This window comes from Lissotriton vulgaris, chromosome 3_1 (genome assembly GCF_964263255.1).
Source record: "Lissotriton vulgaris chromosome 3_1, aLisVul1.2, whole genome shotgun sequence".
NCBI classification, from domain to species: Eukaryota; Metazoa; Chordata; class Amphibia; order Caudata; family Salamandridae; genus Lissotriton; species Lissotriton vulgaris.
In genome coordinates this window covers 537,974,588-538,046,676 of record NC_141689.1, presented here as the reverse complement: position 1 = coordinate 538,046,676, position 72,089 = coordinate 537,974,588, and the positions used below count along the sequence as shown (strand labels likewise).

The 72,089-nt window shown below is 42.5% G+C and overlaps 1 protein-coding gene across 1 annotated transcript; it reads left to right on the top strand.

Annotated features, from left to right (window-relative positions):
- Positions 1-30,772: 30,772 nt before the first annotated feature.
- Positions 30,773-51,493, top strand: TMEM174 (transmembrane protein 174). The gene is made up of 2 exons (XM_086962985.1): positions 30,773-31,454; positions 50,946-51,493. The coding sequence occupies exons 1-2, from the start codon at positions 30,820-30,822 to the stop codon at positions 51,055-51,057; spliced, it is 747 nt and encodes a 248-aa protein (XP_086819111.1). The 5' UTR covers positions 30,773-30,819; the 3' UTR covers positions 51,058-51,493.
- The last annotated feature ends 20,596 nt before the right edge of the window (positions 51,494-72,089 follow it).

Here is a 72,089-nt window from a genome sequence, read left to right as displayed (position 1 = left end):
GACCTTGGCCAGGATCTTAGGCTCGGCGTTAAGCAACGAGATAGGGCGATATGAGGTGCACTGATCACGAGGCTTGCCGTCCTTGTAAATGACTACTATAGTGGCCAAACGCTGGTCGGGAGGGAGGCCACCCACCTCAAAAACATCAACAAACATAGTGCGCAGATGGGTCGCCATTTTGTCCTGGCGCAATTTGTATAGCTCGATAGGCAAACCGTTGGGCCCCATAGCCTTACCTGATCGCAAGGACCGAATGGCAGTGGCGATCTCATCCACCGTAATAGGCGCGTCTAGAGCGGAGCTATCCTCCTCCGACACGCAGGGAAGCGCGATGTCACGCAAAAGCAAGCGGGAGTCAGCCTCGTCTCGATCACTCACAGACCGGTATGCTGTTTGAAAATGGTCCACGAAACATTCGACAATCTCCCCCGGATCAGTCACACACACTCCAGTCTCACGGGTTATCACGGGCACCACTCGATTCAGTCTCTCAGATTTATCCAACCACGCCAACAACTTACTAGCCTTATCGCCCACATCATAGAGACGGCCCAGCTGATTCATACGCATCACTTTAGCAGCGTCAGTCACCAGGGCCCTATAGTCTGCCTGCTTTAGCGCTAAGGAGTGCAAAATTGCAGGGGTATCGTCACCACCCAAGCCACTTTCAAGCGAAGTAATTTCTGCCTCAAGAGCTAACACATTTTCTCTCCTGGCCTTCTTATCAGCTGCAATAAAGGACAACGCGGAACCCCGTATGACGGACTTAAAAGCTTCCCACAAGATAGTAGGGGAAGAGACGGATCCCTCATTCTCGTCAAAGTAACAGTCAATGGCCTTAACCAGGTATGAACGAAGCTGAGGATTCCGAAAATGCCAGGGATGAAGAGGGGGGACCCTACCTTCAGACCCGTCTCCCACCGAAGCTTCAAGTAACAGGAGGGAATGATCAGAGATACCTCTGGGAAGATGTCGGACCCCACGCACCAAGGAGGTATTAGCAGTTAACATCAGAAAATAATCAATCCTTGAAAGGCTGCCGTGGGCACCTGAGTGGAAAGTGTACTGGGTTTGTGTAGGGTGCAACAGCCGCCAGACATCCACTAACCCAAAAGTCTCAATCAACTCAGTCAACCACAATTGGGACGAAGGCAAAACCCTGGGGGGCAGCAGGTCACATTCACCCGAAACCACCGAATTAAAGTCCCCACCCATTATAAGGACACCATCCGGAAGCCCTAGTAGGGTCCTACCAAGATAAGCATACGTAGTAGCCTGGAGTCCCGGAGGAACATAAACAGCAACTATTACAAGCAGCATTCCCTCCCACCTCCCCGAAACAGCAGCATATCGGCCACGATCATCAAGTGTGACTTCGTCTATCTCAAGGGGCAGGGAGGATTTTACCATTATGCCAATCCCCCGGGAACCGGAAGTGAAACCCGCATGTGCCACCAGTCGGTAACCTCGGCGATTCAGGGCTTTACACGCGTTCCCTATCAAGTGGGTCTCCTGCAGCAAAACCACATCAGGGGAATGGCGTCTGATAAATTGAAGCACAATACCACGCTTAATCCTGTCTCCCAGACCATTAACGTTCCAAGACAGTACTTTCATATCACCCCCCCCCATCCCAGTAGAACCTCCAAACCACCCCCTCCCAGAACCCCAGAACTAAGGATAGAAGCAAATGAAAAAGTACCATGTGAGAAACCATATACAAAACACAACGAATAACCAGAACCCCCCCCACCAAGAACCCGTTACAACACCCCCCAACCTGCACCCCTGCTGACTTAGAAGCCACCCCAAACTGCAGTGTGCCTGTCGCCCCTTCATCAAACTCTACACAAAGAACCCCTGAGGAGGAAGGGAGAGAGACGATCCCACCCCGCCCCACCCCCGGGCCTAACAGTGAAAGCATATAGACAATACTCTGTAAATAATACGACCCAAGATTGAACCTCAGGAACCAAAATGTCACTCCTGTGACTATGCACCCCCGTCCGCGCCTCCGGGGCCTCCGCTCCCGGTGTCCTCCTTGGGCAATGAGTCCAACCAGTCGCCAACACTGTCCGGTTGATCAAAAAAGAAAGTACGTTCTCTATACTCGATGCGAAGGCGAGCTGGGAACAGCATCGCGTACTTAAGTCCCAAGTCCCGCAATCGACGTTTCACACCCAGGAATCCGGATCGTTGCCGCTGTACCTGAGGAGTGAAGTCAGGGTAGATGGAGATGGAGCTGTTCTCAAATTTCAGCGGACCATGTCTACGAGAGGCCTGAAGGATGGCGTCCCGGTCCCGAAAGTGGAATAGCCTAGCAATGATAGGCCTCGGGGGAGCCCCCGGCTTGATCTGTCCACCCGGGAAGCGGTACGCACGCTCGACCGCAAAGAACTTGCTAAGGCCTGCGGGAGCAAGTTTGGTCACAATCAATTCTTTGACCAAGAGATCGATAGAAGCAGCACCACTGTCCTCCGGCACTCCGACGAGGCGAATGTTGTTCCGTCGGGCCCTATTATCATACTCCTCCATGCGTCTGGCCAGTAGGTCGTGCGATGACCGCAGATTACCGATCTCCGATTGTGCTTCCGCCATGTCGGCCACCAGACTGGTGGCTTTAAGGTCCAAGGCTTTGACCCTCTCATTGGTCTTAGCCAAGTCAGCCCTAATAAGGGTAACATCCACCACCACCGTGTCAATCTTGGATACGATGGCCTCGTACTGTTGTCCCATGTCTGTCTTGATCCCAGCAATGGCGACCATGAGATCTTGAAGGGACACCTCCGAAGTAGCTACCAGGTCCGTCCTCGGGTCCTCAAGACTACGGCCAGCAGCATTGGGGGAGCCTTTTGGTTGAGTGTAGCGGTCCATTACGTTGGATTGGACCGATCCCCCACGGGTAGTCACCTTCATCCTGCGTTTCTCCGTCTCGGGTTTAGTCGCCATATTGGAGTCAGCGCCCCGAAGGATCTTCCTGGACCTGGTGAAAATGGCAGCGATCCGCTGGTCTCCAAAGTGGGACTTAGACGAGGAATCGCATCCTGCCGGCCCAGGACTATAGTCAGAGCGCACAGCTAGCTAGACTACCGGAGCCGGGAATACGGATAGTTCCTAGGTAGTCAGCTCGGAGACAGAGTGAAACCGAAAGTGAAAGTGACAACGTCACCGGTTGAGCAGATGCCAGGCGACCGTTGTTGTTGAATTACATCTCGGCCATCCAGAGCAGCAGAGACCCAGGTCCCGTTCGGGGGTAGGCCAGAAAACGTAGGACGACGTAGAGATGGTTCCCAGAGTCCGACCTCATCCCTGAAAAGTGCAGCAGTATCAGCAAGAGTAGTACTTCAAAAGCCCATCAAAATAATCAGGATATCGAAAGGATAGATCAATGAGGGCGGTGCGGGTCCCGGGAGCTCTCTGCTCACACGACCATCTTGGATGCCCGCGTAGCTCCTCGCATCAGGTAATACTTAATGCCTTGTTTATTAACAGGAACAGCCTCGGAAAAAGACAAGGATAAAAACATGGCCCAAACGCAACGAGTCCATTCACTGCTTCTTCAACTCGTGGTCCTACAATAAAACCTTTATCAAAATCAGCTTATAACTTCAGTAGCTCCGAAGGAACTGTATCTAACTCCATATCTTCCCATCCTTTAATAAGAGTTTGACACATGACATTAAAAACTTATCTCTGCGTGGGCTCTACCCATTGATGGAAGGAACTCATAATGTCTTCTGTACTATATTCTAGTCCCTTCTCAATCCATTTACGAGCACGGGAACCCAAAACTACTTTCTCGTCCGTAAGAGGAAGTTGACAACGAGATTGTCGTCTAGAGAAAGCTGGAGACAGATTCAAAGACCCAAGGAGAGGAGAAAAGAAGTTCGAGACAACATGTGCTATTCTCCTATGTGAGGTAGGAGAATCCCTTAAGAAAATAGGAGGCATTACAGATGTAGAAGGCAACGGAGACTGAAACGTAGCCGACTGGGAAACAAGAGCAGGGGATTGTAGCGGAGGTGGGGGCTGAATTACAGGATGCAAAGGCGGAACAGAGACAGGCAAAAGAGCATTAGTAGGCTGAGTAAGTTGCTGAACAATCGGCAATTGAGCATCCACTGGTTGAGCAATAGGAGGGGGTAACAGAGGTACATTAGGATTTTGGGCATAGGGTGGAGGTGAATTCAATAAACAAGACATTAGGGAATCTTGTTCCAGTTCCTTACTTTTATCTGGAGGGGAAGTAGGCAGCATCAGATAGCATCTATCTATCGCCATGCGATGTTGTCTCTCCAGTATCTCATTCGCACCATCTACTTCATTATTTTTAAACTGTTGAGCAGCCTGTATAATTGACATGTCTTGCTCTTTCTTATCTCTTTTTGCTTGCTTAATTTCATTCTGTTTAGCTTCGTTACGCCAAAGGCGAAAAGAGTCAAACATTGCCGGCCGGGCTTTTCTTCTAAACAGAATCGCTTCCAAATTATCTAGTATGGTGGGGTCAAAACTACCATTTTGGGGCCATCTCAAAACTCCACTATTTTTCGTGTATTGGACCCATGTCTCGTTAAAGGTAATGGGACCAATACCATGTTTCGAATAGAGCTCATAAGTGGGAGTTCCAACTGGAGGAATCGGACATGAATCCTCTAACTGGGAATCCCTAGTACAACCTAAGCAACAAAGTCTTTTAAACGTACTCAGTCCAGGCATCGTTACTTCTCTAGACTGCTCACAAACAACAAGGGGTGTAAATCAATGAAACAGCACAAACGTACTTACCCCTTGGCTTCGGTTATTGCAATACCCGAATAAAACCCCCAAAACAAGACAAAACAAAGTTTGTGGGAGCGACCCACCAAATACTTAACTAAGGATCGTCCTACACCAGCGAAGGTCCGTCTATCGTCTTGCTTTACCAAACATCATCAAAGGGTCCAAGGCAGGGCGACAGTCAGGGCAGCAGTCATCAGCAGCCGTCAGAAAGGAGTAGCCGTGCTGTAAAAGACCTTCGGTCCACTTTCGACATACAGGGGTCGATAACGTGGTGCGCTTCCTCCGGAATTTTCTTGCGGGGCTCCTCACTTCCCTCAGGCTCAACCGCTACCGCTGAAGTCGCCCCATGTTGGGCGCCAGTTGGAGAACCGCAGCCTTAAGGTCCGGCAGTGCAGGGTACGCCTGAAATCCCCAGGTTTTAACTGCCTTGTCAGAAACAGAGACACGGACTCTTCGTCTGGCGTAGAAGATTGTATTTATTAGCTGCAGCTAGTACAGTGGTCTTAGAAGTCGTTGGTATAACGAGGTTCAAAAGAGACTGCCACTTAACTCCGTGACGCACAGGTTTATATACGGTACAATACAATGCAAAATGCAATCACACAAGAGCATGAGACATAAGCAAATGTTATAGACAATGCTTTAAATCCAAAGCAACTCAAGTTCCCGGTCATGTTTGTCACTCAACCCCTTAAGCAAATTACAAAAGAATCCACACAATTCGATTTACAAGTAGAGAAAAGGACAGCAGATAAGATAACTTAGAGGAAAGAATGGTGCGAACCAACAAATGGTCCAGACGGGGATTAATCAGCTCAGACAGGAATTAGTGTACTCGGCAAGACCCTGACACTCGTTAGTAAACACAGGCAAAGAAGCCACCTGACACGTAACGACAAAAACATTGCGTTCCCCGCGCTGCCCGAGTGAGGGCAACACAAGATGGCGGCAACTACAAAATGGAGGCTGAGCACGAACGAATTCGTAATTTACAGAACCTCACTGCTTTGTCCCTTTAGTTGACCTAGACGGGTGTCTGTCGGTGTCTGGCTTAGTCGCCACTGGAAGCTCCACTCCTTGTGCGGCCGACAATCCTACTCCTATAGGGGTTAAGAGGCTCCCAGACTGGACCAACCTCGCCCCCACAGGTTATGTAGACTCACGTGTGCCCCAATATCACCGGGTAGGCCCAGCTAGGGGTGCCTAGTGTTCCCCAGCAACTTGATGGCGTAAATCTTCCCGGCGCGATCCAGGCCGTTTCAGCCCTGAGGCCCGCTGCTGCCCGTTATTCACTCCTAGGGGCGTGGGCCTATGTTGGTGGCTGGGGAGCGTCTCCTCGCCAGACGCCCTGATCCAGTGCCCCCGACCACTACCACTGGGCCATGCCACCCGGACTCCCACCAAATCCACAAAAAGTCCACAGGGGCTCAATGACAGTCGCCGGCCCCCACCGCTTCTAAACTCACTGGCAGGAAAAGTGGCAAGCAATGTCCAAGGCGCCTCGGTCCCAAGACCGGATTCAGACCCCCGGGGCACACCACAGGAGTCTTCGGCACAGAGGGGCGAGGTGGGGGTGTTGGGCCCTCCACAGTTCTCGCCCGATCCTCCCCTCCACTCCAGTCACACCTCACCTCCTCTCTCAGTCTTCGCGGCCTCTCAGGTCGCCTCTACTGCTGCGAGTCACCGCCGCCACGCGGGATGCACACTCTCTGGGCCGGGGGGGCACTCCACAATGCCCACGCACGCCCTCCTTTCCTCCGGTCACCCCCAAGAGGCCGCCAGCCACCCGCGTATGGACTCTGGGGCCGGACCGATGACTTCCAGTCTGCAGCCCCGGTGTTGTTCACTTCCTTCCGGCTGCAGGATCCACGACATAACTGGGACCATTTGATTCAGGTAGTTGACACCCATTATCTTCTTTTCTGTACGAGAAAGAATTACCGCTCAGTAAATCCAGAACTTGAAAACAATGACTTGATACATTTTGTGTGGAAATCTGGCTCCTTAGAGGAACAGATTATGTTATTCACTCAGGTATGGATGACCCGCAGGTCGTGAATTGTGGCAGTGTGCATTCTTTTTCCTAATCCTATTAGATTTATAGGACACCTTTGACAACAGGGTGTACATTGACCTAGATTATTTCTGATTTATTGGGAACCTCTCAGGCAGTTATAACACCTTTTACATCCTCTGGGAAAGAGAATTTTGTGGAGTTCCACAGGAGTTCCCTGCTGACCATTTTTCACATCTTCATCTCTTAATTACCTCATTTCTTTATATGGTTTTAACAGCTACCAGTATATCAATGATACCCAGATGTTTTCTTAAATGGGGGTGGAGCGGTTGATTTTGGTGAGTCAGATAATCAAATTAGGTCCTTCCAACTAGAGGCTCTAAAGTAGAAAAGCCTCAATTAGCTTAAGCTGAGAAAATGAAGCCAGTTGGTCGGTGGGAGTAGACATTTGTGATGCTCTTCCTTTTGTCCATGATAGGTGGGTCTGCCTTACACTTGTGGACTCTTTCTTTAACAATTGGTTTAGATTTGACTCTGCAGTATCTCTGCTGCCTTAGTTCAGTTTCATGTCTTCCTGTATATCTGTGGTATTTGTATATCAAAAGCTCTGTGATGATCTTGTAGATCATTTCCAACAAAAGATTAAAACAATCTATAGTTCATTCAGTAATAAGGATGTATCGAGCATGGAATTTTTAAAGACAATTACCCCTGACCAAGAACAAGCCCAACTAAATCAAATAAAATCAGGCTCCCCTCTGGGCCTGGCTCCCCACATATTATCTCATATTTGGCCTCAACCCTAACGGCACCCATTACAGATATCTGTAGCCTCTCCTTGATAACTGCCACTCTCCCTCGGAAGTGGAAGACAGCCCGAATTAGACCAATACTGAAAATACCCTTGGCTGATCCGCAGGACCCGCAGAACTACATACCTATATCACTACTTCATTTCTTCTCCAAAATTATTGAAGCACTGGTCAATAACTTGAGGCCTTAGGGTGATTGCTGCGCTTTACAAATTTCAAATCAAATAATCAACTGACGGACTATCTAGAATTGAATAACTTACTAGACCCCTCTCAGTCAGGGTTCCGCGCGCCACAGAGAACAGAATCAGCACTAACGGAAGTAACTGATTTAATAAAGCTAGCTTTAGAGAAGGGGAACCCAACCATGTTGATCCTTCTAGATTTGTCAGCAGCATTTGACACCATTTCCCATCGACTCCTTGTTCAAAGACTGAGGGAGTTTGGTGTTAGTGGAAAGGTGTTAAAATGGTTCAAAGAATTTCTCTCCGAAAGAACGCATGTAGTGTGACAAAGGGGTACCTCAGGGGCCTATTCTTAGTCCCACTCTATTTAACATCTATGTGTCCTCCCTAGCTTAGCTTATTAGATCATGTGGCGTTGAGACCATCTCATATGCGGATGACACACAATTGATGATTACGAATGATCCAGACCCTTCCATCACTAAGGATAACTTTAACAAGCATTTGCAATGCAATAGGTCTGGGATTATTGAAGTTTGAGCTATTGTGATTGCAAATAATAATGCAACGGCAATAGTTAAAGCTTTCATTAATGCGAGGCGGTTTGGGAGACCCCACTGGTGACTGCGGAGGCAATGAAGATGGTAACCTGGGAGGTGGTGGAGCCTGTGAAGGAGATGGAAAAGGAGGAAGAATTGGAACACAAGGGAGAAGGATGGTGTATCTATCCTTGTGTTTTAGGATTAGGAGCTCGAGACAACTCCAATGCCAGCTGTTTTGAAAAAATCAGCCCGGAGCTGGGACTAGCGTCAGTTCTAAAGCTGTTCGGAGCGGACTGCAACCCGAAAATGGTGAAGCCCCTAAGTCTGTGTGGTGGTGGGAAGACTGTATGCCTGATCCGTTTGTTGGTGGTGCAATGCCTTTGTCTGAGCCCTTCTCCGAGGCTAGGCATGGGTGTCAACCATACTCCTGACCCCTTTGTTCAAGGCCCGGAGATTGTTAAGGTGATGAGACTTCTTGTTTCTCATCCTACTGGTCACAGTCGGGGAAAACACCGCCTCTAGACAGGCTGGGTGGTGTCTGAATCGGCGGAACGCCCCAGGGTCCAGAGTCCTCACCTTCCTCAATGTCGAGCTGGGTCTCTACTCTGAACAGGTCATTGGTGTGGTCGGAGACTTGCAACCCCATCTTCTGGTCGGCCCACCTTTGTTATCAGGTAACAGCTGGTCTATTTCGGGCACATGGTGAGGGAGGCGTGGCACATAGAATTGTCTTAGTCAGTTGTAGAGGCAGAGATAGGACACCTACTGGTGATCAGAACACTGATATCTGCCGTGGTTTTGTGGGACAGTATTAGAATGGAGTCCGTTCTATCACCCTGAGTGCATTTTCTGTGGAGAAGCAGTCGAAGATGCAAGCACATGGCCATGTAGAGGGCCTTAGGCCCTCATGTCAGGAGTCAAGGTTTAAGTCAGTCTCCAGAGGCTTTTGCTGAGGAGAACTCAGACAAATGGAATCGAATTTTACTGCGTCGGCCCAAAAGAAGCATGAAGAATGCGATGAACTCTCAGTCATGGTAATCCATGTGCGAATCAGATGGAGGGGAAAAAAATAACATGGAGTCGGTGCCTATATATACTGCCATTAGATTCTGTTCTAGCAGCTGTGATCTTCCAGAAAAGAATTCTTTGAGCAAGTACCAGACAAACAACCGACCCTGCGTAGAACCCGTGATCGAGGCGCGGCCATGTTTGAAGAGGAGACCTCCACATAAAACATGCTCGCGGACAGGCTGAAAAAAGTCTTTGAGCCTCAAGCTGAGGTATTCACACCAAGTTATCGCACTCCCAGTCACAAAAAATCACTTCCACGCAATAACAAACCCCCAAGAAAAGAGGAAACATGTCCCGTGGCTTTGCCCCACTCCGTACACCATCTGTCAGCCTCCTTCCCAAACAGTCGGACTCCCCTCCAGGGATCACAGGGGTCTTTTGTTATGAATGGGTGACTGCGCGGCTGCTCATCGGGCAGCAAAGCCCCTCTGCTATTCATTCCCCCCCCCCTACCCTATACAAAAATGAATTTAAAAAATGAATAAAACGAGCTGATGACTTATTGGGCAGCGTGGGGGGTGGGGGTAGGGTGGTAGTGTACTTGGAGACCATTTCATTTGAACTCTTTGCTGAATTCAAGGAGAAATAAAAAGTGCAGTGGGCAGTATGTGCAATCAGGACAACCCCTGTGCCAGCGACTTCCAACCTGGCGCAGCTGCACCAATCTTCCGTCATTCGAACCCTTATAGGAAACTCACCGAACACTGCAGTTTAAACAAGCGATGAAGCAGCAATGGTAGGGCTGAATTAGGGACTGCAGAAACTTTCAGAAAGTTAATAAACATGCCTTGGAGTGCATGTTTATTAAGGAGTGCAGTGCCAGACGGTGCACAGAGGCAGCATATGCTATGCTCCATGAACAGCCGGCTGCTTCAACGAGTGCCGACTGATGAAAAGTGGCAGAAGATGAAGCAGTCTGTCTGGCCAGCAGGCAGGCACTGTGCACGGAGGGACGTGGAACATGTGCCGCCTCCCGAAAAAAACAGTACAACCGATGTGGGATTGTGGGCAAGTCACGTAATCTCCCTGTGCCTAAAGCAAAATGACCGTGCCATTGAGCAATGTAAGTGCAATTTTCAAAGGGCTCTAATAGCATCCAGCCAAGACTATATAGAAAACAGAGAAAAAGGAAAACATCACGTGAAACGGACTCTGGAACAAATGAGGCGGGAGGAGTAAAAGCGCAGAATGGGAGGCGGATGGTAGCGGGTTAGAATGGAAAGCTGCAGCAAGTCTCTTTTTGCATTTTTATATAGCGTGCACTCGACCTTCGGGTATCAGTGCTTTACATGAGCAATAGTTGCATTACAGATGGACGCATTCATTTTTAGGCACTGGGAGATTGTGATTTGCCCAGAATCACAGGATGTTTGAGCCTCCTGCAAGACACAAGGCTGGGTCCCTGGCTTCAAAGTCCGCCACTCTAGTCGTTAAGCCACACCGGTTCTCTTCTTTCGTTCATGACGAGTGGCAACGAGGTCTCGGCATCTGTTCTCCTCATTGTAAACCAGCTGTGCTTACAGAACAAGCAAGGGATCGTAGTCCCTTAGTGAGGTCCTAACTATGGCGCTCACACCAATCAAGGCGTTGCTGTAATTCTGGGTAATACCAGCATGAGAGCAGCGTCTGGATTGGCGTAGGGGAACCCTGTGGCATGCCAGGAGTCAGGAATCAGAGGCCGAGAGCACCAAAGCTGGAGAATGCAGATAAGCATTTTTGTTTTATTCTTCTCCCTTGTGCTGTCCCCTCAACACCTGAGCAGCCTCACCACTTAAATGCCACAGCAGCCGCCACTGATCGTCTGACCCCGGTTTACAAGATGTGAGCCAACAACGTGTCTATGACTGTTATGGCACATGATGGCTAAAGTGGGCTAGATGATGCTAGTATCTAAACTAGGCAATTATCTGTGTAACAAATGTGTTATTTAAAAAATGTGACACTTATTAAGAGTTCTTCACTTCAGTAATGTCAACTCTAGTGGCATCACTTCCTTGGATTATTCAGTGATATAACATATGAACTCCAATTCTGTGAAGGCATCGATGTCAAATAGTGTCTGATGTCACTTCCGCCTAACTGACATTTTGTTGAATAGATGCCCATTGTAGGTTTTACATAACGTTAGCATTCAATGAAAATAATGGCACACAAGCTTATTTCTTAAAGTATTACACACCAAAATCTTTTAATGACTGACTAAAGAATTAAAACTTAAATGAAATATTTTCGACAAAGAAATTAATTGCGTGTATGGTCGTCCAAGCTACCTCTGCCCCTCTCGCAGCTGTCTTAGAAGGAAGAGAAATATTGCGGCACACGAGGATGTAGCGATGACACGGAGGACGGCAGGAGTGCGCGAGGCCTTTGATAAATCAGGTTGGGGACGGAAAACAAAACGGATAAATAATGCGCTAAGCGGAGAAGGAATCCGGGGGAGCAAACAGGAAGCCATTTACGGATGACAGAGAGCCGTGTTTGAGCCGCTAATAACCCACCTGAGTACGGTTATTCTGTAAATAAGTGATGTCTCCGAGCCCTGCTGCTCGCTGGTGGGACATGCACACCCTGCCAGTGATGATGTCACTGCAGCCTCCCAGTAACCACTCCCCGAGACCCTCTCCCCCGAGAAATTTCTGCGAGATACAATTCCTGCCTCTATAATTTGTGCTTGTCAGGTCCCTTTCCTCTGCAGTGTACAGAGACCCCGGATGGCGCGTTGTGGTTGAAGAGAGAACTGCAAAGGAAACTGTTGCCAGATAAACACGGCTTAAAGAACCAGTGGTGCGCGCGCACCACAGAGGAGCCGGGCCGGGAATGGAAACTTGTGGTGCGAGCGCACCACAGAGGAGCGGGGGGAGGGAGCGCGGCAGCGAGAAGAACCCACGCTGCTGTGCGTGCTAGCCACTATCAGGAATGAGCGTTATAAAGGCGGGACATGCGCCCGCCTTTGCCCAATCGCGTGCCTATTTTTTTTTTTAAAACACGCGAGAGCCAATGCCTGACGGAGAAAGCCTGATCACACGCATGAGCGTGTGGTCAGCTTTCAAAACACCATGCTAAAGGGCTCTCGCTACGCGGCTCTGCTGTTCCCCCCTCCTCCGCCCTCTTTTCCCTTTCCCCGTCCCACTGTACTTAGGAGATAGGTTTTGTTTTAGCGCTGGGATACCTCCGGGTGACTACGCGCTTTAGAAAAAATAAATAAATAATAATAATAATAATAATAATAATAATAAAAACTGCATGTTGAAAATGGCAGCTTGGGTGGCAGCAAACTTTCTTCAGCTCAATACAAATAAAACCTAGATCCTCCTATTCAGAAAGACAGATGAGATATGGTCTGCGGTTGGTGACCTCCAGAACTGGGAGCATCCCTGGCTCCGAAAAAATGGGTGAAAAATCTAGGAGTCATACTGATTGACAACTTATCCATGGATGAACATATGAAAAGCATTGTGGGAACATGTTTTGGCCTGATGCGAATGCTTAAGAAGGTGTTCCTGTGGATACCTCTCTCAGCTAGAAAATCTCTAATTCAGGCACTATTAGTGAGCCGATTAGACTATGGTAACTCCCTACTGGTAGGGATAAGGGAAGGACTTCTCTCAAGGCTCCAGGTGGTTCAAAACACAACAGCTTGCCTTGCTCTAAATCGTCCCCCACAATCGGCATCTGAACCCATTCTGCGCCTGCTCCACTGGTTGCCCATAAAAAACATGAGCAGTTTTTAAGCTCCTATGTATGACCAATTGTTACAGTGCCCTTAAAAGGATAAATAAAACGCGAGTAGGTGGTCGCTCTTTTTCCTACCTGGCCCCCATCATTGGAACAAACTGTTGTTCTACATTCGCTCCTGCTCTAACCAGACTAAGTTCAGAAAACTCCTCAAAACCTGGTTATTCAATCTCTAACTGGACATGGTTTTGCTTCTGTTGCCTGAGACTGCAGCGCTGAGAGATCCCCCTGGGGATGATTCGTTGCGCTTAACAAATAATAATAATATCACAAACCTAGAAAAATGGCACAGGAGACTGTACAGGATCTAAGGCAAGTGATGGGTAATGTATGTGGCTTCTGTGAAGGAAAGTGGATCATTAGTGTCATGTTTGAACACTGTATAAAATATTTCCGGCTATGATGCTGGAGGGCAAACTCTTTGCTGCCACAGTACTCATCGGAATGTATCTTGACTATGGCAATGTCTGTATTCTGGAGCTCCAAATGACCACATCAATAATTTGGTTGCTCAAAAATAACACTGATGTACCTGTATGGCATCTTAGGCTCTTAGAAAGTCGGACTCCACCGACAACCATCTCACTAGTCATGTTGGCTCCAGATTCAGCAGCATATAAGGATTCTATGTATAATCCAGTGTACTGCATACAAGTTAGCATCACCCTTACTTCAGAATTAATTGCACCTATATACTTCACGGCATTACATTTGATGTTTCAGCTAAAACCTTTTAATGCACCTCCTGGCAGGAAATTATGCTTTATTCTATCTTGGTTCTATCTCCCTCTCTTCAAGCTTATGTCCCAGTCACCTATTTTAGAAATGGATGTGAAAATCCAGTGTGTGTAGATGTCGGACGTACATGGGAGTCACGAAAATCCTATGCATGTTTCTTCGTCAATAGACTTACTCTTATACAGAGGAGACAATCTATAGCCTTATATAATCTAGAAATGTGCATTAGTACAGAACATTCTTATTTTTTTATCAGGAAAACATTTTTACTGGTGGAGAAATATTTTCTTTTGTACCCCATCTTGTGCATTCAATGTGGCCCCTTACTCCGCCTTACTTTTTGGCACCAAGTGTAAGTGTGCAAATTAGGTCTGAAAAGCCATTGAGGTTTGTGAGTATCCAAATTGTTACAACTTTTCAATAACATTTTTAATTTGTTTCAGATTGAAAGAGTATACAAAATAAAATATTATGATCTTTTCGTACCTCAGACCTTTGCTCTGCCAATTACTCAAACGCATCTTTAATTCCTCCTACAGACACGGATCAGAGCCAAGAATGATAGAAATACATATGACAATATCATTATTCCTATCTTGCAAATTACATTCAAGAAGGTATCCCGTTGCATAATATAGTTAGTTCATGAAAGAGTCCTGTGACATTTCTAGATCCCTAAGGAGTTGGAAGAGAAAGTAGGCAGACTTCCCCCAGAATTATGTGTGAAGCAACATACCTGTATCACTAAGGAGTTGGAGTGGAAACTGTGCAGGCTACCCCTTTGTTGCTCTCCGAAGATGCACACCGGAAGGAAGACCTAGGAGTTAAGTAGGCACAGGAACAGGTACTTTATTAAGGAACAAGTTACATGTAAGGAAGCCCAATAAAAACTGGAATATGGCTTTTCCGTCTTTTTGCAACAGAGTACTGCTCACTCATAACAACAGGACTTCTTGTGAATCATACACACAACTGCGCCACTTAAGTAATTTACAAAATGCCCTCAGACCACATAATAGTACAGCATTCATATCTCTGCGCACCCTTCCGTCAAGCTCAGGAACATCAGGTCCAGAATGCTGATTGTATGTATGATGACAACACAAGTGGCATCTGCTTGCCCATGTCAGGTGAGGTGAGCATGTGCAGCACAGCATTACTAATAATATAACACAAATTGAAGTTGCCCTCATTCTGCAGTGACGTACTCATTATGACGGATGTTCCAGTAGATACAGTTATTGTTATTGTTATTTTTGATTTGTAGCGCGCTCAATCACCTACAGGCCTCTAAGCGCTCGGGAATCGATGGTAAACAACAACTTTGACAGTACAGAGGGCATCCACTAGCCTACGTGGCTCACAGGGCTCTCCTGAACAACAGCGTTTTCAGCCCCTTTCTGAAACGTAGGAGGTTTCCTTCCTTTCGTAGTGGCTCAGGTAGTGTGTTCCATAAATGCGGAACCAGCACCGAAAAGGCTCTACCGCCCTTGGTGGCAAGTTTGTACCGAGGGCAGACTAATAGCTGAGAGTCTGAGGACCTAAGAGCTCTCTTTGGGCTATACATTGCCAGGCGATCTTTGATGTAAGCAGGTGCCATGCCATAGATGGCTTTATGGGCGATGCACAGATTTTTAAATTCCACTCGCTCCTTGATAGGGAGCCAGTGGAGGCTTTGTAGCAGGGGGGATGCTTTAGTGTGTCTTGGCTGTCTGAAGATAAGACGAGCGGCATCATTCATCACCACCTGTAGCCTATTTATCAAGGTTTTTGGTAGGCCAAGGTAGAGGGCGTTTCCATAATCTATGCGTGAAATCACAGTAGCTGCGACGATGGAACGTAGCATAGATTGGGAAATGATAGGCACTAATTTCCGTAGCTGTCGGATGATATTAGTACAGCTGCCCACCACTGAAGAGATTTGGCTGACCATAATAGATACAGTATAGATGGAGGCACAGCACTTTTGTTGGTAATTTCAGAATTTGTGAGGTGCTCCGGAGTATCGCCCTCAGACAGGGGGCGTGAAAAATGCTGAAGGTAGCACTGCTCATACAGTGAGAAGTGTCCCCCGGGCTCCTCGCTAGTCCTTATATAAAGGTTTCACCAAGATCCACGATAAAAATCGGGTGTTTTACCAATGCTTATTTTTATTTTTTACATTCATCTTGTTATATTCACAAGAACATCATTACTTCAAAAAAGTCTTTGAATGTTCGTAAATGCACTCTTATAAATCCCAATGCATTTCGGCATTACAGAGATGCCTTCTTCCAGGGGATAAATGTTCTGTCAATGAAGAAAAGAAAACAAGATGTGTTTAAGGAAATGTCTTACGTATTGAATACCATGCAGTGCTGATTTCAAAAAAAGAATGTGCCCGTGAAAAAGTAATAATGAAAAGAAGTGCAAAATTAGAAATAAGAACCAAGGTGCCGGAATCCGAACCAAGGTGCCGGGTACGTGGCTGGCTGGGTTTGAAAAAACAATGGTGAAATGTGAGCCCAAAAGGTAGCGTGAGCGCGGGTGTACGCGAGTCCAACATGCGGGAGAAAAGTAGAGCTGGGTAACATGCCGATGTTATAAAAAGGTAAAGTAAACGGGTGCCCGTTAATGGAAAGCTTACAGTGACGTGCACGGAGTAGTTGAATAAGGATACCGCATTCAGTTGTCCGGTTAGAAGGAAAAGTCTACTCCCGGAAGTATTTAGCAATGAGTGGTTGCCAAGGTATCAGTGACGTTAATGTGACGCGGTGAAGGTTTGTCAAACAGAGAGAACGGACTACCAAACAAGATCGGAGATGTGAGTGGGATGTAATAGAAAACAGACTGGTTGGAACCGGTGAATGAAACTAAGATAACATAAACAATGAATCTCGAAGCATATGCTAATATTAGAAAAGGAACCTAATACAAACAAATGAAGATTTCTATTGTGGATCTTGGTGAAACCTTTATATAAGGACTAGCGAGGAGCCCGGGGGACACTTCTCACTGTATGAGCAGTGCTACCTTCAGGGTTTTTCCAGTAGGCCACGCACAACTAGCTAGGCCACCAAAAATACAATGTGAAAAAAGCATCCCATAGGTCCACCACACTCTTACACTGAAAAGATATCTGAGAAAGTTTATATGAACAAGATATTTTAACGCGTCACTGTGCTTTTCCTAAGAATTGCATAGCTGGCGTTTTGTGATGATGATGCAGCACCACGCTTTACTTTCAGTTCATCAGTCCCGCCACTGTACAGAAGTACCACAAAAGCTCCCTGCACCACAGTGCTGCTCATCCTGACCACACTGTACTGCTGCCCTTTTTGATCCTGGGCAGAAATGGGTCAGACCTTCCAAATGCAAAATTGTAAAAGGTGCTGCAAAATATACCTACTCGGGTCTCTTAGATTTGGACTCATCAGCGCTGACTTGGCTGGTATGTCTTTTGCAGTAAATTTGCCTTACTTAAATTGACTTAGTAGCAGCACTTAGCAGCTAAACTAGACTCTGGTATGCCTTTCTTCACTAGCACTGCACTTCTCCTGAGTGTTCACTCCTCATGCACACTCCTCATACAGGACTGCTGGTCTTGTGGCACTGGTGGGGTTCCTTCTTCAGCTTGGCAGTTAGATGGATCTCCTCTGCCGTGTCTTTCAAACATCTTTAATTTCCACTTGTTGCCACTTACATTTTCAAGAGGCACACTGTTGCAAAGACCCAGAAAGAAGGTAAGTTTTAAGTTTAATCTTTATTATGTTTTGGAACTCCATAGAGGTCCACATAAATGAAACACACAATACAAAACTCCATTCATTACCAGAGAGACAGTTTACAACAATTACCGCAATACAAAATAATTCATAGATACATACATCATAGGCGATCCTTCAATAAATAGCTAAAACGCATTTAAAAAAATTAAAAATGTTAAAACGGAATCTCTCATTTGGGGGGTTATATAGGGCAAACATAAAGGAATTAGCATTTAAAATACCCATTTGCAAGCATATTTGCCTTAACCATTTACGACGAAATGGACGTAGCGCTGGACATATAAAAAGAACATGCATTCGGTCTTGAGTGGACAGGTGACAAAAGTCACAGATTGCAGGGACTCCATACCATTTAAACAGAAGATTATTTAGAGGTAGCAAGTCCTGCCTCAGGAGTAACCAGAATCTCCGGACGCCGTGGGGCAAATTCCAAGTGACGTAAGGTTGCACAAATTATCTTGCAAATGAGTCAGTAAGGGGATTAATACCTTTTTTAGCAAGGATCGAGGCGCTGTCCAATCTGTAGCTAAGGTCCCAGGAGGCCTCTTTCAAGACAGACTTTAACTGGGTTGCGGATAAGGAAAAGAGGGTACTCTCCTCCAACTGCAGAAGCGATACAGCCTTTCTAAAGTTTTTAACAATTAGGGAATATTCTCTTAAACTTCCCAATAATTCTGCCTTTAAAAGGATTCTCATAGTCCCCGCTTCTCCTCTGGCTATGCTTGCGACCCAACGAACTACAGCTGCCAGGCCCTGCACCCAACTGCTGCGCAGGCCAAACTCAAGTCTGCAAGCGGCCACTGAGCAGGCGGAATTAATAGAGGTTACACTTCTTAACAATTTTCCTTCAACCGCATTTAAAAAATCCCAATGCTTTAGGTCGACCAGTGCCAATCCATACAAGAGGATAGAGGGAATTTTTGCCCTGAAGACTTCCCATAAATAAGAAAAGTGCCTTCTTCCCATTGCCGACTACAATGCACTTAAGCTTCTCCCTTGGGATAAGGCTTTCCGGGCATTGTTGTCGATATCGGATTTATCACTTAGAGTGTCTGAGATTAATTTTCCTAAGAAAACATAACTCTTTACCACCTCAAGTTTGTCACCTCCCACAGACCAGACAAAGCTCTCAAACTTATGTTTTTTCCGGCCTGAAATACACATAATTTTACTCTTTGAAGCATTAATTTTTAGATAATGGGTTTCTGCATCCAAATGTAAAGCATGGAGGCGTTTGGCAAGACCTTTGGGCATGAGATCCATTATTAAAATATCGTCCGCATATAACAGACATGAAATGTGCTTTCCGCCCAAGACTGGGGCTATACCGTCACAAGAGGAAAGTGAGGCGGGTAGATCTGCAATATATAGTGAGAAGAGCAGTGGGGCAAGGAGGCAACCTTGCTTAAGGCCATTAATTGATGGAATGATCTTAGATAATCCCATATCTCCTCCTTGCAGAACTTGACACCATGTGTCTGTATGTAACGCCTGGATCAAATCTAGCAATTGAGGGGGCATACCCAAAGCGGATAGCTTTCTCCACAGCAGAGGGCGATCAACCTTATCGAATGCTGTGGAGAAGTCTATAAAGGCCACATACACTCTTCCCCCACGTACCCTTATTTATTTATCAGTAATAATCTGAAGGGCGGAGAGATTATCCAGGGTTCCATGCCCCTTGCGAAAGCCTGTTTGTTCTAGTGGCAAAATTTGATTTAGAACCACCCAGTCATTAATTAAGGACACAGAAAGAAGGTAGGTACATGGAACAGGCACCTTATTAAGGAACTTGTTACAAGTAAGGGAATCCAGGCAGGAGATATGTTGCAACCAACTCAGCCTCCACCTGTAGACAGAAACTCCAACTGAAAGCACTGGAACAAATTACATCACAGATTCCCCTTGTCTCACAACATTCCACATCTGGCTAAAACAAAAGACAAACTAGACTAGAACAGAAGGACAAGACACCACACTTTATGTACAATTCAAAAATAAAAATAATTTGCAGAGGACAATGTAATCGAGTCTACTGAATGAACTGTCTTTCCCTAAAGTCTCAACATGTCTTTCTGAGAATTAATGCAAGAAATCCTGCCTTGGAACAAGTTTTGTTGCGTTGCAACTATACAAGCTGTGTCCAGGAGATATATACCCCTAATAAAGTGCAATAACACCTAACAGTAGAGCCAGAAGGTGATTGATGTAGAGAATCTACAGTCTCTCATATAAGATGTAACAATGATGTCTCATTATTCATGTAACTAATGGGAAAAACAATGTACAACAAACGGAAACCTATTAGTGTAGTGGTTTGAAACTGTGGTCCGTCACCCAGGAGTGGCCGGCATGGATTGGGGTTGGCAGGCGGGGGTGGAGGAGTAAGAGGGTGTGAAAACAGGGGGTGGGGGGAGTACCCCCTTGCCGCGACTCTCCTCCATTGTCCCGCTGTTTGTCTCTCCCGGCCGGTGTTCCGGGAAAGGAAGCCCCCAGGCTGAGGCTCCCCTGAGCCAATCACGATTGGTCTAAGCACCATGGTTCGGTGCTCAGCCAGGGAATGGGAGCCTGGGTATGTTCTCCACCCAAGCTGTAATGCAGCCTGGAAAGAGAACATGCAATGTGTGCATGACTGTTTGGCGGGCCCCACACGGCTGCCCAAACATTCATGTGCACTTAGGGAGTGCAAATCACTCCTCATCTGCTCTGTCAGCAGAGCAGCCCTGCCCCGCCCACAAAACTGCCGCAGCAGGGAAAAAATAACCTCAAGTTATTAATATTTTATTTTTCCTTTATTTCACTGCAGGAAGGCAGTGGGCGACGGTCCTCCGCCTTAGTGGCGGAGCCACCACTACCAGCACCCCTGTGGGTCCGCAACTGCTTAGAAAAAATAGTATTTTAAGAGATCAATAAAGTTTACATAAATTAAGAAGTAGGATGTGCAGTTAAACCTTTTAAAATATTCTGTGAATGTGAAGGAATTTGAAATTGGAGACTGAAAATTAAGTCAGTATTCTCAATTTGAATTGTGCATCAAACAGAATTTAGTATGGATGATGGGTAGTCTTAAATGAATTTAGAAAAGCTCCAGCCTTCCTGATATAGTTTCTATGTTCCTGTTATTTTTGTGTTTTGTTTTGAGGTTCAAATCATGAAAATTCACAGGCATATGTCCTCTTCTTGTGCAAATGACTCAGTGGGGGTCCTCGGATTCCAATAATGACACATAGTGGGATTCTTGAGTTTTCGTAATGTTTTAAGTTGATATCCACTGAAACAAAAGATATAGAACCAATGTAGTAGTGTTTTCCTGCATTTCAATACCTCTTAGCAGTTTTCTCCCTGCCTCAACAGTGACAATTTTTTTCAGTTTTAATGTTCTCACTTTTCTATGTGAGGCGCAATTAAAAGTCTTACTACGCTACCCTTTGTTCAGCTACTAAAAGCTGTCTCTGGCAATCCCTTTAAGGACTTTATTTGAAGTGTACCGACACTCAGTTAAACTACAATACGTATTTTTATGTTTCATAATTGTGTTGACATCTCTCTATGGATATGAAGTGCTTGCAGATTCATGTTGACAAGGGTCGGACTGGGACCGAAAATAGGGCTGGGGACAAAAATAAAAGTGGCCTCCACCAGTGGACTAAATAGCTAATAAAGTGTCCCATGTTTAGGGCAGTTTCAAACTTGTAAAGACAGACTGTATAAGTGTTTTGCGAGGTGTAGAACACTGCATGGATTCATTATAGCTTACTACAGACAATGTTTGTTTTAATACCGGGAAAATTAACAATACAAACCGGCGCAGAAGACCATAAAACAGGCCCACAAATAGATTAAAAACCGGCACCCAATTTGACCTTTCAGACCAGCCTGTTAGGCACTGCCTGATTGCCCTATAGACCAGTTCATTCACCCCTGATGGGGACATTAAAGTTTATGGACTCCGTACATTCACAACCTTTTGTATGCACCTGTCTATCCCCACACTGCAACAGGATTTATTTAACTTTCCTAAAAAAAGATATGTGATAAATGCATATCACATCTTTATAGCACAGATGTTCAGAGAAGTCTTGACTTCAAAACTGAATAAAAAACTACTCGAATAAGTATACCTATTAAAGTAAATATATCTTTAAAATTGTCATTTTTTCAAATGCAGACAAAATAGACTCTAGGAAATGATGGTATGCATATTCCATAGTAAATACCCTCAGATACCAAAAATCCCACTTGTTTTACTCATCCCCACTCATGCGTATAGCTAGTGACATAGAGATTCACCTGAAATAAAAGCGTGCCATGCACGTAGTAGAAAGAGAGGGCTGTTGTGGTGGGCTGTAAAAACAAGTCCCGAGACTTTCAACAACTAATAATTCCTTATCTACACAGGGACTAAATATAGTGGTTTGCAGTCCATTATTCTGCAAAATGTACCTCACTAAAATGGAGCTCTGCTGTATGCCTTAGAAATCCCAGCACAAATTAAAAGCCAGAAGAAAATGGAGCTTACCTTCAGAAATTATATTTCTAAAGGACACATAATCTTCCTGCAGACAGAGGCGTAGCTACAGCTTGTGGTGCCTGGGGCTATCCTCCAGATTGCCGCCCCCAGGGGGGAGAGGGTTCAGGAGTGCAGGGGAAAAAGGACGGCGAGCATCTGAAAGAGGTCCGCTAATAGTTAATCGGATCATACAAGTTACATGCACATTCATGAATAGGTCCAGGGCTAGACAGACCCTGTGCACAAAATAGGAAGGAAACTCAAAACTTACATCAGTTCTACCTACCCTGTTTGTGACATCTCACTCATAACATCACAGTTTGTGCAGGACCCTAGTCCCCTGTCCCCTGTGTGCCCCGTCCATGACCTCAGCAATGGAGAAGCACCAGTGCATGAGTTTTATCCACGAGAGCCGTAAATTAATTACAAACGACCTCCAACAGAGTGCGTTGGAACCAAGAGTCTACAGTGAGTTCCATGACTTTAGGAGAAGAAAAGGAAATGGCTTTTGACCTTTACCTGGCTAGCAAGCATTAGAGAATACAATGTGGTGTCCGGGTGTCAGGCGCAGTGACCTGAAGTGGCTGCTGTGGTGCTTCAGGCCCGGGCAGTGAGTCCCGAATTGATCAGGTGCTGCATGCCAAGATTTAATTTTTTTAAATAATTCCTGTGGTGTGAGGCGCACTCATTGCCCCTGGAGCCTCCCCAACATAATTCTCACAGAGGGGACTGGCAGATAGAGATTAAAAAGTCAGGTTTACGTTCAAGTAGGGAGATTAAAAAAAAAGGCAAATAGAAAGACAAAAGAAGCACAAAAATATTTTTGTAGGAGATAATCTTATAAACATCCATCAATTACCTCCATGGTCTTCGGCTTCATCATTGCTCCCTTGTTGCTAGCCTTATCGACCAATCCATCTTGCCCACTGTACTCGCGCTCCTTTCACACGCTCCTGAAAAAGGGTACACTTTCAGGCCATTTGGATTAGTTGATGGTCCCTAAGGCTGCAGCCTCGCCTCGCCTTATGCAAGCAGAATCCAATCCACAGTCCGAGTGTGCTCCCAGCTTCAAGCAGGGGCGCAGCTATCAATGGTGCAGCTGATGCAGTTGCACCGGGGCCCAGATATATGAGGGTTCCACTGAACCCTGATTATTGCTGTATTTTAGTTCCCAAACACCAGTCAGGAAGCCCATTTTCTTTGCTTGCCCTAGGGCCCATGGCACCCTTGCTGCTCACTGCCTACAACTGCAGGGTCACATTAATTGTGCATCACAACTCTATATAATGCCTCAGTCGTAAACTCCTTGCAAGGGATGGAGAGTGGACAGATGAAGGAGTGATTCTCTTGTTGAGTGTGTATAGTGAGTTTGTGAACCACCACGACTTTGCACGTTTGTAGACAGTTACAAAACCCCTCTCTGACCGTTTACCACCCTGCACATTTTCGGGCATATGCTCTAAGAAAGGGCTGGGCTACATCTTCTCCCAGGATGGGGCAGGGAATATAACGCACTCACACTTCGTGATGGTGTAAGGAAAACAGGTTCTGCCTGGGAAAAAAAGATTTCCCCTAAGAGAAAACAAGGAAGAAAGAATCGTGCAGTTGCACAATTATGTAAGCCTGAAAACATGTGACTAGTGCAGCTTCCTATGTATATTACTTCCAATATTTTGAAAGCATAGAGGTGTGCTGGCACACAGACAAGTATGGATAAACAGAAAGGGAGGGAAAGCAAGAAAGATAGGTGATGACTTTTGTCCTGTAAGGCCTACCAATTCCATGCAGGCTGTCAGTTGTATTGTAGCATTGTTTTAAATATCGCAGCACAAAAATATTTTTGTAGGAGGTAATCTTATAACATCAATTTACCTCCATGGTCTTACGCTTCATCATTGCTCCCTTTTTGCTAGCCTAATCGAACAATCCAGCTTGCCCCTGACCGCGCGCTCCTTTCACACACACCCTAAATGGTCCCCAGCTTTGACCTCGCGGTTTCTGCTTCCTGCAGTGATCCCAACCCCTCAGGGCAATAAATCAGAAGGTAGGCATGCGCGTCCACGTGACGTGCGTTGCTGCTGCGCAGCGCTTGTACTTAAAACGGCAGCCGCGCTGCACTGGCTTGCTGCGGCGGCCTTTATAATTTATTTGGGTACACTGACTGACAGTAGTGTCAGCCAGTGTCCTCAAATAAATTATAGAGGCCGCTGCAACAGGCCAGTGCAGCGCGGCCGCCGCCCTCACAATAGTGGCGCCTGGGGCGGACCACCTCCCCCGCACCCTCCCTAGCAACGCCGCTGCCTGCAGATTCTTCACCTTATGGAATACACCTACCAGGATGAAGAGAACTATTCAAAAAGAAGTGTATGGCACAAAACCGAAGACATTTCCTCTTCTGAACTGTGTTGAAGAGATCCACAAATAGAAATCCTAAATTGTAGATCACCACCTCTGTCACCTTGAGGTGTAACTCTCACTTCCTTCAGTCCTCCAATGACCGGCGACTAAGAGCATCTGACCTCATGTTCAAGAAGCCTCTTAGTAAGTCACTGCTAGAAAGATTCTCTATAGCTGCTTCCACTTCCACAGGCAAATTGCTTCCCAACATAAAGTCCACGACCCCACATCGTCCTGAGTGATGATAAGATGTGAGTAGTGTTGTCTGAACCAAACTAACTGTATTTTGCTGTCTGAGATGGAAAGGAGAAAGGCCTTCATGGTAAGGCAGAACACCAGCAGCTCAAGTATATTGATGTGGAGGTGCTGCTCAACATGGACCAGAGGCCGGTGCCGTCACTGTGCCCAGGTGAACACCCTAGCTTAGGGAGGAGGCATCCGTGCCCACAGTAACCCAAGCGTGGGTTGGAGGGATCCTTCCATCGGTGCAGATCCTGATGTCTGACTGGAGCAGAAAGCTTCTCTTTCTGCTGTTTTTTATACTTCTTGTGGGAAGATACCTTAGGAGAATGTTCCCTGACAGTTGACTTAACTTTAGAAGAGGGGGTCCACTTTGGAGTCTCCCAGAGGGTCTTAGCCAAATATTATGTGTTCTCCCGAGTCCTGATAAACCATTTGGTGCATGGAGGCACAAACGTCACAGGCTGCGGTGTCGTTACTTGACCCCAGACAACACATAAAATAGTTGTGGGGATTAGAGGTTTGCGAAGTTAGCGTAATTTGCTTCCACATTGATATGCAATGAGGAAAGCCATCATTAAGTGCCACATTTGGAGAAAAATGCATTATTGAGTCAATTTTGACGTGAGGACTCTTTTTGCACTAATAGATAGCGCAAAATATACAACTGTTGCAAACAACAGACACCTTCATTCCGATTATCCATGTTGTTCCAGCACTCTGGTGCTATAATGTTACTGCAAACAGCAGCATAATTTTGCAACGTGGCTCAATGGCATCATTTCAGCATATTTGCATACCACGCTTAACATACAATTCATGAAATTATGCAGGTCAAATCTAAACTTTGCCCGGGCCTGGTGGGTATCGAATCCAGAAGGAGCTTCTGCTTCAAGCAGATATTTGACCTAGTCTCTGTCCAATAGCTATGAAATAGGTCAGTGAGACATCCAGAGAGCGCTCTGGACCACATTGATGAGGCAAGGCCAAAGAGGAACTGGTGTCAGAGCTTTGGATGGTGTCTAATTTATCCCAGTAACATGATGTCCGAAGGTGGAGACGCAGCTAGAGCCCCGTTGTTCTACCTGGCGGCGCTAGGTAGTCATTGCTAGGGAATGGTTTCTGGACCAGCCTGAAGCCTGAAAGGAGTACTAATAAGGTTAGAAATTTGGTGGAAGAACACCATCGATGGTAAAGGGTGGCCTAGAGGATTTACTTCACCTGAGCTGATACTTAACTAAAAACATACATCCATACATCTATAAAAAAATAAAAGGCATGTATGAGATGGTGAGAATAGACTGCCCTCACTCACAAATTGTGTCCTGCTTCATCATCAGGCTTGCTAACTAACACCCCTGCGCAGACCAACGCCTAGGGTGGAGCAAAGGCGAGGGGAAGACAATACAAACATAAAATAGCGGGATCACCAACGAATGTGCAGTTTATGAATGTTAAAACTAGCTCGGGTGTGTCTGTGGTAATATTTTATTCCTGGACCACCCAGCCAGGGTAAAAAACGTAAAGGATGGTGGTGAAAAGAGAAAATTAAGATCAGTTCACCCCTCCTAACTGCTAAAGTGTTGACATGATTCTGCCGAATCGACTGCGCCCTCAGTGTTGGGTCACTCCGGCATTTATTAGGACCATCAGGATCCCAATCAAAACACCCTCCAGTCCTATTTTAGATTTTAAAGTGTAATTTCTTTATAGCAAAGGGTTTTGTAACTCACACTCTCGAGTAATCGAGTTCCATCAATAAATATACTTTAACTGGCGAGGCAATAGGAGTGATTCCTGTAGTCACACATTTGTCAAGGGGAGACCGCTGCCTGCCATTGCCCTCCTCACGCCGTTATTACATAAATATTATATAAACTATTATGTACACATCTGCTATTCAGCACCAAGATGCCTACGGGTGAACGTGAGCTTTACAAACACACGTTATATTATTGTTTCGCTAGCAATCAGGCCTGATCCGAGAATCTTCGCTGTTGCATTTGAGCCTGGGGTATTCCATAGCTTGGTTGGAAAATGAGGACCTAATTTAATCAATGGATTTCTCAGAGCTGCTACAAATCAGTTGGTCACATTTAACAAATGTGATGCAACATAGTTATAATCGAAATTTACATTGTGGCTGTGACTTACCCCTTCCCAAAAATTAAGCTACAGAGTGAATCCAACCTTTGACATATCACCTCAATTAATTCCATTGGTGTGCTCTAGAAAAAATCCAAAGCTCAATGTACCAGGGTCAGTTTCGGCCAGGTCAGGAAATCTCTCGATTGTTAACACAGAGAATTTCAACCCAGAAACCCCCCAACTTGTTCAGAGGAGTCGAGACCTTCAGTCTCTATGTCGGGTTTGGTGGTATATCATCTACGAATCGCATGTCTACCAGGATAAGGACATGAGCTGATAAACGGCATTCAAGATGTAATAACACCAGTTAGTCATTCACTGACGTAAAAAGCCAAATATATCATTGTCCAAAGCATAAAAGGACTATGCCTTTCAGAATGGTAACATAATCTCCAGACTTAAATTGAAGGATAGAATCCTAACTTATGGTGTGTGCCCGTCTGAGATAGACACAGAAGGTGTAAAATGCTACTAAGTGCCAATGAGTAGCATGGTGTTTTGGCTATTTGCTCAAAGGATGCTGAGTCCTTACCTACCTAAGGGGGCATGCTGTTTCATAGAGCCCACTCCTTATGTATTCGGTGATATGGAGAAGTGGTTTCAACCTAATGTTAAGGGAGCTCGAGCAGTTGTGTACCTATGATCTATCAGTGAAAATACTATCGAAAACAGAATATCAGGGCAAAGATAATGCTGGAATAGCTAGTATGGAAAATGGAACGTATGGCTGTTAGAACCTAGAAAGTAGTCAAACTACATTACAACTAAGGTTACATCTCAGTTCTCATTGATGGGTTCTGCATATGTAATGTCGAACAGTGATTAAACTGCATTTACAATCAACAAAATGCTTGGTGGACACACATATTCCCCAACGAACATCACATCCTCGTACGTGGATAGTGTCAAATATTAGCAAGCAGTATACTGGAAAGCTACTAGAGAGAGTATGCTTTTACCCCTTATGGGCTGTTCAGAAAGATTCCATGAAGGGGGACATGGAGATCTCTGGATTTAAGATATTCAACTGTAGTAGTCAGAAAGAAAAAAAAATCAACATCCCTCTCAGTTGAGAACCGCCAAGGCATTGAACCTAAAAGGCATTTTAACTCACCTTCGATTCACATTCTCCTAGTCAATTCACCCATTAAGTACCACCATGATGGTGCTACAGTGAAGAGGACGCCTGGCTTCCTATTTAAAGAAAACAAGTCTAAGTACCTCACCATGCCGAAGGAAGTGGGACGTGAGCGTGTAACACATAACCATGCATGTGGTCTGGATTTAGCCAAAAACAGTGACTTGTTACAAAAATAAGCCTCAAGCGTGGGGAAGAAAAATGCTTTCATTGTGAAATATTTTTGTACTGAGTATTGCACATCTAATTTCCTGGTTCTCAGGTTAGGTGGTTAGTTAAGAGAATGGAGAATGTGTAACATTCATGTAGGTTACCTACCTTGGCTGGACTCAGTAAATAGGGAAGCAAGATAAATAAAAAAAGAAGAAGGAATTACCCTTGATGGTTATCATCTTAAAGGACGTTGTACTCAATAGAGTATCTCAGGTACAAGTTGTATACATGACACTGTGCCCAGCCTTTGTATTATTGCACAACTCTTAGCATTATGCCAAACAGGTGGTTTTTGCTCGAGCACTGCCAGTGACATCCTCAGTGCATGACTCGTTGTTGATTTTTCGATTTTTCCTTGGTTGCACAACACAGTGCTGTAATTTGTCATGCAGCACTCCATTAAGTGAATCATAGTAAATGCGGTTTATAGTCATGCATTGGGGGGAATGGGATGGGTGGACCAGGAAGTTAAGAATCCATAAGAATTTAGCATGACTGATGCACAGCCTACCAACCTTCAAATAACAATTTGCAGCCATTGCAAAACCTGCACTTACCAGGCTGAAAAAATAAGTTAAATTGTTTACCTCTTATCCGAAAAGGTATTTACCCAATAGCTATCACCACAGTAATTTCAGAATTTGACAAAATAATGTTATCCATGTGGGCATGGTGGTACATCTGTTGTCCACTGGTCAGGTCATCCAGAATGTTCCACCAAGACTGATATTTGGCATAGAAAAAAGTCAACCAGATTACCGCCTAACTAAATAATCTCAACTGAACTGTAGGAAAATAGAGACCAAACTTCTTGCCCTTGTCCACTAAGTCCTCATTTAACTGCCTACATAAACCACAAATGAATTTTCAAATTCCAAATCCAGATTTAACCCATGACCTACTAATTTCACCCTCATAAAATTGGCTTAATCCAATTTCCCTAGAAATGCGGGTAAGATTCCCCAGTATACATGTAGAAAATGTAGGCAAAGCATGCCTACTCATTCCAACCTTAAAGCACTTCTGGAGCCTTGGCTGGCTCCAGTTTGAAATGTAGATGTTCTATGCGTTTGGCTTTTTTGATGGCTCTGTTAGCTAGATTCAGAGAGCCTAATGCATAACTGCCAATCTGACCACTTGAAAGTTTCCATCTGCTGCTTCTTTGTTGGAGGGCTTCTAATTTCTTCATGTGTAGTTCTTTCTGTCTAAGGATTGCCAATCAGACCCTCTATGGCAGAAACCAGCTATTGTTAAAGGATTAAATCCCCTCTCTATGATATGCAGGTCAGGGACTTTTAGAAGTTCCAGGAACTAGAACCAACAAATGAGAGGTCGTTCCACCTCTGGCCGCGGCGCCCCTCTGGAAACCTGCTAGCATCAGTAGCAGCAGGTGATCTGAGCGTTAGTAAATATCCAATAAACTTGGGTCTTTTCATCCTGTTTGTCTTATTTGCCTTGGGGCCACTATATAAGCATATGAACTGTGCCAAGAAGCTTCATGAGGTGTGTGTTCGGGTTAGAATCACTACACCCAACCTATCTCTAGCCTTCTGCACTGAAAAGTAGCGTTTCGTCAGGTCATAGCCCTAAGGCATGGCCCAGCGCTCCTGAATTTCATATGGGACACAGCTGGCCAAGTTAGGTACACACAGCAGCCATTTTACATGTGCAGTTTCAGCAGCTTATACCGTACTCTTATACATGCTTCTTCTATTTAAGCAAGAGTTTAAATTATATTGCACTTTCTTTCCTGGCTGCTAAACCCGCTTTTGGACTGCACTTTACTACAATCTGCTGCTACTGATGTGTTGCTGTTGAGTTATACCTTATTTTATTTTGTCACAACCTGTACTTATTTGCAGAATACCTGATTGTTTTTATAAGCCCAACACTGCTTATAGTCGGCATCCCATTCCCTTCCGTTTTAATGTCTCACCTAAATCTACGCAGACTGCGCTTTTTATCACCCACATACAACAAGAACCCGTCCAACGCTAATTGGAAGATTCTTTTTTAATCACTGTTGTTTTATTGGTTGCTTTTTTCATAACAATGTGTACTGTCGTTTGAATTATGGTTGTGCTCTTTTAAGGATATATCTTTTTTATCCAAATAAAGATTATTATTATTATTGGCAGCTTATATCCTCAGCTCTCCTACATTCAAGCTTGCCATTCAGGCAAGTATGCCACCAGATGAACAGGTCAAAGCAGAATAGCATTATCAAAAGGTAAATAAAGCAAAGTGAGTAAAAATATGTGAATGGCAAGTCATCCAAATCAGTCGAGCATGTGGAAAAACAACACAAGCTTTTGCAACTGCCATTCCTAGACAAACCTCTCCGGTTCACTGAGCAAACCTTTAGTCGGATCAGCAAATGTTGCCTCTTCTCACGATGTAGTCCATCGAGCATAGGAGCGCAAGGTCCACGTATACAGTAACTCATCTAAACTTTTCAGCTTAAATTCGTCTGTAAAACTCTTCTTAATGTTTCCAGCAGGAAGCAGTAAACTTCTGTCGGGCGGTAATGGCGCAGGCTAACAACACGGTGGACAACTTGTCTGTGAACCTATTTTCCGTCGCTCCCTATCCCCCCGGAAGAGCGGACATCCAGGTGTCAGACGGCGACAAAGCCGGCGCGACGCTCCTGTTCTCGGGGGTCTTTCTGGGACTGGTTGGCATCACCTTCACGGTGATGGGCTGGATCAAGTACGAAGGCATCGCACACTTCGAGTGGACTCAGCTGCTCGGGCCCATCCTGCTGTCCGTCGGAGTGACGTTTGCTTTGATTGCCGTGTGCAAATTCAAGATGCTGACGTGCAAATCCTGCAAACAGAACGAGGACAGGGCATCAGAGGGGGAACAGGCACCCAGCGGGCAATCTTTTGTGTTTACTGGAATAAACCAGCCAATTACTTTTCACGGTGCCACGGTGGTGCAGTACATCCCTCCCCCTTACGCGGCGCAAGATGGCCTCGCTGTGACCCCCGCCTGCGTGCAGCTCGCGCGCAACTCGCCCAGAAGCGTGGCTTCCACGAGGGTTCCTCCAGCCACCACCACAGGTCCTCCCCAGTACTACAGCATATTCCCTTTGGATAATCCAGCCTTTATTGAAGAAGAGGCCCCGACTGCATGGCCGGTGCCCGGCGATACACAGGAGAGGTATGCTATGGGCTCCATGAAGTCCCAGTCCAGCTGTTGGCCATGGAATATATTCCTCATACTGCTGCCTAAGGCAATAGGCCTTCTGTGTTTTGATTGACCATACTGGATTAACAGGTCATTCAGGAGTGGAAAATACAAGCCTTACAGGTCCATTTGAGCCTTAGGTTTCTTTGGTAGGGAGCATTTGTTTCAAAATAAGATCTTTGGATTCAGTCGATTTTTAGGTACAGTCGTGAGCGGGTTGGCTGGTGAAGCAGCAACACGGTAATTTAGAGATGATTAGACATCATTTATTTAAATGTGACTTCTATTCTCTTCGACTATTCATGAAAAGTAAAGCATTCAACTCATTGCTTTTGTAGTATATTGTAGCAGAGCACTATAGCTACTATGGTCCACAACACATTGCTAAAGGGGGGCTTTTAGCCTATGTACTGCCATAAGGGGACGAGCTGAGAAGCAGGATTCCTTGGTGGCACACATTGCTGCAGTTGAGCTGTTTCTGCAAACATTGCTGTTGTTGTGCTGTTTTTATGCACTGCTGCAGTTTAGATGTTCCTTTACACATTACTGCAGGTGAGCTGTTTCTTTCCACAATGCTGCAGTCAAGCTGTTTCTTTACACGTTACTGCAATTGACCTGTTTCTTTACACATTGCTATAGTTGGGCAGTTTCTTTCGCCATTGCTGCAGGCAGGTGAGCTGTTTCTTTCCACATTGCTGCAGTCAAGCTGTTTCTTTACACGTTACTGCAATTGACCTGCTTCTTTACACATTGCTATAGTTGAGCAGGTTCTTTCCCCATTGCTGCAGGCAGGTGAGCTGTTACTTTCCACATTGCTGCAGTCAAGCTGTTTCTTTACACGTTACTGCAATTGACCTGTTTCTTTACACATTGCTATAGTTGAGCAGTTTCTTTCCCCATTGCTGCAGGCAGGTGAGCTGTTTCTTTCCACATTGCTGCAGTCAAGCTGTTTCTTTACACGTTACTGCAATTGACCTGTTTCTTTACACATTGCTATAGTTGAGCAGTTTCTTTCCCCATTGCTGCTGGCAGGTGAGCTGTTTCTTTCCACATTGCTGCAGTTGAGCTGTTTCTTTACACATTACTGCAATTGACCTGTTTCTACACATTACTGCAATAGGCCTGTTCCTTTAACATTACTGCAGGTATGCTGATTCTGCAAACATTGCAGCAGTCAAAGCTGTTTCTTACACATTACTCAAATAGGCCTGTTTCTAAACACATGGCTGCAGTTGAGCTGTTTCTTTCAACTTTGCTGCAGTTGAGCTGTTTCTGTAAACATTGCTGCAGTTGAGCTGTTTCTGTAAACATTTCTGTAGTTGAGATGTTTATTTACCCTTAATTGGTCGAGGTATTCTATTGTGTTGTCTGTCTCTGGGAATGACTACCAGGGGGGCAAAGAAACATTGGGTCGTGGTGCAAGTCCTTGTTGGCAGGTGGGGAACCGAAGATCACAGTTTTAAAGGTGCTGCAGGATATGAATCTCTCCTCTGACTCCTGTCTCTGCCCTAGTGTGCTTGGACTAAGCTGGTCCAGTGGGCTGGGAACAATTAGCTGATGTTAGTTTGTGAACCGTCAATTTAATGTCTCACCTTTTCCCACGTTTTGAACTAATGTATTTACGCATTAGGGAGTTCTGTAAACGCTGAGTGTTGCTATATAGTAACTCCAGATCGCTGACAGTTAAGGGATAAATGGCACCTGATTGTTAGATGGGGAGTTAAAGACCATTCAGGCGAGCTGAATAACTATGTCTGATAGTCTTCCACACAGCCTTCTTGTTTCCATATTATCAAGTGCCTGAGTTTTGTTTTTGACTTCGCTTTAAAACGCCTGTATATTGTACCGAGTCAATAGACGCTTATTTCTATAGGAATATAAAAACATTTTTCTTTGGTGTTTACATGGTTTATTTGTTAACTTTTGGTACGCAGACGACTTTTGGCTCATTTGTGCAATATAAAGTTATAAACATAAAGTAAATACCATATTTGTGGATCTGCATTTTTAGGCATGTGGAAGGCTCTGCGCAACGTTGTTCAACCTTTGAAAACCACTCTTTTCTAGACAAAGACTTTTTTCTGGAGGCCTAGACCTTCTACTTATTAAGGCTGGATTAATGAAGTCAGTATATTTGCTTTGCATGGGGCCGAAATCGGTAAAGTAAAAAAGCATTCTTGTCATGAAAGGACATTTACTAGCACATTTTATTGGGAAAGGCTGCAGAGCAAGGAGATTCCAGTGATAGGAGAGTGAGTTGAGATACCTCCCACTGAAGGGACTCAATCTCTTTTTAGGGATAGGTGTGACCATTTCTAGAAAAAGTAAAATAAATCATATAGTTGTGTTTACCTTATGTGCAGGAACATTGAGATATATATATATATATATATAGTATGAGTCTCTTATTGAATGTGCTGACATGTGAATGCCAAGCCAGCCTTTCGAGGGGACATCTGCTCCTGCAATCCTACTGAAGAAGGTTGAGTTTGCTTGCTATACTCTTTCTCTCAGTACAATGTGGAGTTGATTTGCAAAAGTTTGACACAAATAGTTTTAGAATGGGAGTGCTAGAAATATCTTATAGAAATGTAAGCACCCTTGAAAAACCATCTAATCAAGCAAGGTAGCAAAAAAGCCCCCTGGTTCAATGATGACCTTAAGAAATCCAAGAAGATCTGTCGCACCCTCGAGAAAGCCTGCCGAAAAAACCCAACCACCGACAACCTGGCCACCTTCAAGAACGCCACCCGCAAACACCACCAACTGATCCGATCCACCAAGAAATCAGCTTTCAAGGATCGACTCGACAACAACGCCCACAACAGCAAGGAACTATTCAACATCGTCAAAGAGTTTACCAACCCCACTGCTGGCACCAACGACATCACTCCCTCCCAAGACCTCTGCGACTCTCTAGCCTCTAGCCTCGTTCTTCCACAACAAAATCGCTGACATACATAACAGCTTTGGAGACCAGTCCACCCCACCCCCCCTCCGAACTAAAACCCCCCTCCAACAACCTCTGCGCCTGGAACCCAATCACCACTGAAGACACCATCCGCCTGATGAACTCCATCCACTCAGGATCGCCAACCGACCCATGTCCCCACCACATTTTCAACAAAGCAGACTCCATTTTCGCACCCCATCTCCGAGACGTCATCAACTGCTCCCTCAACTCCGCTACCTTCCCGGAAAGCTGGAAACATGCCGAACTCAGCGCCCTCCTGAAGAAACCCACAGCAGACCCCACTGAACTTAAGAACTACCGCCCCATTTCGCTCCTCCCATTCCCTGCCAAAGTCATTGAGAAAGCAGTCAACAGTCAGCTCGCCGCCTTCCTCGAATCCAACAAATCCCTCGACCCTTCACAGTCCGGCTTCCGAGCCAAACACAGCACCGAGACCGCCCTCATCGCAGCAACAGACGACATTCGAACTCTACTGGACAACGGAGAAACAGCTGCCCTCATCCTACTGGACCTCTCCGCAGCCTTCGACACAGTCTGTCATAACACCCTTATACAACGCCTCAGCAACGTCAGAATACAAGGAAAAGCACTGGACTGGATCATCTCGTTCCTCGCCGGAAGAACCCAGAGAGTCCGCCTCCCCCCTTTTAGATCAGAGGCCACCGAAGTCATCTGCGGCGTACCACAAGGATCATCACTCAGTCCCACCCTCTTCAAAGTATACATGAGTCCCCTCGCATCCATTTCGCGCCAACACAACCTCAACCACAACTCAACATCATCTCCTACGCAGACGACACCCAGCTAATCCTCTCCCTCACCAAAGACCCAAACACCGCCAAAAACAACCTACACGAAGGGATGAAAGAAGTAGCTGAGTGGATGAAGAACAGCCGTTTAAAACTGAACTCGGACAAAACGGAAGTCCCCATCTTAGGATCATCCCCCTCCGCCTGGGACGACTCATGGTGGCCACCGGCCCTGGGAAACGCACCCATACCAACGGACCACGCACGTAACCTGGGCTTCATCCTGGACTCCTCCCTCTCGATGACCAGACAAGTCAACGCTGTCTCATCATCATGCTTCAACATCCTACGAATGCTCAAAAAAATCTTCCGCTGGATCCCCACCGAAACAAGAAAGACGGTCACCCATGCACTGGTCACAAGCAGACTGGACTACGGAACACCCTTTATGCCGGAACCACAGCCAAACTACAGAAAAAACTCCAACGCATCCAAAACGCCTCAGCCAGACTCATCCTAGACATCCCCCGCCAAGCTCACATTTCTGGTCACCTAAAAGACCTCCACTGGCTCCCTGTCAACAAGAGAATAACGTTTCGTCTCCTCACCCACGCACACAAAGCCCTCTACGACCTAGGACCAGAATACCTCAAAACGCGCCTGTCCTTTAACACCCCCACCCGCCAACTACGATCGTCCAATCAAGCCCTCGCCGCGATTCCACGCATCCAAAGATCCACCATGGGGGGAAGATCCTTTTCCTACTTAGCAGCCAAGACTTGGAACTTTCTCCCCACCCACCTCCGCCTCACACAGAACCACCTCTCATTCAGAAAACAACTAAAAACTTGGATTTTCGATAAGTAAGTACCCCCCCCCCCCTCCCTCAAGCGCATTGAGACCCTCTGGGTGAGTAGTGCGCTATACAAATTTTAAACTTGAACTTGAAACCTTGGTAATGGTGGAGGGTTACCAAAAAGTGAAAATACAGACAGATAGACATGGCATTGAATCTTGTTATGCGTTTTAATTTAGATAATTTTATTAGTGTTATCAAGTTATATCGAATGCACGTTTCAAATGACATACATTATTCATAAAATAAATATATAAAGCATAAGAGCTAGAATTGAAACAAGCTATCATCTACATCAACATAACTTCATAAGAGAAAAAGGCTGAAGAGAAATGAAATGCAAAGCATAAGATACGGAGCAAAAAGAGGTAAAGCAATCAAATAGAGGCTATATTGTATTGAGGAACAGCCCTAGCAGAAGATTGGATTTTAAAGAAATTAAAAAACAGAAGCCAGAAAGTAGCTTTCATAGTCTTATCTTTGACAGTACATGCACTAGCGGTACCAATTCCATTATTGTCAGAAACATAATTCCCTATGAATAATAAGACAATTTAGACAGATCTTTCCATCACTTTATAATCTGTTTGAATGCTATTGCAATTATCAAATTATTAATAAACCTATTTTGATAAGTACTCTATTGTGTTGGGGACACCTATTAGTGTACCTCTTTATTTAGAGTCCCTTTTTTTGTTTTTACATTGTACCGTTTTGTAATATTTATCTAACAAATATGAACCTGTGTAATGTGTTACATTTTAAGAGTTGCGTAAAATGTACACATGTCAATTTACTAAAATTCGGGATTGTAATCTGTGCCATTATTAACCTTCGTTGCTTGTTTAGTCAAAAAGTAGCAACACCTCTCTGTCTATAAAGGCTTCAGCCTCTACATGTATCTTTAGCCTTTCCCCCTCCGTACAGTTTGTTGTCACAGTGTACTTTGGTGGCTGATGATCTAAATATGTGAACATTTCAATTGTACACTACAAGCAATCTCTGTTTGCATAATTATGTTACATGCAATGTTTGGCTTACAATGTTCAAGTGGAGTCAGTGTACTTAGCAGTGCAAACATGAGGAGAAATCCCATCAATGAAACAATGCTTTTAACTTAAGTAGACCTTGCAGGTGTAACTCCCCTCCCCTTTGGGACTATTGTGGTCGTTCACTGCACTCACTCCTTTGACGAATGCTTGGGTTCATCTGGCGCCCCACCACTTTGAAACTTCTCCAGCGCGACTGGCTCCCAGAGTCTCCTGCTTGCCCCATGGGTCTTTGAAAGGGGTTCCCACACAGCCAAAGAAAGAAGGGTTAGGTATACCTAATGTGATGAACTACTCTATACTCCCAAGCAGTGTGAATGGAGCAGATGGTAGGCCAAAAAATACTGCTGCTTCAAGGAGCATATTATTGTCAATAAGCCTCTATTGCTGATCCATTTTTTTCAAAAGAATTAAAGACTGGAAATAATGTACTTCACATCAGCAAAATTAGCAACGCATTAAAGTTAATTCATGATAACAAAACAATTGAAATACAGTGCCCAAATAACTGCCAAGCCATGCTAGCATGTCAGTTCATCACACTATTCGTTGGGTTTCATTGACCAGAGAAAACAATCTGTTTGTATGTCAACATAACGTCATTTTGTGCAAAACATGAGTCATATTTTGATGAGCAAAGGTAGAGAGTTTTACTCTCTTCTCATAATTAAGGTAGGCCACCCAGACTATCAAATAAAAGATATAGGCCTCACCAACTTGCTGAGCATTGCAACCTATATTTGAAACGGGGTGGCACAAATTTTAATATTGAAAGAAGAGAATTACATTATGCTGGTAGACGAAACCCCTCTTACTTTTCTACTATTTCTGACACTTGCATGCAACAGAAACTGCCTGGTATCAAATTCAGTTCCCCCTTACATCCTTGGTATTCACAGTGTTGAAAAAAGCTGTTGCATGGTTTGTGCCAAATGAAAACATGTCATCATTAAGACTCTTCTAAAAAGAAAACACCATCTGCCTACTCATCCACCTTGCTGAACTATCCTTAAATGTCGCTACTCCCATTGGATGGTAAGATCTTTATAGATCACCTCGCAAGTTTCAATTTTTATTGAGCTTAAGTAACTACTTTACCATGCTCCAGCTCGGGTTAGACCAGTACACTTGACAGCCTCTGCCGTATCCTCAATGATGGTGGTATGGCTGCCCTCATCCTATTAATGTGATTAGCCATTCTATCCTTCTGCACTGCATCTCAGAGATGGGCAGTACATCACAATCCCTCACATGTTTTACTTTCTTTTTATCACACCATTCACAGACTTCCACTCTAGTCTTCTTTTACATTGCTTTGTCCCACATGGATCATCCTCAGGTCAGATTCTGGTTAACCTCTATGCTGCTACCTAACACCTCTCTTTTACTACTTTGTATTATCTTTGCTCTTTCTTGCTGAGACACAGCTCACTACCTGCTAAATAGACAACTGGATGGGGCCAAGCTCCATTCTATGATGGTATGACCTCCACTGCCATTATAATAAGGACTTTTAAACTGAACTCTGATTAAAGTGATGTTGAGCTAATTCTGATGCTCATCTGAATCACTGACAGATTATCGATTTCTAAAAAATCGACCTACTATAACATCGAGTCTCTAATATCGATAGCACTAATATCGACACCCTATACTTAACATGAAAACTACAATAATATCGAGCAAACTATATCGATGCACAAAAATATCGTCTACAGAAATATCGTTAGCATTATTTTCGAATACCATAATATCGACACTCAATACTACATATACCACACTACAATAATATCGAAAACAAAAATTTCGATAGCACTATTTTCGTCAATATCAAAATATCGATAGCTAAATTATACTCCTTTTTTTATATATAACACCAATAAATCTATTCTCTAAGTAATACACACATTTCTAATGACTTCACTAATGTATTTTCAAATTATTAAGTAACATTTAGTGTACAATATTGTGTATTCGCAAACTGACAAAATTTGTATATAAACTCTTTGTAAACATACTTATTTAATACTTAGTACTCATTTTACATAATCTTTATTTATTACAAGACTTTTATTTTACATAAATATATCATTTCAATTCCTCAACATAAACTATATAAGAAGATATCTCTTAAATGTTTTACTTAAAAAAAATTCAAACTAACCAATAGTAACTCGTCTTTACATATCTGACCAATCAGATGGCAAACTTAATTACACATAGACTATATAAACCAATCACAAACAGCCATACAAGTTGCAGGAAATATTCTTCGTGACCACATACTGCCAATTTTGGGAGCACCATCTATATTCTTCTCTTCAAGAAAATTCGTCCTGAAACTACAAGTAAGTAATCATATAGCTCTGTTAATAAATTCTAATTTTTTTGTCTATTAATTATAGACCAAGATTTGTAACCTAATTTGTTATTTATTTATGTACTTTACCTTTAAACAGACTCTACAAACAAATCAAGTTATACTTCAACTTCAAGATGCAGGACACTTTAAATTTAAAAAAGGTATCTACAAATGTTTAACATTTACTTAACGTTCTTTGCCAATTATTGGCCTAATTTAAAACTCTATACTTTGTTTCTTAGCCTGTAAATCTTAATACATAGTGTGAAGCCAGAATTTTTTGAGGAAAATACGTTACAATGCTGTGTAAAAAATATTTTCTTCCTGTTCTTAAATATGTTTTAATGTGCTTTTACTCATAATACATGTGTCATCCTCGGTTCTTTTTAGCAATTAAGTAACAATGCTTTATAACAAATGTGTATTATTTATATAACATATAAACGCTTTAGTAATTTTCATCAACTTTCTCTCTAAACAGAACTCAAAGGTACAGAAAAGAGATAATTCACATCAAAGAACAAACATTCTGCTACTACTATAATTCTCTTGGTAAGATCATAAATAAAACATAACTAGTCTTTATAAACTCTATGGAATGTACTAGAAATAAAATGCCTCTTGTTATGCATCTGTTAGTATAATCTTCCTGTTCTTAAATATGTTTTTTTGTGCTTTTACTCATAATACATGTATCATCCCCGGTTCTTTTTAGCAATTAAGTAACAATGCTTTATAACAAATGTGTATTATTTATATTACATATAAACGCATTAGTAATTTTCATCAACTTTCTCTCTAAACAGAACTCAAAGGTACAGAAAACAGATAATTCACATCAAAGAACAAACATTCTGCTACTACTATAATTCTCTTGGTAAGTTCATAAATAAAACATAACTAGTCTTTATAAACTCTATAGAATGTACTAGAAATAAAAATGACTCTTTTTATGCATCTGTTAGTATAATCTTGGAAATGTCTCTTTTTAAATTCAAATAAACAAAACTATTTTTAGAGACGTTATAACGTAAAACAAAAGTTACCAAGAAAAAAATTGTAACTTTTCCTATAACATACTTAATTATTTCTCAACAGACCGTGGCAATAGAAGAACAACATCTAACTGAACAAGCATCTACTTTCGATAAATAGAACATTACTGGTGGTAAGTAAATTACTAGAAGAATACTAGCTTTATTTAAAATCTTTTATACATTTCAGATTGTATTAATATTTGTATATTAACTTTTCTAGATACCAGAAGTCAAGAATGACTGATGATGCAAGATTTATTACATCTCAGAAAGGCAAATTTTTGTTATGCTATATGGGCTACATTTATACTCAGGAGAAACAAAAAGACCTTAAAGTGAATTGGAAGTGTACAAAATATTACTCCAATAAATGCTATGGCCGTGCTACAACAAGGGAAACTAGTGTTATAAATACCACTGAACATAATCACCCACCAAACATCTCGGAAATAGAAGTGAGATCCACTCTTCAAAATATCAAGGAATTAAGTACCAGATCAGAACTACCTACCAACGTAATTCTGAAAGAATTACTACCTAAAGTTCCCAAAGAAGCAAGAGGTCAGCTACCATCTATTGCTACCATTAAAAGAACAATAGCAAGAACAAAAAAAGCAAGTAGACCCAATATACCAACTCCTAAAACTTTTGAAGAAGTCATAATTCCGCCAGAGCTTGTAATTACTCATAATGACGAGCCATTTATATTTTATGATAATCATAGCAAGGACAAAAGAATAATCATGTTTGCAACTAATAACAATATAAAAAAATTAACTGAAAGTACTACTTGGATGATGGATGGTACTTTTTCTATATGCCCAAAACCTTTCTACCAGTTATACACAATTCATGGGCAATATCATAATACCTGTATCCCCTTCATATATTGTTTATTACCAAACAAACAAGCCACTACTTACTCAGAAATCTTACAAAAAATAAAGGAACAAAGTTCTGACTACTTCCCAATGAAAATCATCATAGACTTCGAGCAAGCTATGATTAATTCTATTTTGAAAAGTTACCCACACACATCCATTCAAGGATGTTATTTTCATTTCAATCAATGTCTCTGGAGACATTTACAAAAATCTGCCCTTAGTGTTGAGTATGCAACAAATATAAATTTTGCATACCAGATCAAACATCTCATTGCTCTGGCATATGTACCAGTAACTGATGTGGCCGAACATTACAATTTGTTAATTGAAAGTCCTTTCTACACCCAAAATGAGCAAAGACTCGCCCCACTTTTAGATTACTTTGAGGACAACTGGGTAGGAAGACTACATAGGTCAGGCCACAGACGCCAGCCAAAATTTGCAATTCCCTGGTGGAATGTCTATCTACCAACACTCAACCAAGAAGCAAAAACGAACAATGCTGTTGAAGGTTGGCACAATGCCTTCCTCTCTTCTACTGGACGTACAACACCCACATTACACAAGCTAGTCTCAGCTATACAAAAAGAGCAAAGCTTTCAGGAACTACGTATGCAGCAATCAGTCATACAACTGAAACCAAAACTCTCTAGACAAACTGCTCAAATGTATTTATATCTTCAACAGCAAGTCCAACTATATCCTACAACAAGAGAAATGGAATATTTAAAAATGATAGCCAAAACATTGAACTAATTGCTATAACTAAATTAATTGATAGAGATCAAACAATATCCTTAATGTAAAAAAACACATATTTTAATATAATAAAAAAATATTTATTTAGTCTAATTTATTTTTTAACACTATTCTAAAAAGACTAAATAAATATATTATTATATCACAATATTTGTTTTTAAAAACTGCTTCCATCCAAATAAAATAACATACATTTCTAACTTACCTTTAAATAGAACATCATAAAGATAATCCTTTACCGACAATACAATGTGTAAATATCAAAGACTTAATCCAACAAATCATTAATTATGTTTTCTTTAACTCTGCAAAAACTATCCATCATCCAAATTAAACGACTATTTAAATGCCATTTAAAATAACGACTGTTATCTTAAAGTGTGATAAATATTTCACAGAACTCAAAATATAAAGGAAGAATGTAAATCATCTCCGTTCTAACAACTGAAACACACTTCCTTTCCCTTAAAAAAAAATTATCGGAAACGGAAATAGCTGTTTCAAAATACGAGAAAAAAAAACAGCTAAACAATCCCACCGACATAACACTAACGAGTATCCCAGAATATATAAACATAACATTCCTATTTATTTATAATTTAATTAAATTATACCACATACTCATTAACTCCAACTATTTTAAATGGCTCAAAAATTCGCGACCGAAAATACGTATTGATTCCACTCCATTATATGTAAATAGTCATACTTTAATTACCAACCCCAAAATAACAAAATATAACCTTTAATGATAATTTACAATACTTTAACAATATAAAAGTAGATTCGTACCTACTCAAAAGTGAATCTGCTTCCAACCGCGACTTTCCCTTTACCAAAATAACGCAAAAAGACAAAGAGTGGTTACAAAATAAACGATCCAAATTATATGTAACTGTGAAAAGTACTACTATAAATGTCGATTATTGTTATACATATGGCTCTAAATTATGTGTAATGTAAAAAAAATTGTATATTATATTGTGAATAGAAAATGTTTTTGCCTGTATATTAATTATATATTACATACTTTTAATATTTATTACATTAAGTATGAAAATATAAAAATATTTAATGTAATATTTATTAAAATTATTATATAACAAAATGTGTAATATTGTATTTGTTTATCAGATTTAATTGTTTACAATATGACTAATATGTGAAAATTGTTATTATTAAAACGTATTTATTAATAATAATAATCATACATAAGAATATTGTAATGTTAAAAGAATCATTGATGATGATGTACATGTTCTAATTAGGATATTTATATTATATTATAAATTTAAAAGTGTTCATATGTTAATATCATCATCAGTATATCACTATATGTATTAAAAATTTGTGAATTATGTTTTTCATTACACATGTTGATGTTTTATTAAGAAACAATAATAGTATTATGTATGTATAATATCATACATTGCATTATGTGAACTAACCATTTTTTCTCTACAAATTAAAAGTACTTGTCAAGAAAATTACTGTAAAATGTGATTATTAAAAGGACATTGTCCTCCATTTTTGTTTATATGTATACCAAAGATAGCTTAATGAAATGTATATATGTTCGTATATTTCAAGTGTTGAATAAAAAAATTTACAGGAAAGAAAACTGGTGTCATTATTTTGTATTACCTATGACAAAATAATTTTTATGTATTTTTGCAAATGTATTATAACTGTAATGTTCTATCTATTTCTATATACCACATGTAAATAAATAACATACTATACACTGAAGTTATAAAAATTATTATTCATACACCCATATACATATAATATCAATATTTGAAAGACACATAATTAAATGTTTAAATATTCCGACTCCAATAACCATTTACTTTAGGTAATTGCTTCTCAAAAACCGTGATTAATTTACAATTCGAAATGCAATCACCATTTAATTAGAGTAAGTGCAGGACACAGAACATATTAAATTTACTCTTCCAACTCCAATTAACAATTAATTTAAGTAACTGCAGGACATTAAATAATAATTAATTACTATAAAAAATCAAATGTAAAAAAATGAATAATGTAATATCATTAAATTTAATTTAATATAATAATTTTAATTTAAATAGAATCTTAATTTATGTTTTCCCTGTACCCCTATAATAAAAAACTGACCCTGAAACCTAAAAATACCCCTTTACCCACAAACTGAAAACTGACTCTGAAACCTCACAAAACCCCTTTACCCACAAACTAAAAACTGACCCTGAAACCTTACAAAACACCTTTATCCACAAACTAAAAACTGACCCTGAAACCTAAAAATACCCCTTTACCCACAAACTAAAAACTGACCCTGAAACCTGACAAAACCCCTTCACCAACAAACTAAAAACTGACCCTGAAACCTAAAAATACCCCTTTACCCACAAACTAAAAACTGACCCTGAAACCAGACAAAACCCCTTCACCAACAAACTAAAAACTAACCCAGAAACCAAAAAATACCCCTTTAACCACAAACTGAAAACTGACTCTGAAACCTCACAAAACTCCTTTACCCACAAACTAAAAACTGACCCAGAAACCTAAAAATACCCCTTAACCCACAAACTGAAAACTGACTCTGAAACCTCACAAAACCCCTTTACCCACAAACTAAAAACTGACCCTGAAACCTTACAAAACACCTTTACCCACAAACTAAAAACTGACCCTGAAACCTAAAAATACCCCTTTACCCACAAACTAAAAACTGACCCTGAAACCTGACAAAACCCCTTCACCAACAAACTAAAAACTGACCCTGAAACCTAAAAATACCCCTTTACCCACAAACTAAAAACTGACCCTGAAACCTGACAAAACCCCTTCACCAACAAACTAAAAACTGACCCAGAAACCTAAAAATACCCCTTTACCCACAAACTGAAAACTGACTCTGAAACCTCACAAAACTCCTTTACCCACAAACTAAAAACTGACCCAGAAACCTAAAAATACCCCTTTACCCACAAACTGAGAACTGACTCTGAAACCTCACAAAACCCCTTTACCCACAAACTAAAAACTGACCCTGAAACCTGACAAAACACCTTTACCCACAAACTAAAAACTGACCCAAAAACATAAAAATACCCCTTTACCCACAAACCAAAAACTGACCCTGAACACTTAAAATACCCCTTCGCACATACACAAAAAACAGACCCTAAACGCACAAAATGTACCTTTGATAAAACTACCCACCCTGATCTACTATAAACTCTACATCCCACTCCTAAAAATATGATACATTTATTTATTTAATATCTACTACATTATATATTTTTGATTCTTTTTACTACATACACAAAATACCTCAATTTAGAACAACAACCTAATAGTGTTCATAATTTAGTATTTAAATAATATTTATATAAAATTTCGAATCGAAACTAAAATGAAATACAAGGCGAAATCTTTAGTTCTATGATTAGAGTATACTTTGTTTATACACTACCCACCCTTATCCCCTTGAAAATATACATCCCACTCATATCATAATTAGACAAATATTTTTAGAAAATATATGAAAATAGTATAATTACAAATATATTTTAGTACATAGACAACAGCTAACTTAAAAAATAAGTACTATATTCGAAAATAATCAATATCATTTCGCAAAAATCGAAATATTAATTTCAATTTTAGAAATTTCGCAAATTTATATGAAATTGCGAAAATTTAATTTATATAATTACCCTATATATTTTTAAAACACTACCCACCATTATCCCCTATAAACTCTACATCCCGCTCCTAAATTTATAGTACAAATATTATAAAAATTTTATGTAATATTTTAATATTTATAATTCTTTTTTGTACATACTCAAAAATTATTCATAATGTTTAATGTACTCCCTAAATTTCGATCACATTTCGACTACTCCCCAAAATTTTTTTTAAATATCGAAATTTTGAAATCTAAAGGAAATGCGAAATTTAAAATTTTACAATTTCACTATACTTTTTTAAAACACTACCCACCCTTATCCCCTATAAACTCTACATCCCGCTCCTAACATTAATATACAATAATTTAGTAAAAAAATAAATATTTAGATATATTTACACAATTTAATAATATATATCCAAAATCAAAGAACAAATAATTTAACAATACTCAATAATTTTATATAAAATTTCGCATTTATAAATATTTTGAATAAAATTTCGCAAATTTATAAATTTACTTCAAATGCGAAATTTATTATTCCATATTAACACAATACTTTTTTAATACACTACCCACCCTTATCCCCTATAAACTCTACATCCCACTCCTAGACTTCTAACTAAAAATAATAAAATTAAATGTAAAAATTATCTTATATATAAACAACATTTAAATAAATCATTACTTAACATACTTTAAAACATCACTTTTACATATCGATATTTTTGACAATCGATATTTTCAGCATCGATATTACTGATTTCGAAATTCATGTCTTCGATATTTTTGACACACACATAAATCGATATTTTCTACGACGATATCTTTGTTTCCGAAATTTCTTACCATCGATATTTTGGACTCGATATTATGGTACATCGACATTAACAACTCGATATTTTGACTGTCTACCGCTCATCTTTTATCTGGATCCAGGTTGGATGCTTGCCTCATTGGGATCAATCCCCACCCCTTTTATCAAAATCCTCAATCCAGGGGCAATCTTTGATTCTGCTAATTTGGTACCCCTCCCCTAAAGTTAACAAAGTTGTAGCTACCTTCGTCTTTATAACTAAAATCATTCCTCTTCATCCTAAAACATTTCAGATAACTATACTTCAGGCCATAATCCCAGCATGTTTTTTCTGAAATTTGTCTTTAAGACTTCAAGTGCTTTAAAATATAGCTGGTCATGTCATTTTTGGGCTTAATTACTGTGCCTCTGTCTGTCGCCATGAGATGCATAAGATAGGTTTCAGTAACCAAAAGCTCAATTTTCAAACCTTTTACTATATAGGAATGTGTTATATCTGCTCCAGGCAAGTTATACTAAAAATGCTTTAAACTTTAAACTCCTAAGCATAGTCTTTTGTTGCTACAGCATGACAGCACACCATTCTCTTGCATTCCTACCAAATATTGCTACACTTTCCTGTATCACTTTTGTCCTCAGAGCAACATCAATCCCCTTTGCGAAAAGCTTAAATTGTGGCTATTCTCTAGATGCTTTAACATCTGACTGCTGGTCGCTCCAGCACCCATTGTTAAGTAAAAGTTGCACTTTAGAAAAACATAGACACACTACTTACATCAACACCATCACCCACGCTCACATAGCATACACCCTACTTAACAGAGCGAATACGCAACCCTCCCTTTATCCATATTTCTTTTTTGGAAATGTTTCTATTGAAAGTTTCATAATAACACATGAAAATAACAGTTATAAAATATGTTCTCACAAAGTACTCTACTATAAACAGAAATACTAGAATACATAAGATCCCAAAAGGAACCAAAATAAATTCACCAAAATATGACTTGTCTCAGAGACAATGAGCCAGATGTACTATCATTTGGAATAGCGATTTTCAAATTGTGATTTTCTCCAAATCGCAATATGGAAATCGCTATTTTTAATGTATAAAACTTTTATTTTTAAATGACCGATTCCTAGTGGGCTGCAATCAGCCTACCTTATGAATATTAATAAGGAAGGTCACAGTTTGCAAACCATTAGGAATGATAGCTGTCAGAGGGATGGTGGCCTGCTGGGGTCTACAGATCACCATGTTTTTGATTGCGTTTAAATAAAGCAATTTTTTGTTTTTTTTTAAATGCAGCCTGTGTTCTTTAAAGGAAAACGCAATGAAACATTTAACTTTCTTTTTTTAAATTTCACATTTGCGATGCGAATGGGTTGCCACCAATTTTGAATTGGTGGTAAAATATTAATGTTTTGTGACCAGAATTCAGCCGCATAACATTAATACATACCACTATGATTTGGCATTTGGAAGAGACGCCCTAAACATACCCCTTTCAAATACCGAATTGCAATTGCATTAAACTGTGCATTTGTGATTCCTAAATTGTGATTTTTAGGAAATCACAATTTAAGAATCGCAAATGCTTATGCATGTAGGAATCGCAAAAAAAAAACTCCTACACATACAGGACCCAATTCACAGAACTAACTTGTGGCAAAATCCTAAACTTACTACTTTTGGTATTCACAGAAAGCATTTAGTAGTCTTAAATTAGGATTTTGTCTTAAATTAGGATTTTGTCTTAAATTAGGATTTTGTCCTAAATTAGGATATTGTCTTAAGTTAGAATTTTGTCTTAAGTTAAACTGAAGTTTAACTTAAGTTTGTCTTAAATTTAATTTAAGACATAATCCTAATTTAAGACAAAATCCAAATGTAAGACAAAATCCTAATTTAGGACAAAATCCTAATTTAAGACAAAATCCTATTTCAGGACAAAATCCTAATTCAAGACAAAATCCCAATTTAGGACAAAATCCTAATTTAAGACAAAATCCTAATTTAGGACAAAATCCTAATTTAAGACTACTAAATGCCTTCTGTGAATACCAAAAGTAGTAAGTTTAGGATTTAGTCGTAAGTTAGTTCTGTGAATCGGCCCCACATTAGTTCCGACTCGCAAATTGCGATTCGCAAATAAGGAATTGCTTCCCATTCATTCCTATGGGCTTAGAGGCCCATAGGAATAAACGTGAATTGCATGCGCAATTTGCGAGTACCAAATAGGTACTCGCAAATTGCGCATGCAATTTCAAGGGTGCAAGTGTGCCAAAAGGGTACCCTGATGCACCCCTGAAATAGCAATTTCAGCACATGTTGCACACACACATGCCCCAAAGGACATGTATGTGTGCAACATAGAATTTTGAAAAATGCACTTTTGTGCATTTTTCAAAGTATTTGCAAATTACCATCAACTTTGACTTGATGGTAATTTGCGTTTCCTAATTGCGAAATTGCAATTTTTTTGGTTGTTGCATTGCATTTAGGGAATCACAATTTGTGATTCCCTAAATGGAATCGCAATTTAAGTAATCGCAATTTTTGTGATTACTAAAATAGCGATTTTTGCATTCCGGATGATGCATCCCCAATGCAAAAATTGTGGTTGTAATTTGACAGATTGTGTGAATCTTCCTCTTTGTGACCGCAATTTTTTAATGATATATGTGCCCCTAAGTTTTGTGTTTGAGGATAAAAAAGTACTTCTGAAAAAACTTGCTGTTTGCAACCTCAAAAATGGTATGTACATCGGCCCAAAATTCTGTATAGTGTGTAAAACAGGTCTGAGTGCATTTTTATTTATAGTATGTAACAAGAATACAGATACAGCCTAATTTATACTTTCTTTTCTTTTACACATAGCACACAGTTATTATGAGGAAAAAATGTAGATGGGAATCACATTTTCCTCTCATATTTATTCCCTGTCTGCTGTCGTGCTAAAATAGAGTTCATTTTGAACTTTAAAAGGCAGGTTTCTTGAGGTAAAAAGTGGGGTGAAATGTCAGACCTTGTGAGCACAGTTTCTCTGCACATTATCCCCATCCCACCTATTTATGGAAGCTTTGATGTCTTATGTGCTAGCCAGATACTTGCAACAAAATTTATCATTTTTTCACGCAGCACACTGCAGCAAGTTACCTTGCTGCGCGGCACTGCATGAAACAGAAAGGGCAGGAATGTGCCATACTTAACATTATACAGCACATTTCTGTCCTTTCCTAGTGCTAGCACACTTTTGGCTGCCTAGCACCAACACAGGCACTCTTTCATCATGATGAAACCGTGCCTCAATTGTAGGCAGGATTGTTATTGTGCAGGAAGGAACATCTTCCTGCACAAAAACAATCCTCACAGGTATTTCCTCTTTCTATGTGTGCTGCAGAATGCAGTACAGGTAGAAAGAGGAAAAATGAAGATATTTCTCCTTGTTATGCCTCACCTAGGGAGGAGTAGCATTGTGATACATTCACAGGTCTACCACTAATGGTAAATCTGAGAATGCACCAGAATTCATGGGTGGATGAGTGGGAACACCCACTTTCCTCCCATGGAATGCCTCCCTGCCGCAGAGCAACACAAGATACAATTTGCGCTGCCTCGCGTTACTCCAGATTTATCAAGCCATGCAGAGGCATGCAAGGTGGCTTTGAGCGGCTTGATAAATGTCATTTAGGTTTTGTGTAGGCTCTTGTGCCCTCTTGCGTGGCGCAAGGGCGGTGCAAAACCTTGATAAATCTGGACCGCATTCTTAAACTCCAAGCTTCTTGCTGGCAACTAAAATTGTTGTCTTTATATGTGTGGCAGCCGCTTTTGATGTCAGCCTGTGGGAGAGACAGCTTTAACATTGATCATGACAGAAAAAACAGCAGAATGTACACACAACATTCTGTCAGAAAACCGCATGTTTACTGAAAGATACGGTCTTCCATACATAAGGCGCACACACATGATCCACTCATGCTGAATCAGAAACAGCATATTGGCGAGCTGGGTATAAATGAGGGTGACAGTTTCCATCCCTTGCAATACTTCAAGGAAATCAATAGCATCTATAAATAACGGGTCATATGTTTGGATGAAGAACTTGTTTGTCGAAATCCTTGATCAAAACCTTTCTATTCTAATCTGAGACTGAAGAGTCATGAAAGATGTTGCTCATTGAGCCCCATGTCATTGAATGAAAACACATATTTACAAATGCTTTGCATTTCTAAACATAAGCAGCACTCAACATAGTCATTATTGATCCCAGTTTCTGTTTTCTCCACAGCCTCAGTGCAGTAGAGGATCTTCAGCAGCCAGACGATTTGCTAGAAGAGGAGAGTTATGACTGCTGCCCGCCTCCCCCATATGAGGAAATATATCCTGTGGTGTTGCAATAAAACTGTGATCCCAATTGCTGTATTTGTTTATTGTGAAACTCCGAGGTAATCAAAACTTGATTTAAACGAAGATGCTGGTATATTCAGCTACACCATTTTTAGCAGAGATATGCATGGACGACCTGATGCTGAGTAGAGGGAAATATGCCTTGCACATCAAAAGCATCTCAGGATCCACACCATCGGGCTATTTATCGTTGACTTAAAAGACAGGACATCAAAGATCTTTATTTCAAGTGATTGGAAACATCATAAAGTTACAGGATTTTTTTAAAGAGTTTATGTGAAGGCACCAAAGATCTGTCACTGAGGCGAGAGGCACACATCTTCGGACCCCAGACTGAGTGCACTGAGGAAAGGATCAATATAATGAGGCTGTTTTTATTCCTTCATCCATCTGTGCATAAGGACTTTATAAACAAGAAGGTTCACCAGCAGCAGTAACATGGTGTGGTTTATCTGTGTATCAACTGTCGGTTAATTTTCTAGCCTATTGAGTCTCTCAATTTCAAGTACACTGTTGGTGATATAACTAGACATCAAAACCATCTAATCCCATAGCCAATCCTAACTCAAATAATTCCGCTTTAATATTTAACCTCTTGCTAAGAGGCTTTTCTTGCATAGCCAAGGCACCTCCCACATTCCATGCACTTAGTTCTAAGATATAAACTCCCCACAACCTCTATGAGCCGTCTTTCTGCTATCCATCCCTGAGCCCTGCAAAAGACAAGACTGTAGCTTGCGATTTTGACTTCTCAATCTGCACTGACCAAGGAAATGGGAGTGAAATTCAGAAACTAGTTTCTCTGCAGCTCGACTGGCCTCATGTCCTTAAAAACAGTGCACGCGGCCAAAATGAGCATGTGTTAATGTTATTGATATGTCTAGGGCACAACTGTTACCAAGAGGTGTCCTGGCGCTAGCGGAAATCCTATCGAGGCCTAAGCAGGGGACGAGTAATGAAGATGATCAACCAGTAAAAAGCCAAGTTTTAAGGGCCTTCCCAAAAGCAAGCAGATTCGTCATGCATCTGAGATGCGACGGGAGGCCATTCCATGCCCTGGTTGCCCGACCGCAAAACTTCTGCCACCCCAGTTAGCTCTCTTTACAAAGGGTACCACCACCAATTTTGCTTCTGCAGAGCGTAGTGCTGTCTTTGGTGTATATCAGTGGAATAGCACTTTTAGGTGATTGGGCCCAGTTCCTTGAAGGGCTTTATATACTGTGCATAGGGCTTTGAACTTGTCACGCTTTCTAACGGGCAACCAATGAAGCCTTCTAATCTCAGCCGAGATTGAAGCCTATTTTGGTATGCCAGTAAGCAATCTGGCAGCTGCATTCTGCAAAAGTTGAAGTTTGTTCATAAGCCCTTCCTGGATATTGATATAGAGACTATTACAATCGTCAAACTTGGACATGGCTAGAGTAGTGATAACTGTTTGCTGGCTGTGTTTGGGAAGAAATGGCATAACTTTTTTACATGATTTCAGAATATACGATGTCGATGAGACTACCGAATTCACTTGATCCCTAAAACTGAGTTTATTTTCTATGTAGACACCCAGATATTTTACCGTTTACTTTTTTAATCAGGGTGGGTAGAGGACCCAGTGTATCCGGCCACCATTTTGGAGTCCAGAAATTAGGGTCATTAGCAAACAAAATCACCTGCTTTTTACTGGAATTAAGTTTAAGGCAGTTTTGGGCCATCCAGATACTCACCTCTGTCATGCAATCATGGAATTTATGCGCTATTTCCTGTAGCTTTCCTGGCAGTAGTGACATCACATTTTGGGTGTCATCTGCATATGAGGTCAGCTTAAAACCGAAGGATTCAATCAGGGTAGGCAATAGTGACAATCAGACATTAAAAAGATTTGGGCTCATAGATGACCCCTGAGGGACTTCACAAGGCTAAGAAAAAGGTTTGGCTGAGAATTCGCCGAGGGAAACTGTCTGTAACCTATTTGTTAGAAAGGATTTGAGTAGTTTCCAGGCGGTGCCCTGGACTCCAATCTCCCGCAACGGGTCCACCAATAAGACATGATGGACTGTATCAAAGGCCGCTGAGAGTGGAAACAAACACTTATCTAAAACAACCAAGAAATATTCAGAACCCTACAAAATATGAAAGCAGAAGATAGTTCTAGCCCATACTTCCTCCTTCTCACAATCCTTGCAACCTTCCCTTTGTCCTCACTTTACAAGCTCTCCATCATCCAACATACCTGAGATATCCCCAAATTCAAAGTCAGAGCACACAATTTTGTCAAAATATGTTCCTTTACTCATTATGTTCTGAATTCAACCATGACTGCTTTAGACAAACTAGTTACTGTTGGGTACTCAGATGGTACAGTGTCACTTGTCTTCCTAGACTATAAGCTGCTTTTGAACAACCAGTCTTTCCACTTAACTCTACGTCCAACAGGATGAAATGTTCTTCTCAGGAGAAGCATTGAACTTTGTGATATCCTTAATAAAAAACAGAGCCCAAACATCATTCCCCTAATTTTTCTGTTTTAGGGCTCTAGTTGGAGGCAGTAGTCTCTATGTCTTCTAATTGACTGATACCACACATACCTTCTTCTAAATTAAAGGTAAAAATATGACATGGCTTTCTCAACGTCTTCAAGGAACTGATGGAGACCAACTGCTTACATTGTAACTACGTCAAAACTGAATTAATTGGATAGTATGGCCACTTTCTGTAAAACCCAGATTTATCCTGCCTGTCCACATCTCTCACACTCTAGAAGTGGGCCAACAGGCTACGTCTGTAGGAGTCGCCTTCGATCTCAAGCTCTCATTCTCAGTATGCCCCCAGAAAAATAAATGGGCACTCATGAACCCTGACAACAATGAGTGAGCTGCAGCCTCATCTCTATTAAAACTTCTTTATGACTGCCACCTAAGTCCTCAGACTCTTCCAATGTGATTACTACTGATCCTTATTCTTATGCCTTGGAAATTGTAATTCTGCTTGATTGATCTAGTCTTCCAGCAGATTCAGCCAGTCCCAAGCAATGGGATCACACTTCTACACCGGTCTCCATCAGATAATGCATGTGTCTTAAAACCACATACATAAGAAGCTGGTAAACCTTTGGCAGCGAGACAGAGAAAATCCCACTGTACATACTAACCTCCCAAGTGATGTTCCATGTACAAAAAGCCTACATGCTCTGGTGAATGGTAGTTTATAGTAGCTGCTTCTTGCCTCTGGAGTTCAATACCCCTGCACCTCAAAAATATAGTTGTCTCTTTTCCATTTGGAAAGGTACTGATACAAAACATCTCCTCATAGGCCTTCAAATCAAGCTGGAAGAAAATCAGCTAGCTCACCCCACCATCCTCCTTGACAATCACCTTTCCTCCTATCATTTACCACACAGTATTTCTACATCTCCATCTTGTCTCAACCTACTCCATAAATGTACATGATGTTCTTCCAAATAAGGCTGTAAATAAAATAAAATATGAGTATTTGTCAGTTGTCTCCATATAGCTCCCGCATCACACTTTTCACAACTCTCGTGATTGTTCGTAAATAGTTACCTAACTATTGGCAAGTGCAGTCAATCCTAATTTTCAAGGAGTAAGATTGTGAAGCATGGTGTGTTTTTTCACCTAAAGTACTTGTGAATAGACCAAGCCATAAAGTACTTACATGCACTTGCAGTACTCAGTTTGAATGACGCATGTGTTCTCTCTCCAAACAGACACCTAGACACCTAGAAGTAGTTGCGAGTAATAATGTATGTTGAGTGGCTGCAACTACCATTTTGAACTACCACTTTGAAGCACGGTGGGATAATCCATTTGGTGTACAGAGCTGCACAAACCATATTAGAAAATAAAATTAAACAAATGTGAACACAGTATTCTGTTGTATTATACTCCCTTAAATTGTACCTTGTGCACTATTAAAGATACCTTACTCTGTGGTGGGTAAAGTGAGAGAATATCATGCAGAAGAGAACATTCTAGTGTATGTCTGTTTATTTGTTCTCCTACCCTACATGGAGATGATCTTTGATGAGATGGACTGTGACTATTGACAAAGGGAAACCTGCCTCAAACATTGCTGTAGTGAAATACTGAAAGCTTAGTTGAAATGTAGACCACAAGAGCAGTGGGTTTTATGAAACATGCTTGCTGCCTGTGCGTGCTCTCTAGCCAGTGGAGTATGTCTCTCCATACTTGCTGCTGATTTTCTGTTCCCACAACCAAGAGGCACATTCAAAGGACGTGTACAATTTTGTGTACCAAGTCTTCATCCCTCATCCCTCTTCAACTTACAATTTAACTTATGTTGTCTCTACTGCATGACCATCATGATTGCATCAGGATGCCGGATGTGTTGGCATGGCCAATTAATTTATGATTTAGATTAGAGCATCTTCAGGTACACCACTGAAGGTAGATCCTGCATCTTCCCCTTCACCAAGGGGGCAAACCCAAGGCTTCCGTTCAGCATTCGGAAGAAGGATGCCTTACAAGTCAGTGGATGCCTGCCACTCAAAAGGATGGTTACGGTCTACAGATCTGGATAAAACGATAGTTGTTTTGGCAGGGTCCTGACTCCTTTCCCTCTTCTTAGTTTTAAGTGATCTTGCCAAATGTTAGCTGACTTGGCTATTCTTTTTGTCTGTGCACGGTGTTTTATTTTCTTTTGCTAATCATATTGCTGACTTTTATTGCACAAAGATCACACCTTGCTGTACTCCTTAGGAAGTCAAGTTCCTATTTTCCTCAATCAATCAATTAGAGGGTTCTTGTAGAGCACCACTTCTCACCCTGTAAAGTCGCCAAGCCCTAACACCATTGCTGTCTTAACATTGTTGGTCTAAGAGGCATGTCTTGAGACTTTTTCTGAATTCCACAAGCAAAGGTCAGGTGCACAGGTGGAGAGGAAGGTTGTCCAGGACTTGGCAGCAATGTAGGAGAAAGAACGACCTCTGCAGTGGTTCTGCTGGATGCGAAGGGTGTGGGCCATGGCAAGGCAGGAGGAGCTGAGTGGGGCAATGGAACATCAGGCGGTGGTTGAGGTAGGCAGGTTTGATGTTGTGTATCCCAAAAGCGAGACCTATTGGCTATGCCAATGCATGTTATATATGGAAGGGGCTGGGCACAAGCCCTAGGCCATCCAGTCAAGGGAAGATCAACTTCTCCGCAGACCCAATGCCTTTGTCTCAGCTCTGGGAGCCAATTCACACCTCATCAAGAAGATATTCAGGTTGTGGATAGCAGGTGGGAGCTCAGACAGATGCCTTTTTCGACGCTTTAGGCAGGTTCAAAGTAAATTTTTAAAAGTACATTTTGTAAAATATTTGTTACAAATCCAACTGTACCAAAGAATTGGATTTGTGATAAATATTTTAAAAAGTTCAGTAAGGAACTTTTTATCTGGTTCCTATGTGAAAATAACTTTAAGTATATGCATTTCTGAGGTCTAGGCGCTATTTTTTCAATTTTTATACCATTGGACATTTCTGCACCGTGTAGTAAGCTCAGCCTTGTTTAGAAGATTGGTAGTAAGAAGCATACATTTCAGAAAGTAGTGAACTCAGCATTTGTTAATATAGCTATATCTCCCGTCAGGTTCTTGTATTCCTTCTTGCCTTGCAGATCCTGCCTCTTGTTCATTAGTTAGGTTAGTTGTTGTAACAGCTTCTATCACGTGTTAATGGCTCTATTGGCTGTATTGAGGAAAAAGTGTATAGAAATGAGTGTAATTTATATATTATTTGCTCAAACTGGATTTGGAGCGGAGGCTTTCGTCAATTGAAACAATAAATGTTTCCTATTTTTTGCTTGGGTGTATTGGCTATTTTTGTATTAAACACTTCAGACTTTTAGGTTTCCCGAAGTTTTGTTTGGTGTTACTGATGGCGCATTGCAGGTGGAAAACTGCCTTTTCCTCGTGAACAATAGAGCAAAGGACTGGACTACACATGACTACTCCAAGCGCCACAGGTAAGGGAGAAGTTGTGTCCAGGGTGGCTTGGGGAGGAGCACAGCCCTGGACATGCTAAAATTCTACAGCGCTTACCGTTTTTTGCTTGCTTGCATGCATTGCCGGTATCAGATAACGGAAGAATAGCCTGGCTTTGTAGGCAGGAACAGGAGGGGACCAGAAAATGGAATGTGAATTCACTGTGTGTGAATTTCAAGTGGTGTCTAGAAATAGTGCATAAACGAGGAGCATAGGGAGGACTGCAAGGACCAGAAGCTCAGATCTTTGAAGGATACATGTGTGAAAAAAGGGGCCCTCTTCTCTGATCCAGCCCGCCGGAACCAGCACCTTCACAAGCCCCTCCAGGCATCTGGCCGAAGCCAAAGCAGAGCGCAAGCGAGTCTTTGGGTGCACCATACCTTCCCTTGCCTCATTCACAAGAGAAGTTAGACAAGCATTTACAATGCAATGGTCTCGGCAATAATATAGGTAGAGCTATTAGAATTGCTCATTATTTTTTTATCTTTTTTGTATCCCTAAATAAATGGCAATGTCATTTGTATTGGCATTAGCTTTGTTTTTTGCATATGTGATACCTATTGCATTAGCAGAGAGAGAGTGAGGTAGTGAGATAGAGAGAGCGAGTGAGGTATTGAAATAGAGAGAGAGTGAGGTAGTGAGAGAGAGTGAGGTAGTGAGATAGAGAGTGAGGTAGTAAAGAGTGAGGTAGTGAGGGAGAGGGATGTTGTGAGGTAGTGAGATATAAGCATAGAGTGATGTGATGTAGTGAGATAGAGAAAGAGGTAGTGAAAGAGAGAGTGAAAGTGAGTTAGTGAGATAGATAGAGTGAGGTAGTGAGATAGAGAGTGATTGAGGTAGTGAGTTAGAGAAAGAGAGTGAAGTTGTGAGGTTGTGAGCTAGAGAGTGAGGTAGTGAGAGAGTGAGGTGGTGATGTTTTGAGAGAGAGAAGTTGTGAGGTAGTGAGATAGAGTGGAGTAGTGAGGTAGAGAGTTATGTAGTGAGAGATAGGTAGATAGAGAGTGAGGTAGTGAGAGACAGAGAAAGTGAGGTAGTGAAAGAGTGAGGTAGAGGGATGTTCTGAGGTAGTGAGATAGAAACAGTGAGTGAGTTTGTGAGGTAGTGAGATAGAGAGAGAGTGAGGTAGTGAAAGAGAGTGAAAGTGACTTAGTGAGATAGAAATAGAGAGAGTGAGGTAGTGAGAGAGAGAGTGAGGTAGATAGAGTGAGACAGAGAGAGTGAGGTAGTGAAAGAGTGAGTTAGTGATGGAGAGTGATTTTTGGTGGTAGTGAGATAGAAACAATGAGTGATGTTGTGACGTAGTGAGATAGAGAAGGATTGAGGTAGTTTAAGAGAGAGTGAAAGTGACTTAGTGAGATAGAAAGAGAGAGAGTGAGTTAGTTAGTGAGATACAGAGTGACGTAGTGAGTTGGAGAGAGAGAGTGAACTTGTGAGCTAGTGAGATAGAGAGTGAGTCAGCGAGAGAGTGTTGTAGTTATTTTTTGAGTGAGTGACTTGTGTTATAGTTAGGTAGTGAGAGTGATATCGAAATAGAGTGATGTTATGGAGAGAGTTAGTGAGAGAGAGAGTGAGATAGTGTTATAGATTTAACTTGAGTAGTGATGTAGTTATTTTCGTTTTGTGGGAGAGTGAAGTAGATAAAGAGTGAGGTAGTGAGAGATAGAGAGAGTGAGGCAGTGAAAGAATGAGGTAGTGAGGGTGAGAGTTGTTGTGCTGTATTGAGATAGAATCAGAGCGATGTTGTGAAGTAGTGAGCTAGAGTGAGGTAGTGTATGAGAGTAAAAGTGAGTTAGTGTATTTGAGAGAGAGAGAGTGCGGTAGTGAGATAGAGAGAGAGTGAAGTTGTGGGGTAGTGAGAGAGTGATGTAGTGAACTTTAGAGAGAGTGTGTCGTGATATAGTGAGAGAGAGATAGTGAGATAGAAATAGAGTGAGGTAGTATATAGAGAGAGTGTGAGGTAGTGAGATAGAGAGAGTGAAGCAGTGAGTTAGAGAGAGAGAGTGAAGTTGTGAGGTAGTGAGAGAGTGTTGTGAATTTTTGAGAGAGTGTGTTGTGATATAGTGAGGCAGTGAGAATGAGATAGTGAGATAGTAATAGATAGAGTTAGGTAGTGATGTAGAGAGAGTGAGGTGGTGAGATAGAGAGAGTTAAGTTGTGAAGTAGTGTGTTAGAGAGATAGTTCCTGTGGTAGTGATATTGTGATGCTGTGAGAAAGAGAGTTGAGTAGTGAGGTAGAGATTGAGGTAGAGAGAGAGTGAATGAGAGATAGTGTAGTAGTGTGAGAGATAAAGAGGTAGTGAGAGAGATAGTGAGTTAGTGAAAGAGAGAGTGAGGTAGTGATAGAGAGAGTGAGGTAGTGAGAGAGAGAGTTCGAAGGGACGGTATAGTGGAGCTGAGGAGAGAGTGAAGGGATGGTGCAGTGAGTGGCTGAGGAGAGTGCATCAGTGAAGGGACGGTACCATAGGAGGCTGAGGAGAAAGTGCAGCAGTGAGTGATGGTGCAGTGGAGGAGTGAGGGCTGCAGCCTGGATGGGGGCGGGGCTGAGCAGAGAGTGCAGCAATGAAGGGACGATGCAATGGGGGGCTGAGCAGAGAGTGCGTTAGTGAATGGATGGTGCAGGGAGAGGCTGAGGAGAGTGCAGCAGTGAAGGGACGATGCAATGGGGGGCTGAGCAGAGAGTGCATCAGTGAAGGGACGGAGCAAGGAGAGGCTGAGGAGAGTGCAGCAGTGAAGGGACAGTGCAGGGACAGTGCAGGGAGAGGCTGAGGAGAGAGTGCATCAGTGAAGGGACAGTGCAGGGAGAGGCTGAGCAGAGAGTGCAGCAGTGAAGGGACGGTGCAGGGAGAAGCTGAGGAGAGTGCAGCAGTAAAAGGACGGTTCAGTGGGGGCTGAGCAGAGAGTGCAGCAGTAAAAGGACGGTGCAGTGGGGGGCTGAGCATAGAGTGCAGCAGTAAAGGGACGGTGTAGTGGGACTGAGGAGAGAGTGTAGCAGTGAAGGGATAATGCAGTGAGAGGCTGAGGAGAGTGCAGCAGTGAAGGGACGGTGCAGTGGGGAGGAGGAGTGAGTGCAGCAGTGAAGTGACGGTGCAGTGAGAGGCTGAGGAGAGTGCAGCAGTGAAGGGACGGTGCAAGGAAAGGCTAAGGAGAGAGTGCAGCAATAAAGGGACAGTGCAGGGAGAGGCTGAGGAGAGCGTGCATCAGTGAAGGGCCGGTGCAGGGAGAGGCTGAGGAGAGAGTGCATCAGTAAAGGGATGGTGCAGGGAGAGGCTGAGGAGAGAGTGCAGCAGTGAAGGGATGGTGCAGTGAGAGACTGAGGAGAGTGTACCAGTGAAGGGACAGTGCAGGGAGAGGCTGAAGAGAGTGCAGCAGTGAAGGGACAATGCAATGGGAGGCTGAGCAGAGAGTGCATCAGTGAATGGACGGTGCAGGGAGAGGCTGAGCAGAGAGTGCAGCAGTGAAGGGACGGTGCAGGGAGGGGCTTTGGAGAGAGTGCATCAGTGAAGGGACGGTGCAGGGAGAGGCTGAGGAGAGAGTGCAGCAGTGAAGGGATGGTGCAGTGAGAGACTGAAGAGAGTGCAGCAGTGAAGGGATGGTGCAGTGAGAGGCTGAGGAGAGTGCAGCAGTGAAGGGACAGTACCGTGAGAGGCTGAGAGAGAGTGCAGCAGTGAGTGATGGTGCAGTGGAGGAGCTTGGGCTGAAGCCTGGATGGGGGGCTGAGCAGAGAGTGAAGCGATGGCGCAGGGAGAGGCTGAGGAGAGAGTGCTGCAGTGAAGCGATGGTGCAGTGAGAGGCTGAGGAAAGTGCAGCAGTGAAGGGACGATGCAATGGGGGGCTGAACAGAGAGTGCATCAGTGAAGGGACGGTGCAGGGAGAGGCTGAGGAGAGTGCAGCAGTGAAGGGACGATGCAATGGGGAGCTGAGCAGAGAGTGCATCAGTGAAGGGACGGTGCAGGGAGAGGCTGAGGAGAGTGCATCAGTGAAGAGACAATGCAGGGAGAGGCTGAGGAGAGAGTGCATCAGTGAAAGGATGGTGCAGGGAGAGGCTGAGGAGAGAGTGCAGCAGTGAAAGGATGGTGCAGTGAGAAACTGAGGAGAGTGCAACAGGGAAGAGACGGTATAGTGGAGCTGAGGAGAGAGTGAAGGGATGATGCAGTAAGAGGCTGAGGAGAGAGTGCAGCAGTGAAGCGATGGTACCGTGAGAGACTGAGAGAGAGTGCAGCAGTGAGTGATGGTGCAGTGGAGGAGTGAGGGCTGCAGCCTGGATGGGGGGCTGAACAGAGAGTGCAGCAGTGAAGCGATGGCGCAGGAAGAGGCTGAGGAGAGAGTGCTGCAGTGAAGGGATGGTGCAGTGAGAGGTTGAGGAGAGTGCAGCAGTGAAGGGACAGTACCGTGAGAGGCTGAGAGAGAGTGCAGCAGTGAAGGGATGGTGCAGTGAGAGGCTGAGGAAAGTGCAGCAGTGAAGGGACAATGCAATGGGGGGCTGAACAGAGTGCATCAGTGAAGGGACAGTGCAGGGAGAGGCTGAGGAAGGTGCATCAGTGAAGGGACAGTGGAGGGAGAGGCTGAGGAGAGAGTGCATCAGTGAAAGGATGGTGCAGGGAGAGGCTGAGGAGAGAGTGCAGCAGTGAAAGGATGGTGCAGTGAGAGACTGAGGAGAGTGCAATAGTGGAGCTGAGGAGAGAGTGAAGGGATGGTGCAGTAAGAGGCTGAGGAGAGAGTGCAGCAGTGAGTGATAGAAATAAACATAGGATTAGCAAAATAAACAAAATGCCTTACCTTAACTGAAAAACAGCAGCATACATACCTGTCTGAACCACTTCATGCACAGCAGTGCACACAGCTGCACGGAGACGCCACAGGCCATATTGGACCTGAAAAACAAAGAAATAAACATAAGATTAGCAAAATAAACCAAATGCCTTACCTTAACTGAAAAACAGCAGCATACATACCTGTCTGAACCACTTCGTGCACAGCAGTGCACACAGCTGCACGGAGACGCCACGGGCCATATTGGACCTGAAAAACAAAGAAATAAACATAAGATTAGCAAAATAAACAAAATGGCTTACCACCAACAGCAAAACAGCAGCATACATACCTGTCTTAACCACTTCGTGCACAGCAGTGCACACAGCTGCACGGAGACGCCACGGGCATTATTGGACCTGAAAAACAAAGAAATAAACATAAGATTAGCAAAATAAAACAAAATGGCTTACCTTAACTGAAAAACAGCAGCATACATACCTGTCTGAACCACTTTGTGTACAGCAGTGCACACAGCTGCACGGAGACGACACGGGCCATGTTGGACCTGAAACACAAAGAAATAAACATAAGATTAGCAAAATAAACAAAATGGCTTACCTCTAACAGCAAAACAGCAGCATACATACCTGTCTGAACCACTTCGTGCACAGCAGTGCACACAGCTGCACGGAGACGCCACGGGCCAAATTGGACCTGAAAACAAAGAAATAAACATAAGATTAGCAAAATAAACAAAATGGCTTACCTTAACTGAAAAACAGCAGCATACATACCTGTCTGAACCACTTCGCGCACATCAGTGCACACAGCTGCACGGAGACGCCACGGGCCATATTGGACCTGAAAAACAAAGAAATAAACATAAGATTAGCAAAATAAACAAAATGGCTTACCTCTAACAGCAAAACAGCAGCATACATACCTGTCTGAACCACTTCGTGCACAGCAGTGCACACAGCTGCACGGAGACACCACGGGCCATATTGGACCTGAAAAACAAAGAAATAAACATAAGATTAGCAAAATAAACAAAATGGCTTACCTCTAACAGCAAAACAGCAGCATACATACCTGTCTGAACCACTACGTGCACAGCGGAGCACACAGCTGCACGGAGACGCCACGGGCCATATTGGACCTGAAAAACAAAGAAATAAACATAAGATTAGTAAAATAAACAAAATGGCTTACCTCCAACAGCAAAACACCAGCATACATACCTGTCTGAACCACTTCGTGCACAGCAGTGCACACAGCTGCACGGAGACGACAACGGCCATATTGGACCTGAAAAACAAAGAAATAAACATACGATTAGCAAAATAAGCAAAATGGCTCACCTCCAACAGCAAAACACCAGCATACATACCTGTCTGAAACACTTCGTGCACAGCAGTGCACACAGCTGCACGGAGACGCCACGGGCCATATTGGACCTGAAAAACAAAGAAATAAACATAAAATAAGATTAGCAAAATAAACCAAATGCCTTACCTTAACTGAAAAACAGCAGCATACATACCTGTCTGAACCACTTCATGCACAGCAGTGCACACAGCTACACAGAGACGCCAGGGGCCATATTGGTCCTGAAAAACAAAGAAATAAACATAAGATTAGCAAAATAAACAAAATGCCTTACCTTAACTGAAAAACAGCAGCATACATACCTGTCTGAACCACTATGGGCACAGCAGTGCACACAGCTGCACGGAGACGCCACGGGCCATATTGGACCTGAAAAACAAAGAAATAAACCTAAGATTTGCAAAAAAAACAAAATGCCTTACCTTAACTGAAAAACAGCAGCATACATACCTGTCTGAACCACTTCGTGCACAGCAGTGCACACAGCTGCACGGAGACGACACGGGCCATGTTGTACCTAGAAAAGAGAGAAAAAAACCTAAGATTAGCAAAATCAAAAAGATAGATTACCTCAAACAGCAAAAGAGCAGCATATCGGGACCAGTTCGTGCACAAAGGTGCACACAGCTGCACGGAGACGCCACGGGCCATATTGGACCTGAAAAACAAAGAAATAAACATAAGATTAGCAAAATAAACAAAATGGCTTACCTCTAACAGCAAAACAGCAGCATACATACCCGTCGGAACCACTTCGTGCACAGTGGAGCACACAGCTGCACGGAGACGCCACGGGCCATATTGGACCTGAAAAACAAAGAAATAATTATAAGATTAGCAAAATAAACAAAATGGCTTACCTTAACTGAAAAACAGCAGCATACATACCTGTCTGAACCACTTCGTGCACAGCAGTGCACAGAGCTGCACGGAGACGTCACGGGCCATATTGGACCTGAAAAACAAAGAAATAAACATAAGATTAGCAAAATAAACAAAATGGCTTACCTCTAACAGCAAAACAGCAGCATACATACCTTTCTGAACCACTTCCTGCACAGCAGTGCACACAGCTGCACGGAGACGCCAGGGGCCATATTGGACCTGAAAAACAAAAAAATAAAAATAAGATTAGCAAAATAAACAAAATGCCTTACCTTAACTGAAAAACAGCAGCATACATACCTGTCTGAACCACTTCGTGCACAGCAGTGCACACAGCTGCACGGAGACGCCACCGGCCATATTGGACCTGAAAAACAAAGAAATAAACATAAGATTAGCAAAATAAACAAAATGGCTTACCTTAACTGAAAAACAGCAGCATACATACCTGTCTGAACCACTTCGTGCACAGCAGTGCACACAGCTGCACGGAGACGCCACAGGCCATATTGGACTTGAAAAACAAAGAAATAAACATAAGATTAGCAAAATAAACAAAATGGCTTACCTCTAACAGCAAAACAGCAGCATACATACCTGGCTGAACCACTTCGTGCACAGCAGTGCACACGGCTGCACGGAGACGCCACGGGCCATATTGGACCTGAAAAACAAAGAAATAAACATAAGATTAACAAAATAAACAAAATGGCTTACCTCTAACAGCAAAACAGCAGCATACACACCTGTCTGAACCACTTCGTGCACAGCAGTGCACACAGCTGCACGGAGACGCCACGGGCCATATTGTACCTGAAAAACAAAGAAATAAACATAAGATTAGCAAAATACACAAAATGGCTTACCTCTAACAGCAAAACAGCAGCATACATACCTGTCTGAACCACTTTGTGCACAGCAGAGCACACAGCTGCACGGAGACGCCACGGGCCATATTGGACCTGAAAAATGAAGAAATAAACATAAGATTAGCAAAATAAACAAAATGGCTTACCTCCAACAGCAAAACACCAGCATACATACCTGTCTGAACCACTTCGTGCACAGCAGTGCACACAGCTGCACGTAGACGACACGGGCCATATTGGACCTGAAAAACAAAAAAATAAACATACGATTAGCAAAATAAACAAAATGGCTTACCTCCAACAGCAAAACAGCAGCATACATACCTGTCTGAACCACTTCGTGCACAGCGGAGCACACAGCTGCACGGAGACGCCACGGGCCATATTAGACCTGAAAAACAAAGAAATAAACATAAGATTAGCAAAATAAACAAAATGGCTTACCTCCAACAGCAAAACACCAGCATACATACCTGTCTGAACCACTTCGTGCACAGCAGTGCACACAGCTGCACGGAGACGCCACGGGCCATATTGCACCTGAAAAACAAAGAATTAAACATAAGATTAGCAAAATAAACAAAATGCCTTACCTTAACTGAAAAACAGCAGCATACATACCTGTCTGAACCACTTCGTGCACAGCAGTGCACACAGCTGCACGGAGACGCCACAGGCCATATTGGACCTGAAAAACAAAGAAATAAACATAAGATTAGCAAAATAAACAAAATGGCTTACCTTAACTGAAAAACAGCAGCATACATACCTGTCTGAACCACTTAGTGCACAGCAGTGCACACAGCTGCACGGAGACGCCACAGGCCATATTGGACTTGAAAAACAAAGAAATAAACATAAGATTAGCAAGATAAACAAAATGGCTTACCTCTAACAGCAAAACAGCAGCATACATACCTGTCTGAACCACTTCGTGCACAGCAGTGCACACGGCTGCACGGAGACGCCACGGGCCATATTGGACCTGAAAAACAAAGAAATAATTATAAGATTAGCAAAATAAATAAACAAAATGGCTTACCTTAACTGAAAAACAGCAGCATACATACCTGTCTGAACCACTTCGTGCACAGCAGTGCACAGAGCTGCACGGAGACGTCACGGGCCATATTGGACCTGAAAAACAAAGAAATAAACATAAGATTAGCAAAATAAACAAAATGGCTTACCTCTAACAGCAAAACAGCAGCATACATACCTGTCTGAACCACTTCGTGCACAGCAGTGCACACAGCTGTACGGAGACGCCATGGGCCATATTGGACCTGAAAAACAAAGAAATAAACATAAGATTAGCAAAATAAACAAAATGGCTTACCTCTAACAGCAAAACAGCAGCATACATACCTGTCTGAACCACTTCGTGCACAGCGGAGCACACAGCTGCACGGAGACGCCACGGGCCATATTGGACCTGAAAAACAAAGAAATAAACATAAGATTAGCAAAATAAACAAAATGGCTTACCTCCAACAGCAAAACACCAGCATACATACCTGTCTGAACCACTTCGTGCACAGCAGTGCACACAGCTGCACGGAGACGCCACAGGCCATATTGGACCTGAAAAACAAAGAAATAAACATAAGATTAGCAAAATAAACAAAATACCTTACCTTAGTTGAAAAACAGCAGCATACATACCTGTCTGAACCACTTCGTGCACAGCAGTGCACACAGCTGCACGGAGATGCCACGGGCCATATTGGACCTGAAAAACAAGGAAATAAACATAAGATTAGCAAAATAAATAAAATGGCTTACCTCCAACAGCAAAACAGCAGCATACATACCCGTTGGAACAACTTCGTGCACAGCGGAGCACACAGCTGCACGGAGACGACACGGGCCATATTGGACCTGAAAAACAAAGAAATAAACATAGGATTAGCAAAATAAACAAAATGGCTTGGACCTTTAAAAGACAAAAAAAACATAAGATTATTGCAAAAGAAAAGATAGCTTACCTGAAACAAAAAAAAAGCCGCGGATCGGAACCATTCCGTGCACAGCGGTGCACATCGCTGCAGGGAGACGCCACGGGCCATGTTGGACCTAGAAAAAAGAAAAGAAACATAAGATTAGCCTAAAAAAACAAACATGGCTTACTTTTAGACGAAAACAGCAACAACATACATACCAGTCTGAACAGGTTCGTGCACAGCGGTGCACACGGCTGCAGGGAGACGCCACGGGCCATATTGGACCTGAAAAACAAAGAAATAAACATAAGATTAGCAAAATACACAAAATGGCTTACCTCTAACAGCAAAACAGCAGCATACATACCTGTCTGAACCACTTCGTGCACAGCAGTGCACACAGCTGCACGGAGACGCCACGGGCCATATTGGACCTGAAAAACAAAGAAATAAACATAAGATTAGCAAAATACACAAAATGGCTTACCTCTAACAGCAAAACAGCAGCATACATACCTGTCTGAACCACTTCGTGCACAGCGGAGCACACAGCTGCACGGAGACGCCACGGGCCATATTAGACCTGAAAAACAAAGAAATAAACATAAGATTAGCAAAATAAACAAAATGGCTTACCTCCAACAGCAAAACACCAGCATACATACCTGTCTGAACCACTTCGTGCACAGCAGTGCACACAGCTGCACGGAGACGCCACAGGCCATATTGGACTTGAAAAACAAAGAAATAAACATAAGATTAGCAAGATAAACAAAATGGCTTACCTCTAACAGCAAAACAGCAGCATACATACCTGTCTGAACCACTTCGTGCACAGCAGTGCACACGGCTGCACGGAGACGCCACGGGCCATATTGGACCTGAAAAACAAAGAAATATTTATAAGATTAGCAAAATAAACAAAATGGCTTACCTTAACTGAAAAACAGCAGCATACATACCTGTCTGAACCACTTCGTGCACAGCAGTGCACAGAGCTGCACGGAGACGTCACGGGCCATATTGGACCTGAAAAACAAAGAAATAAACATAAGATTAGCAAAATAAACAAAATGGCTTACCTCTAACAGCAAAACAGCAGCATACATACCTGTCTGAACCACTTCGTGCACAGCAGTGCACACAGCTGTACGGAGACGCCACGGGCCATATTGGACCTGAAAAACAAAGAAATAAACATAAGATTAGCAAAATAAACAAAATGGCTTACCTCTAACAGCAAAACAGCAGCATACATACCTGTCTGAACCACTTCGTGCACAGCGGAGCACACAGCTGCACGGAGACGCCACGGGCCATATTGGACCTGAAAAACAAAGAAATAAACATAAGATTAGCAAAATAAACAAAATGGCTTACCTCCAACAGCAAAACACCAGCATACATACCTGTCTGAACCACTTCGTGCACAGCAGTGCACACAGCTGCACGGAGACGCCACAGGCCATATTGGACCTGAAAAACAAAGAAATAAACATAAGATTAGCAAAATAAACAAAATACCTTACCTTAGTTGAAAAACAGCAGCATACATACCTGTCTGAACCACTTCGTGCACAGCAGTGCACACAGCTGCACGGAGATGCCACGGGCCATATTGGACCTGAAAAACAAAGAAATAAACATAAGATTAGCAAAATAAATAAAATGGCTTACCTCCAACAGCAAAACAGCAGCATACATACCCGTTGGAACAACTTCGTGCACAGCGGAGCACACAGCTGCACGGAGACGACACGGGCCATATTGGACCTGAAAAACAAAGAAATAAACATAGGATTAGCAAAATAAACAAAATGGCTTGGACCTCTAAAAGACAAAAAAAACATAAGATTATTGCAAAAGAAAAGATAGCTTACCTGAAACTAAAAAAGAAGCCGCGGATCGGAACCATTCCGTGCACAGCGGTGCACATCGCTGCAGGGAGACGCCACGGGCCATGTTGGACCTAGAAAAAAGAAAAGAAACATAAGATTAGCCTAAAAAAACAAACATGGCTTACTTTTAGACGAAAACAGCAACAACATACATACCAGTCTGAACAGGTTCGTGCACAGCGGTGCACACGGCTGCAGGGAGACGCCACGGGCCATATTGGACCTGAAAAACAAAGAAATAAACATAAGATTAGCAAAATACACAAAATGGCTTACCTCTAACAGCAAAACAGCAGCATACATACCTGTCTGAACCACTTCGTGCACAGCTGTGCACACAGCTGCACGGAGACGCCACGGGCCATATTGGACCTGAAAAACAAAGAAATAAACATAAGATTAGCAAAATACACAAAATGGCTTACCTCTAACAGCAAAACAGCAGCATACATACCTGTCTGAACCACTTCGTGCACAGCGGAGCACACAGCTGCACGGAGACGCCACGGGCCATATTAGACCTGAAAAACCAAGAAATAAACATAAGATTAGCAAAATAAACAAAATGGCTTACCTCCAACAGCAAAACACCAGCATACATACCTGTCTGAACCACTTCGTGCACAGCAGTGCACACAGCTGCACGGAGACGCCACGGGCCATATTGCACCTGAAAAACAAAGAATTAAACATAAGATTAGCAAAATAAACAAAATGGCTTACCTTAACTGAAAAACAGCAGCATACATACCTGTCTGAACCACTTCGTGCACAGACGTGCACACAGCTGCACGGAGACGCCACAGGCCATATTGGACTTGAAAAACAAAGAAATAAACATAAGATTAGCAAAATAAACAAAATGGCTTACCTCTAACAGCAAAACAGCAGCATACATACCTGTCTGAACCACTTCGTGCACAGCAGTGCACACGGCTGCACGGAGACGCCACAGGCCATATTGGACCTGAAAAACAAAGAAATAATTATAAGATTAGCAAAATAAACAAAATGGCTTACCTTAACTGAAAAACAGCAGCATACATACCTGTCTGAACCACTTCGTGCACAGCAGTGCACAGAGCTGCACGGAGACGTCACGGGCCATATTGGACCTGAAAAACAAAGAAATAAACATAAGATTAGCAAAATAAACAAAATGGTTTACCTCTAACAGCAAAACAGCAGCATACATACCTGTCTGAACCACTTCGTGCATAGCAGTGCACACAGCTGTACGGAGACGCCACGGGCCATATTGGACCTGAAAAACAAAGAAATAAACATAAGATTAGCAAAATAAACAAAATGGCTTACCTCTAACAGCAAAACAGCAGCATACATACCTGTCTGAACCACTTCGTGCACAGCGGAGCACACAGCTGCACGGAGACGCCACGGGCCATATTGGACCTGAAAAACAAAGAAATAAACATAAGATTAGCAAAATAAACAAAATGGCTTACCTCCAACAGCAAAACACCAGCATACATACCTGTCTGAACCACTTCGTGCACAGCAGTGCACACAGCTGCACGGAGACGCCACAGGCCATATTGGACCTGAAAAATAAAGAAATAAACATAAGATTAGCAAAATAAACAAAATACCTTACCTTAGTTGAAAAACAGCAGCATACATACCTGTCTGAACCACTTCGTGCACAGCAGTGCACACAGCTGCACGGAGATGCCACGGGCCATATTGGACCTGAAAAACAAGGAAATAAACATAAGATTAGCAAAATAAATAAAATGGCTTACCTCCAACAGCAAAACAGCAGCATACATACCCGTTGGAACAACTTTGTGCACAGCGGAGCACACAGCTGCACGGAGACGACACGGGCCATATTGGACCTGAAAAACAAAGAAATAAACATAGGATTAGCAAAATAAACAAAATGGCTTGGACCTCTAAAAGACAAAAAAAACATAAGATTATTGCAAAAGAAAAGATAGCTTACCTGAAACAAAAAAAAAGCCGCGGATCGGAACCATTCCGTGCACAGCGGTGCACATCGCTGCAGGGAGACGCCACGGGCCATGTTGGACCTAGAAAAAAGAAAAGAAACATAAGATTAGCCTAAAAAAACAAACATGGCTTACTTTTAGACGAAAACAGCAACAACATACATACCAGTCTGAACAGGTTCGTGCACAGCGGTGCACACGGCTGCAGGGAGACGCCACGGGCCATATTGGACCTGAAAAACAAAGAAATAAACATAAGATTAGCAAAATACACAAAATGGCTTACCTCTAACAGCAAAACAGCAGCATACATACCTGTCTGAACCACTTCGTGCACAGCAGTGCACACAGCTGCACGGAGACGCCACGGGCCATATTGGACCTGAAAAACAAAGAAATAAACATAAGATTAGCAAAATACACAAAATGGCTTACCTCTAACAGCAAAACAGCAGCATACATACCTGTCTGAACCACTTCGTGCACAGCGGAGCACACAGCTGCACGGAGACGCCACGGGCCATATTAGACCTGAAAAACAAAGAAATAAACATAAGATTAGCAAAATAAACAAAATGGCTTACCTCCAACAGCAAAACACCAGCATACATACCTGTCTGAACCACTTCGTGCACAGCAGTGCACACAGCTGCACGGAGACGCCACAGGCCATATTGGACTTGAAAAACAAAGAAATAAACATAAGATTAGCAAGATAAACAAAATGGCTTACCTCTAACAGCAAAACAGCAGCATACATACCTGTCTGAACCACTTCGTGCACAGCAGTGCACACGGCTGCACGGAGACGCCACGGGCCATATTGGACCTGAAAAACAAAGAAATAATTATAAGATTAGCAAAATAAACAAAATGGCTTACCTTAACTGAAAAACAGCAGCATACATACCTGTCTGAACCACTTCGTGCACAGCAGTGCACAGAGCTGCACGGAGACGTCACGGGCCATATTGGACCTGAAAAACAAAGAAATAAACATAAGATTAGCAAAATAAACAAAATAGCTTACCTCTAACAGCAAAACAGCAGCATACATACCTGTCTGAACCACTTCGTGCACAGCAGTGCACACAGCTGTACGGAGACGCCACGGGCCATATTGGACCTGAAAAACAAAGAAATAAACATAAGATTAGCAAAATAAACAAAATGGCTTACCTCTAACAGCAAAACAGCAGCATACATACCTGTCTGAACCACTTTGTGCACAGCGGAGCACACAGCTGCACGGAGACGCCACGGGCCATATTGGACCTGAAAAACAAAGAAATAAACATAAGATTAGCAAAATAAACAAAATG

Coding starts and splice junctions, on each gene's coding strand:
- TMEM174 (XM_086962985.1), top strand. CDS start 30,820: ATGGCGCAGGCTAACAACACGGTGGACAACTTGTCTGTGAACCTATTT. Junction 31,455..50,945: donor CCCGGCGATACACAGGAGAG/GTATGCTATGGG, acceptor TTTTCTCCACAG/CCTCAGTGCAGTAGAGGATC.